The following is a 72,089-nucleotide window of genomic DNA, read 5'->3' on the forward strand; positions in this document are numbered from 1 at the left end:
TTAGCCTAGCGACATACGTTAAGCGGCGTCCATTTATCGACGACAATTGGGCAGTCGCTAGCTTGAAAAAAGTTTTTTATTTAAATTTCATATTGTGTGAAAAAATTAAATTTGTTTCTTAAATAAAAAAACTCATTTTTTTAGAAAAAAATTTAAAATATTTTTTAAAGGCCCACTAGATCAGCTAGTTTACTATCCTTAATTATCAAAATAGGATAGTTTTCAATTACCTCATTTTTACAGCGCATATTTTACTAGAAAATATCTGTCTTTTTCGAGCAAACCAAGCTATCCATCACTGGATTATTCACAAGGATCAGGTGGTTTAACGGTGGTATATTAAGCATTTCGTATAACTGAAACTTGTGGTGTTTTGAGAACAAATAATTAAGAAGCGTTGTAGTGAAAGCCTTCTACTTTTCGATTATTTTAATCCTTTACAGGTGTCCCCCGAGATACGACTGAATTTGGGACCGAAAAAATGTCCCAAAGCAAGGCGTAAGTCGAAAATGTCGAATGTCGAATATCTATGAACATAAAGTTTATAGCCGAAGTTGAAGAGTTACAATTTATGATATCGTGTACAGTGGAGCGCCGTTTATCCTGAGAAATGACAGTTAAATAAAAAGGTGACATTGCGTTCTGAGGAGGGTATTTGAAAAAGCGGTTATAAGAGCACATCGTCTTAACAAAAAACATTATAAGTCATGGCATATTTCAAATATTCTCAGTGGAAAAACATGAATTTAATAAAAACTGGGTTATTTTTATCAAAAAATAAGAAAATTTTCCAAAACCGAATGAGGAATTGATGATAAAATATATCATTTGACTCATTATTCGTGTTATTTGCTTATCCGGGCGATGTCAAGTCCCGAGAAGCCCGGATAAACGGCGCTCCACTGTATTTTATTTAAAATAATGTTCGATAATGTAATAATTATATTTTAAAAACCGTACACAATATAGATATTCAAGATCGGGTAGTTTTGGAATCGGGTTTGGAGTTTGGAAATGGGTGTATAACAGTTATCAGCCCAGATATTAAAAAAAAAATACAACAATTTCTTGTCAATGACAACTTTTAACTGTCAAAATCAAAATCGTCGTATTTGCGAATCGTCGTAATTCGAGGGGATCGTAACTCGGGGGACGCCTGTATATTAATCCTTTTATCTTAAATGTAATCCTTTCATCTTGGTTTTGATTTGTAGGGAGGTCATAAAGTATATTAATTCGTCTTGCAGAATGTGGGATTCAAATAATTTCAACTTGGCTACAAACGCTTTCAATGAATCACTCATTTTGGATATTGACTGATTTTTTACGGTGGTACCCAAGTGCCACAAATCCACTAAACGACCACTAAACGGCTTCTAAACGACTCAAGTTCTCTACCTAAACGGAATATAGAAAGACTTCGTTTAGCAGACGGCAAACGACTCATGCATTCTAAAAATAGCAAAAAAGCTGGTGGCGCTCTCTGTTGGTGGGATACCCCAACTAGTTGAGCTTCATCGCTTGGAGGAGAGCTTTCTCATTTCCTCTGTACTGTTGTATGGTTTCGCATTGAACTTATGCATCGCTAGAACTAGAACGGCGATACGATTGTTTAAATACTAAACTCCAATGGAAACCACCAGCACTGAAGCAAGTGAGATTTGAGAAATGGTCGTTGGTGTTGATACCCACGTATCTGACCACACGACCATTCATATAGATTTTTGCTCGGAAAGTTAGAAGGCTATATAGGTCATGATAAGATGAAACTTGTCGAAACACATTGCAAGAAAAGGATAGCAATATAATGATGAGTTGTAATACGCCATCTATTGATCAAACCAATGAAGCTGTGGAGCTTTCATTTTTTTCTATGGATATTCAATTTTCCAGTCGTTTAAGCTTAATCTGTGGCGCTTGGGTAGGATCTAGGTCGCAAAATTCTTTTTCACATAAATTATGTTCGCAAAATTCTTGGTCGCAAACTTCTTGTTTGCATAAATCTTGGTCGCAAAATTCTTGGTCGTATAAATCTTGGTCGCTAAATTCTTGGTCGCAAAATTGGGAATTGGACACCGTATTGCCCGATCGTTTAAACAATCGTATCACCTGTTCTAGTTGTAGCGATGCATAACTTCAATGTGAAACCATACAACAGTACACAGGGAAGGAGAAAGCTCTCAAAGCGAGGAAGCTCTACTGGTTGGGTATCAGACCAACAGATGGCGCCATCAGCCTTTTGCTATTTAATAGAATGCATGTGTTGTTCACCGTCTGCTAAAGAAAGTCTTTCTATATTCCGTTTAGGTTGAGTGCTTGAGTCGTTTAGTACCCGTGTAGTACTCGTTTAGTGGATTTGTGGCACTTGGGTACTCGGTATGAGGGATTCCAATGTATTTTTTTTAAACTAAAATGTGAAAATTCAGATGTTTAATAAGCTATACATCGCACTGTTATAACCCAAATAGCCAGCTCGTACTTTATAGCTGATTTAGGGCTGTTTAACGAAAAATCGTTCCGATGTCGTACTTTGTGGCTGATTAAGAGATAGACGGTACTTTGCGGAACTATGGAGCTTTTTAACAGGCACATGGTACTCTTTGGAACTTTGCGGCTGATTAGCACTATGCGTAGGGTTCATGATGGAACTTGAAGGCTTGTTAAGAAAGGGTACTGAACTTGGTGGAACTTTATACCCAAATAGCCAGCTCGTACTTTATAGCTGATTTAGGGCTGTTTAACGAAAAATCGTTCCAATGTCGTACTTTGTGGCTGATTAAGAGATAGACGGTACTTTGCGGAACTATGGAGCTTTTTAACAGGCACATGGTACTCTTTGGAACTTTGCGGCTGATTAGCACTATGCGTAGGGTTCATGATGGAACTTGAAGGCTTGTTAAGAAAGGGTACTGAACTTGGTGGAACTTTATAGCTTTTTAATGCATGACATCGGTACAAGGTGGGTCTTGTCAAAGTGTCAAAGACAGACGCCGCCAATCATCTCATTGCTGCTGTACAAGTTAGATTAGTTCTTTGAAGAAGGGATTTTGAAGGAAGTGATGTGATTGTACAGTAAATTGTGATACGTTTCGTGTAATTTATGAATATTAAGGGTTTAAAAATATACACATGTACACAAACAAAACAAATCCTGTTGTTTATTTAATCGATGACGCTTGCTTGAAAATAAAACACAAAGAAAAATAATCCCCAGCACCGTAGCTTAAGGAAGCTGCTTAGGCGCTATTTAGAAGGACCGCCTGGAACTTTGATGCTGTTTATCTACTGCAAAAGGCGAATTAGAGCAGCGATCTTTAGCGTGCCAAAATGAGCTGCTTAAGCAATTCTGGCTATTTGGGATAGCTTTTTAATGCATGACATCGGTTCAAGGTGGCTCTTGTCAAAGTGTCAAAGACGGACGCCGGCAATAATCTCATTGCTGCTGCACAAGTTAGATTCGTTAATTGAAGAATGAATATTGAGTGAAGTGATTATGATTGTACAGTAAATTGTGTAAAATTTTGTGTAATTCATCAATACAAAGGATTTAAAAATATACATATGTGTTTAAACGAAACAAATCTTGTTGTTTATTTCATCTATGACGCTTGCTTGAAAATAAAACACAAAGAAAAATAATCCCTGGCATCGTGGCATAAGGAAGCTGCTTAGGCGCTGTTTGAAAGACCCACATAGAACTTTGGTGCTGTTTATCTACTGCAAAAGGCGAATTAGAGCAGCGATCTTTAGCGTGCCAAAATTAGCTGCTTAAGCAATTCTGGCTATTTGGGAACTTCTCTCGGGGAGGTATAATTATATCTACTTAAATCTCGTGTCTGTGCTTCATCGGATGCGATTTTATCGGAAGGCTTGTAAAAATGTTTTATGGAATTTGATAGATAACGTTGGACGTGCGATTTCGTCGAACGACGGAATAAAAAAAAATGTTTTGTCGGACGGCGCATTCGATGCTATCTGTCAAACTAATTGGGTGATGTTTTGAAGGAACAACGTCAAACTATTTTTTCATAATCGTCAAACTATTAAAAACATCAAATAATCTTAATATGAATCGAAAAAGCGTTTGACAGCACGTGCGATAAAATCGCATGCGACGAAGCACAGACAGGGCCCTAAACTAGGGGCGAAAAATATACTTCACAAGCTGCTTAAATGCGAGGGCGCTGTGGCTATGAAGTTGTATGGAGTGCGAGGCCTCATGCGCGCTCGCAGACTACTCGAATTTGTTTTGCGGGTTCATGCGAGGTCGCTGGTGCTATGAAGTTGTGCTCGAAATTGTTTTGCGGGTTTTCATCCGCTGCCCACCAAGAAGCACACACACACACGCGCACTCGTGCAGTCCTTGGAGTTGGTTGTGCATTGACTGGTTGTGTGTGTGAGAGAGTGAACATTAATACCGTGGTGTGGCACCAGCACAGCCGCCGACTTTGACTGACACTGGTAAAAGCGTACGAGCCGTCAACCCGGATAGACCGCGGCTGTGTAAGCCTGCCTAAAGCTTTTCCCGGCACGCCCGACCATCCCATAACGTGGTGTGTTCGTGATCGGGGTCTGTCTGTAAGTGTGTGAATGTGAGTCTGTGTGCGTGTATGTGCATTTGTGTTTGGTGTGTTCGGTGTAAGTGTATTTTAGTTGGTAAAGAAAAAAAAAAAACAAGTGACAAACGGGCGATGAAATGAGAAATGAGAATGTATTTTAATGTTCAAACAACAGCCGTGTGAATGAACACCGCAATTGTCAGTTGTCGGGCAGGGTTCGTCTCTGCGTTGGCGATTGCGAAACAAGAGGCGAACGGAACAAAAAAAAAGCGGTTGAAAGCAGCTTCTTGAACCCCCCCCCCCTCCTCTCCCGTTCGTTCGTGCGGGTTGGAAACATAAAACAAACAACGTACACACACACCCACGTACGCACACCAGCTCATACGATTTATATTTATCTTTTCCGTTTAAGAATCACCGTCCACACACAAGGTCGGTGTGGCGCAAAGGGAACGACGTGTGCGTGCCTGTGTGTGTGTGTGTGTGTGTGCGTGCGATTGAAGAAATCATGAACGATCGGAGGTAAAAATTCTTCAGGGGATGAGCAAAAATTACTCATCACGAAACCTCTCGCGATCTCTCGTGCAGAAATTTAAATGGTCTGAGCGCGCATCGCAAAAGCAAAAAAAAGAGACACAACTTCCGGGAACTCTCAATGATCGTCGATCGCCCACCCCGTCTCCCATATAGCATGGGCAGATACATCTTCAATCAAACCTAATTTGAGAAACTGCTGGTTTTCTCATTTGAAGCTCGCTTACCACGGAACTAACGGATCATACAAAAACAAAAACAAAAAAACTGGCAAGAAACCGGAGTTTTGTCATTTCATTGCAGGTGCCCGGTTCAGCAATCTGTTAGAGAGAGAGAGAGAGGCATACGGGGATTTCCTTATATATCCACCCAAGCACACCGGGGATCCCCGTATATGGTGGCGCTGGCCCGGTTGGGTTGCGCGGTTTGCCCATTTTAGGGCCTTGAGAGTGGCACCTTAACAGGGTGGAAAAGGGCCGGCGACTATTCCTCTACGCCCAGCGCTTCCATAAAAAGACGCCACTTCGCGTGTGTGTGTGTGAGTGTTGAGTACATCAGCACATCCCCGAGGCACAGAATGGAGAGAACCTCTGCAAGAACGTGCCATTTGGAGCAACAACAAAAAAATGCATTTTGCAGAAAAAAAAGACCTTAAGGCACCTTTTAAGGGGGCGACAGTTTTAAGCTGAATGCAGAAACCAGCGCCAGCACTTTGCTGATAAGGCGGAAGCGATAAGCGATGTGCAAGTGCGCGAGATACGTTCGTTTACTTCTGTTGCGTTGAAACACCACCGGGCTGTATCGACAGTGTTCTTTCGACATGGCCTCCACACATCACGGGCTGGCCTACAATCGCTCCAAGGGCCAATTATGTGGCTCGAGTGCTAGAGAAAAAGTGTCAAAAAATGCTGATTTTCTATCATGATCCGTGTTGGACAACTCGATTTGTTTGATATAACTCTGGTTTGATATAACTAACTGAATGAAGGACATTTACATTACCGGACTCAAACGGAGACCGTTTTTTCTTGCCTTCCGCCCGATTAAAGCTGTGGAAAGCGTTTTACAGTGTTTCTGCTAATTGAATAATTTATATTTTGAATACAAATCCAAACTGTAATATTAGCATGTGACAGGGTACAGTGCTCGTTTAGCGGAACCGTACTGTCAAACTCTCTTTACAAAAAGCCGAACACACATAAAAGGGTGTGCGCCGATAATGCGGGTACCATTGAAATTAAATCCAATATTGCTTCTCGCTGCACCGCAAACCCGTCCAATTGTCGTTGTGGGCTAAAAACCATAAATAACCCCCGAGCGACTCGAAGACGCAACCGGGGCATCCGTGTAAGAAAGACACCAGGCAGTGACTCATCGCAATGCACTCAATTTGCACACGCTTACAACAAGTGAACAGTGAAAGATTTTCCCCGGTTTACCAGCTTCCTGCACAGCTACATTCCTAAGTTTTCTTCAGTTTTGCTTAATTTTAGCTGATTTTCGATTAAAACTAATTTACTGGATGCATTTCAGTAATGTAAATTTTACTGAAAATCAGAAAATACCAATGTAAAATTGGCCGTTTTACTGGCTATCAGTAAAACAAATGACTGAAAATGCAGCAATTCATTCGGTCAAATCGCCCCTGTCAATCAGAACATCAAACCAAAACAGCGCGATTTCCACTTGCTCGTGATGAACAAAAAAGATTGATTTGGTGTAGGCGCTTGCATGCACCGCGATAAAATGTCAGGTGAGATTTCGGCTTGCGGCATAATACAGTTTAGAACTGTATCAAACACTATGAAACATGAATGGACATAAGCTGAACGGACTGCCTTTCTGCGCATCAATATAAACCTTAGTTTGAATGAGTTTTCGTCCTTTTTTAATCGCCACTAATTACTGAACAAACACTAATATCCGAATGGCTTTACTGTGATTTCAGTAAACAAGTTTTCATGTTGGTCAGCATCCAAGTTTACTGAATGGTTCAGTAAATATGCTTTAACTGAAACGATTACTGAACTTTCAGCTGAAACTGCAGTAAAAAAAAAAAAACATTTGGTATGTGGTAAATGCCCCCCCCCCCCTGAAAAGAAGATCCAGTGGCACCATTTGGATTGCTTACCGCTGCGTTCTCGCTCACTCCTCCTGCTGCTCCCACAGCATCGGCTGGTCGGTCTCGTACTGGCTCGATACTATTTTCAGCACCTCCTTCTGCAGCTGGAAGATTTGTTTCAGTATGTCGTCCAGCGCGGCCACGGTGGTTACCTTGAAGGCCTGGTCGCGCAGCGCCCCGGTGCGGGCGGTAAAATTTTTGCCCAGCGTACCGGACTGCACCGCGCCAATCATGCAGCGCAGCCGCTGGATGTAGCACACCACCCGCAAGCGCTGTTTTGCTAATTCATCCTGTCCCAATGGTGACTCCATTTCTCCTGTTCTGTTAGCTAGAATGTTCGTGCGTGCGTAGCGGTGTATCGTAGGTTCTGCCTGCGATGCCTCGATGCTGCAAAATTCTGTGGGACAGTGGAACACAAAAAGAGCGGAACAGAAAAGGACGATGAGAATGGAAGCGCGAAAACCCAATTTGCATTTGAAAAACATGTGGCTGCGCGGAAAAGCATGTTCAGCAGACGGATTGCGATTTAAAAAGCCGATTGAAATCGAACATCTCGTCGATACGTCGGACGAGCCCCCCCCCTGAACTTCCGTTCGTCTCTCGATTAGTGATGTGGTCTCTGGAGCGCACCCAAGACTCTGATCCAACTCCGGTCAAATTGGGAACCACTAGTTCCACCCGGAGTCGGAGTCGTCCGTAGTTGTAGTTGTCCGGGTCGGAGTTGTTCGGAGCCGTCCGCAGTCGTCCGGAGTCGTCCGAAGTAATCTGGAGTCGACCGGGGTAATCTGGAATCGCCCGAAGTCCGACTCGTCTGGAGTTGACCGCAGTCGACAGACACCCACGGCTCCGATCCGACTCCGATTATTTGATGTCCGATTACGAATCCGGCAAAATGGGAACCACTAGTTCCGCCTGGAATCGGTGTCTTCCGGAGTCGTCTTCCGGAGTCTTCCGAGTCGAACTTGTTCGGAGTGGTCCGAAGTCGTCTGGAGTAATCTGGAGTCGTCCGGAGTAATTCAGAGTCATCCGGAGTAATCTGGAGTTGCCTGGAGTCCGACTCTTCTGGAGTTGGCCGGAGTCGACAAACACCCACGACTCCAATCCGACTCCGAATATTGTAAGTCCAATTACGATTCCAATTACGACAACCACTGGTTCCGCCTTGAGTCGGTATCTTCCCGAGTCGTAGTTGTCCGAGTAATCTGAAGTAGTCCGGAGTAATCTGGAGTCGCCCAGAGTCCGACTCGTCCAGAGTTGGCCGGAGTACAATAGTCGGAGTCGTCCGGAGTCGTAGTTGTCATAGTCGGAGTTGTTCGGAGTCATTCGGAGTTGTTTGGAGTCGTCTGGAGTAATCCGCAGTCGTCCGGAGTAATCTGGAGTCATCCGGAGTCGCCCGAAGACAGAGTCATCTAGAGTTGGACAGAGTCGACAGACACCAACGACTCCGATCTTACTCCGACTGTTGTTCGCCCGATTACGACTTCGGGTAACTCCGGACGACTGCGGACAACTTCAGACAACTCCGGACGACTCTGACTCCAGACGACTCCGAATGACTCCGACTTACTTCGGACGACTCCGGATTACTTTGAACGATTACGGACGACTCCAGACGATTCTTAACGACTCCGGATAATGCTGGGCGGTCCTACCTGTCATAGTCAGTTTCAGACATATCGGAAGTCGGATCGGAGTCGACTCCGGATTTTAGCTAACTTAACCCATCGTTACTATCGATCTTGGAAGTGCTTTGATGCGCATTCACTCACGGGCAGGCCTTCAGCCAGCTTCCCTTCGAGCAGCTTTTCTTATCAAGTACAGCTTTGCCGGCGGCGTGCGCTGCCTCTTCGATCGCTGCCGGTCGGTTTACACCAGGCCCCAGGGCGGTCCCGGGAAGAGCGGGAGAGAGAGAGAGAGAGAAAGAGAGGAACGAAAAGGGCGCATGGTGAAGGGTCACGGCGTGTTCGTCATGCTGGTAACTGCACACAAAGACTCTCAGCAGACGCATGCACTTCCAAATGTAAATCGTCCGGGTCCGGGGATGTACTGCTCCGTTTCACCTCGGTACCGTCGGGGTAGCCCTTTCCTTCTCGCACTCTCTCTCTCACACACACACACTCTCTCTTGCAGTCTGTCTGGTTCGGTTCCGCATTAAGGGAACCCGTCATGCCCGTCTGTTTTATGGCTACACATAAATTGTGGGTCATAAATCGGCTGCAGTCAAAATGTTCACCCATCAATGCCTGGTTCTCCTGCTGGTTGACCGCCGCTCTGGACGCTTTCCCGCACACGTGTGTGTGTGTGTATGCAATGGACAAGATTTTGCAAAACACGACACGACCGAGAGAGCAGATCCGTGCCGCAGAAGAATGGGTTTGCCGCACAACATGTGCGCGCGTTTGCGGAGATGATGAGTTTTCCAGTGTTTTGTTGGAGTGAGTCGGATAACAAAAAATAATAGTAATAAAACAGCACACCAAAAGAGAGACTGTGTGGACTGTCGAGTGTAGCGGGCAGCATCTGGCAGCAGCTGCAGTTTTGTGCTTTGCTGTTCCCATCACCGAGCAGCCTCGAAGAGGCAAAGCCATCGAGCGCATAAGCAAAGTACACAGGCCGGGCCCAAGTTCCCGGAGAAAGGGAAAAACCCCAAATAGCCACTATGGATGGTGGCTTTTGAGTGAAATAATTCGCCAAAATGGTTTTTGCACTCCGCACCCTGTCCACCGTACCTTTGCCGGGGCTCGGGCTTGGCGGAAAATGGGAAATTCCACCGAGAATCGAAACAGATGTTTTGGCTATCTATCTATCTGTGCGTCTCCAACATTCGATCGGTTTGGCGTAGGGGGGGATGGGATCGATTTTCCGCCCACCCGTTTCCTGTCCGGCCGTGTGCACAGCTTAGCGTCTCTCGCGAGCGTAGCCGAGTTCTCTCTCTCTCTCTCTCTTTTTCTCTCTCTCTCTCTCTCTCTCTCTTTCTCTCGATCGAACGATCGTTACCCACCCGGGTGGCGGACATTCAAATGAGTCCACGCACTCGAAAGGCTTTTGCGGCCGGGCGGCGGGTGTGCCGTAAACAAGAAAGGTAAAGTACACCAAAGCAGTAACGAGAGAGAGAGAGAGAGCGAGAGAGCGAGATAGTGAGCGAGGGAGATGGAAAACAACAAGTCAAACCGTGGGCCAATCTTCTGGGCCGAGGGTGGACTACCGTGGCATGGTATTGGTGGTATGGCCGGGACATCCGCGATGAAGCGGCTGCAGGCGTTGTGCATCATCCCACTCGAGCCAGAAGATATAAACATAGAGATACACAAACACACGCGCGCGGGGCCGTTAAGCAACCTACCCCAGCATATTATGCGGACGGTAACCCGATTTACTGCCTCGCTTTGCCTGTGTTTGTGTGTCGTCAAACGCGTCGGCGCCTGTGTCGGGGCCTGTGGCGCAGGCCAAACCAAAATCGAACTCGATCGCTTCATCTCGAGCCGCTACAGCCATTCGCCCAAGCTGCCAAGCCATCGCTGGCCCCACGCACGCCACACTGCTGGAATTTTATTGCACTCCAGAGCAAACCGTGTTACGGGAAGGGTAATCTCAGGGACAGGATGGTCATCTGCCGCGGTTCGTTTGGTAGGTTGGCGGCGCACAATTAGTTCGCCTTTACTGCGCTTAATATGCTAAAATTGCTAATAGTGTGACCTGTTGTTATTGCATCCTTCGACAGCAATTCCAGGCTTCGAAGGTAATTCCACCGCACGAAAGACCGATCGATTGCGGCTGGCTTTATGATTTTCACAGTTGGAGTACAAATAGCCAATGAAAAATTGCAATTATTGTTTTGCCGTTACGAATTTAATATTGAACGTTTTTTGCTGTCTTGGTTTACAGTTTCAAAGTAGGCAAAATGAAGACGCCTGGCGCCAACAGGTCAAAGTCTCTGGTGATAAACAGTTATTTGTTATTATTTTATGAAGTTATCTAGCAAGTTTTGCCTACATAACACGTTGCAAAACCATTCTTTGAATTAAAAGATTTGAACCTCATCAACAAAGCTTTGACAGACACCACTGATTGGAATATTAGAGCAGAATGAGATAAATAGAAAAATAAATAGCTACAGCGAAAATGTAATAATCGTCAAACCAGCTGCTTTAAACAATTCCTTAGTTGATAAATCGTGATACATAAAAAAACAACTTCATGCCCTACGGCAGTGGTCGGCAAAGTCGAGACAACCGCAACAACATTAAATCTGGCGAGAATCACACGGGAGATTTTGGGAGTTCTCATAATTTTGGTACTGGACTGTTTGCAGGCTATTCCGATAGCTGATGAAATAAGACAAATTCATCTTACGCCATTCCTGAACGATAGAAGCCTAATGGGCTGGAGCTGAATCCGTTTAAAAGCAAAAACTGTCTTTTCCAGAAAGCCATTAAAACGCAAGATCTTATTGGTTTTTTTGGTAATAAATTTCCCTTTTGCCGATATAGCTCCCCAAAGCTACTCAGGAGAAGCATTTTTATATCGTTCAACTGCTTGTATATGATGAAACCGTTAAATGCTAGTATGTATATTAAGGCATGCTCCTTGCATACAATCATTCTGCTTGTTCAAAGATGCCTCCAGAGAAATTAGTCTTACGTTCGATAAAAATATGTTATGATTAACGTCCGCTTTCAGAACCAACCGAGGGTCTTGGGGCACAGCTATAGTTGTTACGACAAGACGACGCTCAAGCTATATGAATCTTTGAGATTCATGAATCTTAACAAGCGAGATTCAGATTCATTTAATCATTTCTAAGATTCATTCAGATTCACGAATCTGAATTAGATTTACCCAACCCGACTAGATTCTAGCCCGAATAACAAACATATAGTCCTGCATGAGGGGCAAGCGATACTGTTCGACCATGATAAGCGATATAAGTGTGTCTTTCTAAACTTTGTTTTTTTTTATCAATCAAAAGAAGAAGAGACGCTGTACAAGAAGCAAACTCCACTTTAAAGATAAATCGCATAAACTGTAATAAAAAAAGGAAAGTTCGATTCCATTATGATTGCTAAGCAATAGAACAATGTTTTTTAATTATGCTTTTTTTTTTAAATTATACTAGCAATAAATTCTATTTAAAGCGTGCAGAAAAAATTGGGTAGAGCAGGGAGCGGGAGCCCTCGGCATCGCGATTGAATGAAAAATTCATCATCGGAATGAAAATGCACCTACGCACATGGCGTGCCCCGTGCATCAGTGTGTGCGTGCGTGCGTTCGTATGTGTCCAAGACCGAAATAAGGTTTAATAATAGATCGAGTCGGCAGCAATAGGACACAGTGTAGTGGGGCGAAGTTGCGAAACCGAAACGTAGAAGCAAAATCAAGCTAAAGCCCAGGTTACAGTTTAAGAGAACGTGGACGTGAAAAATTCAGCCGCTCTGTCGGCGATAAAATTAAAGCTCAAATCAAAACAAACAATGCTGGAATTAAAAAAAAAAATCTGTTAGGTCCATGCCGCCCATACCTACGTAGGACTGACTGCGGTAGTTGCGCCAAATAAGAGGAAGAGTAGAAAGTTATTTTCTTTTTTTTTTTTCGAAATTATCAAATAATAATGCGTGAAGCTTTCAATGGAAAGTGATTTAGAAGGCATCGTCAACAACCGCTGCTCTTGTTATATTAATTCCACGAACATAAATAAAGCATACTTGCACAAATATACGATAACGAGTAAACAAATACTTTCGATCATATTTGTGATTAACGGGGCTACCTGCGCAAGCGTACATTGATTGCACTGATATGCAATTCAAAGGATCACTTACACAACGGTAGTCCAGGCAGTATTGAAATACTGCTATTTTTTATATGATTACCCTACGGATCGAACATCAATGGCATACTGTTCAACTTATTCTAATGTTACTAAGTCACTTGTCTAATTAGCCAAAATCCATGACCACCTTAATGCCGAGCGTAGTACCAACAATGCTGATGTTATCGTTTCAATTCGTTTCCATTGAATTAATGTTTACATTATTCAATTTAACTAATACAAAATTATGCAATAAATAGTAGAAGAATAATTTATATTTATTATGTTACAATACATTATAATGAACAATATGTCAAATATTATTTCAAAATTTCATCGAAACAAGCACCCGTTGAACCATGTGGCTTTTACATTTTTCACGGTGAAATATTTTTTTCCGAAAAGACAGAACATTTGGAAAGTGAAACGATAAATTAAAAAAAAAAATGTTTTATAGTCTCAATAGTTGGGGAATTGAAATTTCTTTGTGTTGGTGTACGGTGTTGCTCAACTTCCGATTATTATTTTATAAAATATTGCAAAAAAAAACAAAATTTTACGTTACAGTTCACTCAAGGTCTAAAGCGACCTTAAGGAAGCAAAATAAAAACTCCGTAAAATTCGATCACCTCGCACACACAGACTCGTTGTAGAAGCTGTTGCGGCAATACAAATATGCACCCGGCCTACCCACTTTACTAGCGTAGCATAAATATTGTTGCACACACACACATACATATATTCGTGTTGGGTTTGAATTTAAGGGAAATCGCTCCATTTACTTGGTCTGTCATGATTGTCGTCGTGGGCGGAAGAAACGATTGCTTTACAGTTTTTTTTTAAATATAATTTGTTATTGTCACCATTTGCTGCTGGCTGAATGGCTATGCACGGTCTGGAAGTTTATTCAGGCATAACATAACATAACAGAAAGCCAAAGCAACTGCCAAACCGTCGTTTTCTGCGTCTTGAAGCGAACAAATTCTGCTGACAGCCAGAGTCGCCCTAAGTTAATGCGCGCCAGCGCTGCGCATACTTTAATTGGAACCTGATGCGTACGTTGTGCGCACAGGTTCGCTGGATTCAAAAAACCGCAGTGCAAGGCAAACAGCGCACTGATGGAGAGGAAGGTTTATTTTTTTGTGGTAGAGATGAAACCATAAAAAAAAATCAACCAGATCAGCCTACGGATCCTGCTTGAGCGGCTCTATACCACCACCACCATCTGCAGGAAGTAGTAGCGTCACACACCATATGGTGTCGTTCGCTGGTGAGCAAAGGCACACACTGGTCGACATTACCAGTTCCAGAGTGTGTTGCAGTGTGGTGTCGATCATACCTGCACTGGAGTAGCCAGACCATCGTAATTAAGTGAACTCAGTGCAGAAGTGCCACGGCAACTAGCCCCCGGAAAGGTATTACTACACGTGTGGAAGAAATACGCGAAGCATATGTTCGCTTTGGTGTGGTTTGTGCCCTTTCCAAATGGCCGAAAGATTTCGAGCAATACAACAACAAAAAGTGCGACTTTATCCTTAACCTAGATTGAAAGTCGACACGTACGCTTTGCTGCCTACAGCCACCGGGCCTCGGGACATGCATCATTACCGTTCCGTGCTTCTCAAGTGCATCCCGTTCAGCCGCCCGATTTCTTGCCATCGTGAACGCAAAGTGATATGCATCGAGAAGTGATAAAAAGATTCGCCCAAACACACGCCACACGTAGAAGCTACAGGTGACGTGACCGCAAGCGCGAATCCAGGGAAGACCTACTTTCCGATCTCGTATGTCTCAGCAAAAAACATCAAACTCCCCTCCATTTTTTTGTTGAGCTCCTTGAGGTTTTACGATCGTTGTTGCCGTTTGTTGTTGTTTTGGGGTTCGGTGTGCACCGCGCCGTAAGTGGGTGAAGGCGAGTACAGGGTTTGCTGCGATTTATTGGTTGGCTATTCCCATAATTGTTTGGGCTCGTTTCACGATTTTACTCATCGTAGCGGAATTTGGGACAAGCGTGTCATCTTAAGCATTTCATGTTATAATTCACTAAAATTTGTTTATCAAAAGCCGATTCAAATCTCGTAGACATTTTACATCTGCTTGCTCACTTCTAAATGAGTTTCAGTTGAAATAAGTGCAAGCAAAACTATTTTTGGTGCGTTTTGAAAGAGACGTTGTTTTTTGGGCTATGGTGCAAAACGGCCACCTGGATAAAATAAACGAACTTCTTCGATAATTGAATATTTTTACGCGTGTGAGACACTAGTGTATGTAATCCTACATAACATGAGTTACCAATGAATCCTTTTTGGGCAACAAACTGTACCGTAATATGTAAGTTACTGTAATACGCTTTTGCAATCTCTCAAAGGCGGACAAAGCGGAGGAAGTCGCGCACTTCAACTCTCAGGTGCAAACCGGATTTGGCAATCCAGACAACGGAAGTGGCATTGACTAATAACTGTCTCCCGCGCAGCAGCAGCAGCAGCAGCAACACCACCATCAAGACGGTGTGGCGAAAGTGACGGTGCCATCGCCTCACGCTCCCGGTGCGCGCTTACGTCATCGTTACGCGCGGAACCATGCCGGCCAATAGATATTCGTCATCGGCTATTTCGGCGAATGTGAATATGGTGGTAGAGGGCCTACACACACACACACACACACTGATTGCTGTGTGGTGGGTTTGTTTGCTACATGACGCACACCTCGCACTTGGCGCGCGTCTTGGGAGATAATACTGAGCGGCTGCAGATGGGGCAGCGTGAAGTGTGACAAATTCATTTGCAGGGCTTGATGCGAGAGGGTGGACAGATCTTGCAGACTGTGCGTGCTGATTCATCGAGCTCAATCGGTATCGCTGCAGGATTTTAAGAAACGATGTCCTCGGTAATGTCTGGCGAATATCTGGGAGAGACATCGCGCGACTGCATCCAAGAATTCGCTCTGGACATTGCAGCGACCGCTCTTTGACCTCATGTTGAAACACACTGTAGACCCAGCAGATTGGAATGGATCTTCTTGATGTGCAGGATGTTAAGTGTTCATAATATTGTTATTAATATTAATACTATGCTGCATGATTGATTAATTGTACCCTTTGGGCTAATGCTCCTCACAACGCCCTAGGCTCAGACATAATTAGTTCTACAAACATAGCATCCTACCCTTGCTCTCTCGATATCTCTTGATCTTATTCTGACCGCAACGGGGTGCCTTCTGCTGCTCTGCAGCTAATTAAAATGAAAGATAATGGAGGGGAGACGCCTGCATAGCGCTCTGTCGGCAGAGTGCCCAGGCTCTCAGCGGCTTCCATGCCGCGCGGGAATCAATTTCAAAATTGGATCCCCGCACTCAGTGACCCCGACGACACCGCAGGGCAGTTTTGGCAGGAGTCTGGGGGGAGGGTGCGGCAGGTGTGCCTGCGATTGGGAGTTGCGTGCCAGGGGCTTGGGGCGCCGATAAGAAAATCAAAAAGGTGTGGCAAGTGTTTTTTTTTTCATTTTTTGGACGCACCCAATGTTCGGACAGGTGATAAACGACCGGAGCTGAGTTGAGTTTTGATGCAGTTTGTGTTTGTAGGTTCGGGTTTTTGCTTTCAGCCTTTGTAGGGACTGCGGCAGTCCCTGTAGTTGTCTAAACTGTTATATACGTTATATACGGACCTGGTGATAGTGTAGTGTTATTTTCGTGCCTTTGTTTTAGTGTTAATCCTACTTTAAGAATCGTTGCAAGTGAATTCCACACGACCTCCTTCTTACCAGTGTTTGTTTCTTGTGTTTCATTTCCGGTTTCGGCTGCAGATCTGGGCATAAATTGATATGGCATAATACCAATAGCCAGTAGAGAGCCTCTCAACGACGACCTACCGATCTCATCTCAATCAATTCAACTCGTCGCCCAAAGTCAACTCGAACGGGAGCGCTGGTGAAAATCGAGTCAAAGCGCTGCTGCACAGCACAATCAAACGAACAATCAACCAAATCCGCGCAGTGGATATTCGAATCGGCCCACCAAGAGCCACAACCGAAAGATGCTACCGAGAGCCGGCCCGATGGCCGCAGGCGCCCTGCTCCTGCTGGTCGCGCTGGTCGCCGACACGACCCTCGGCCAGCTGTCCAACTATCAGCTCACGACCTGCCCGGGCAAGACGACGTGCAGCCAGTGCATCCAGACGACCAACTGCCGCTGGTGCACGATGCCCAACTTTACGCACCCGCGGTGCCACGGCCAGATTGAAAAGTACTGCCCGGAGGAGTACACCGTCGATCCGAGCAACACGTTCCAGCTGGTGCAGGGGCGCGAGCTGACGAAACCGTCGCGCCGCGTGCTGGAGGGCCAGAGCGAGCGGGAATCGTACTACTCGTCCAGCCACTACCAGTCCTCCTCCTCCTCGTCGTCCTCGTCCTCGTTCCAGCAGTCGTCGTACGAGTCGGAGTCGGCCGCCGGCAGCATCGTGCAGATATCGCCGCAGCGCGTCAGCCTCAAGCTACGGCTGAGTAAGTGCAATGGCGGCCGACGATGCCAACACACGGACATTACCGATTTGTTTCCGTTTTGCAGATGAAGCGTTCCGGTTCAACGTGAACTACGCGCAGGCCGAGGACTATCCGGTCGATCTCTACTACCTGATGGATCTGTCCAAATCGATGGAGGACGATAAGACGATCCTGTCCACGCTCGGGGCCGATCTCGCGTCCGAGATGCGCAAGATTACCAGCAACTTCAAGCTCGGCTTCGGCTCCTTCGTCGACAAGGTGCTGATGCCGTACGTCTCGACCGTGCCGAAGAAGTAAGTCGGATCCGTTCAATCTAACCATTTCCTTTCTGTTTGTGTGCGTGAGTGTGTGTGTGTGTGTTCGTGGAACAGTTTAGCGTTTTCAGCCAATTTGCCACGTTCGAATGGAGCGCGAGGAAGGCTCGCGGACAGTACAAAAAGAAGGTACATTGGTGGCATTTTTGTTTGTTTTTTGGTGGAAAATTTTATTCCCACCATTAATTGTCTGGACCGATGATGCGTGTGGTTTGGTGCGCCCGCCTCCACTTCCTTTAGTCAGCCGTAAAGCGAACCTTGCCCGGGAATGTAGTGGCCGCTGCTGTACCGATTCTTCAACAACGCCAAGAAGAAACACCAGATATACACCTTTATCTATCGCCCCCGGCCTGTGCCCGGGTACAACACACACAAAAAACTCATCATCATATCTTGCTCTCTTTTCCCTTCCATGCGTGCCTTTCTTCCGCCCTTATCGCCAACATACTTATATACACACTCAAAAAAAAAAAAAAACACAAAAACATGCGAATTTAGACTGGAACATCCGTGCGATGGATGCAATGCACCGTACGGCTACCTTCATCATATGTCGCTTAGCTCGGACTCCAACCTGTTCACCGTAAGTGACGACCACCAAGTCTCTTTCTCTCACTCTCTCTCTTCTCTCTGTCATTCTCCAATGCTGAGGGCATTAGTCGCCGCCAGCTGCTGCCGAAACTCTGTTTCGCTAGTTGCGGTACCTAGTCGTTGAATGTTGTCGGGGGGTTTATATGCTCACACGTTTACCTACTATCGATGTCTGTAGTTTCGAACCAGCACCTAAAACAATTTGGCTAGATTTTATTGTTGTTAATCGTATCGTAAATTAGTATGTTATATATACACACACACACACATACACACGCACATACACAAACACATCCACATCACACTGTGGGCTACGGTGGATGGACGCCACGCGTAGCCGAGTGTGATAGTTGTTGTGATGACGCCGCTTGTGATATTTATTGTTTTTTCAATTGCTCTCGCTAGAACTAAATAGAGTTTTGTTGTTGTTATTGTTGTTGTTGTTGTTGTTGTTGTATTGTTTCAAGACTGGAGCTGGATGATTTAAGTTCGTCCAGCCACATCGGAAGCCTCCGGCTTCATTAGATTTCAATTCTTTTAAATCAGTCGGTAAGGACCAAATGCCAAACGATAGGAAGAATCCATTCGTATAAAAAAATATTGAACATCTTTTAGTATGACATTACTAAAGTGCTGTCGAACTTTTCAAACTTTAATTAATGTAGCATTTATTGACGGACTAATCAATATGGTCGAAAACTCGAGGTTAAAAATTCCTATATGTATCACTAATGTGGCTTCTACATGACAATGCTCATCTCCATTTGAAAATTGAAACGAATATTAAAAAAAAACCGGTATGGTTTGCTGTTTTTACGACTCTAAACGATTACACTGTTGCTTCTTAAGGGTAAACTTAAGGGTGTTCTTAAGGGATTTTTAAGAAGCTTGTTTTTAATGGTATCAGTTATCAATTAGTCTGACATGGTATTGCTTGCTCGTAAAGCATTAGAATAGTTGCTGAATATACGTTTGTCTCGGTATTTTTTCAGCCGTAATTTTTCAGGCCTTTACCATCCCAAGATTAAATCCCCAATAATTTTTGCAGCATGGGAGGAGGTGGTAATCCAGCAGCGATATTGCTTAATTGTTTGGAGCTTTAAATCATTTTAAGCTGACGAATCTTTAATTAAATTTAAGGATTACAATTTAATGATAAAAATTTGAACCTTGTTTGGATGGAATAATAATTTAAAAAACCAATTATGTTTCCAAAATTATGTTGGGAAACAATTAATTAATTTATTCTTATTTTAACTCTACCTCAATAGTTTGTCGACCGCTGATTTAAATTATTCCGATGTAAAGCACCTAAAGCATTTGTCTGTTTGTGATTTGTAATTTCCATTTCCAATGTTAAACTATCGCTCTTACGCAGCAAAACGTGGCGAGTGCGCCTCATGACTCCACAATTTGGATTTTACTGTTTTTGATGAGTTCGTCAAAAAATCTCGCCCAGACCAGGTTCTCTCTAGAATCCAGGTCCCTCTTTCTATAAATATAATCTTGGAATGTGTTCTTTCCAAACAATCGATTTACAAAAACAAAAAAAAAAACGCGCTCTAATGCGTATCCATTTCACAGAGTGTCAACACACCATCGACAGGACAATTTCCTGTGCTCTGTTCCGCTTCCTTCCCCAGGCCCTGCAGCCGCTCTGCACGGGGCGACCCCCAAAACGGCTCGGAAATGGAGCTAGTTTCCGACACCGGGCAAGAAGTTTCATTCGGCTAATGGGTTTTGCGTGCTTGGTGGAGCCACCGAGCGAGCACAAACATAAGCATTTCCGCGACCGCCTTTTTCGCCGATTCATTTCGCCTTGGTGTGGCTCCAGCGGGGGAAGGGGGGTTGCAGAAGAACCGCGACAACGACCAGAGATGTTGTTTGTGGAATGCTAAATGTGCGCACGTGTGCGTGTGCAGATTCCGTCCGCACGGGTGGCTCAGGGCTCAGGACGCGTCGTCGTGCGTCTAGCCAAATGTTCCGTGCTGAGCAAATGTTTTGTGCCGCAAGCAAGAAATTGCATTCCCGTGCCGGGCACGGTCGAAGGTTACACATAGGGCTGTGGCATAAACTCGCTTCACAGCTGCGTTTGTTTACGTTGCTTGACTGCCGTTCTGCTTTTGCTTGGGCTGTGCCCAGGGACTGTTTGTCGCTGTTTGCCTACTTCCTGGCTTCATGCTGTGGTGTGTAGTGTGTGTGTTTGTGTGCGTGTGTGCGCGTGTAATCCGTTTTAACTGGTTAAATCAGTGTCAGAAGTGGCGGCCGGAGCCGGAGCCGGTAAGAAAGTGTAGGACTGGTGGTACCAGCCACTTCGCACACGATGATGTAGTGTTTGTTGATGGGCTATTTACGTGTTTGTTTAATAGGTATCTTAGCCATATTTGTAAATGTGTGTGTTGTGTGTATGTATATTTGTTTGTCTTTTTTTGGTATTTATTATGTGTGTTCCATCTAGTTTTAGTAGCTTAGTTGTAGTTTTTTTTAAATGTTTTGGCAGGCTTTACTACGTCCTATAGAGCGAAACAAAGCCGTAGGTTGTATGTGTAATTGTGTTTTATGTTTTTTTTCATCTTCTTTGTGTGTGTGTGTGTCTTGCTACATTTCGGTATTTACATTACATTTCACTCTATTCAGCATGCTTGGACCGCCTTGGTAGATGGTGGGTTGGCAAGTACTCATCGGGTTCGAGAACATTAAAGATAATGACAAACAAAAAAAGGAAACAGCTCCTAAAACAAAACCAATTGCGATCCAAGCGCCATTTCGATCTTAACCGATTCCCGATCGCTGTGCTAAAAAGATGTTAAAATAAGCTCAAACCAAAAAACTGAATGAATCCGGCCGAATCTCAGGAACGACAAATTGCGGCGGAAAATATCGGTTAACATCCGAAGCAATCGTGACGCTAACTAGACCTGGCACGCTCTATCATCGACCATACTTCGGGCTGCTCTCATCGGTGTTTTTGTTTTGTTGTGCAAATGCCACGAACTGCGTTTCGTAAACCCTCATCTAAGGTGTAAGGATATCGGGAAATATTTCGCGGGCAGTTTTACCACACTTCATTCACGTGGGTTCTAGATAGTGGAGAATGTGGTATTTTTAGCGCACTTCTACATCATACGCCATATCATTAGTACCATCACCATCATCACAGATCAGTCAGTTCAGCAGGCCCGAGCAGGATGAACGATCGTTTTGCAGGCGTAATGGCGCTGTGCCGCGTGGTGTAGGGGTCGCCGTAGCGCCAGTCTGCGTCGCCTCTCGCATCCAAAGCACAGGCTCACCGCACACCGCGCTGTTTTCTTCCTGGCCGCGTTCCGAGTCCTCCCCCTCCCACGGACGGTGTACTGTTTCACTGACGCTTGCTATCGTGACCTCCCCTACCTCCCTCTCTCGCACATTTCTCTTATCCGTGTTATCTTCTTTTCCTCTAGTTTGCGCGAGCCGTGCCCCGGTTGCGTGGCACCGTACGGCTACCATAACCTAATGCCGCTGAGCACGGATGCCAACCTGTTCTCCGTAAGTGTTGCTTCCAACGAAGCGTTGTTGTTGCTGTTGTTTGGGGTTTCTTTTTTTAATGTAATACCTCCTTAGCTACTGAACAGGGTGGCGCCAGAACCATTCCCAAACGCCGTCACCGTCTTTTTTTTAATAATCGATTTGCCTTTTTAATTAAACATAATTTACCTCGCTGAACGCAAATCATTCGCAAACAGTTCCTTCCCGCCCACCCCTCTTCCAGTCCCGGAAAGGGGCCCTGGAACGCTTTTCTCATCTGACTTTTCACACCCAACACGCAGACACACCAACACTTTCTCGTCACCCGGTTTTGTCTAATCCCGCGGCGGATCCATCCCCCCGTGGATCGCGTTGGCGGGCGTCGTGTGCGTGTGGTTTGCTGTTTTGCGTAGGGTGGTTCTAGCACTCAAGCATCCTCCTCCCTTCCCCGCCTCTTCCTTCCTCTCTATCACGGGTGTGCTGTTCTAGTTCTTAAAATGTTGCCACCCTTAAGCTCAACTTCCTTTTTCCGGTACGTCCGCCGGATTCCGGCACGACTTCCACCCGAGTTACAAAGAGACAAGTGGCAATGCTTCTTGAACTGTAGATTACTAAAAAAACGAAATTATGCTATAAATTATGGAGCTTATTCTATTCTTTTACTCGATTCGAGTCGAGAAAGTTGAAACCTGATTGCTCTTTGAAATGTGCTTGGCTTGGCGTTTTAGCAGTCTGGTAGAGAAAACCAATAACACGAAGCTGTTAAATTAACAATCCAGACCTTTTAAAATACGCTCACAAAATTTAAACAAGAAATTTCCTTACTTATAATCAAATGTTGAATTTTTATTGAATGTTGATCCATTAAATTTGTTTTCAATGGCGTTTAAATGATGAATTAATTATTAAAATCCTTAATGCTTACATAGCATCAATCTGAAATATTTAACGGCAAAACTGCCGTTTCATTTTGGATCCATTTTTCGATATCGAGGACGAAACCTGAAAGCCACTATTGGAAGCTATGCAGTTACAAAGTCAACCTGGACTTCTTAGCAATATTCAACTCAACGTTGAGCAATTATAGAATAAGCCTGTAACATTCATAACATAACATTCCTTTTAAAGCCATGAAGTAAAATTCCGCCAAAGTGCAAACTAGTGTTTTGTTGAGATTCATTCATATGAATCTTCAGCGATGAGTGATTCGAATCTTGAAGGATTCATGCATCTATATAAAAATCATGAATCTCCAAAGATTAATGAAAACATAAAGATTCATAAATCTCCAAGGATTCCTGAATCATTTGACAGATTTAGTAGAATTTACAAATCATTGAATTTACGCAATCTTATAGTACAGTGGTTAGCTCGCACGTCATGCCCGTCGAGGTTCTAATTCTCGCATTGGACTGTCTTCCCGTGGCAAAACAGACCGGTTCCGGTTGCGTGGTACCAAGAAGTATCGTTGCCTGTATATGATATATGAAACATTTGAGATTCACGAATCTTTCGTGATTCATGATTCTTTGGAGTTTCACTAGAATCTTTTCCAATCGAGATTCGGATTTATTGAATCTTTTCACAGGTTCATTCAGATCGATGAATCTGATTCAAATTTTCCCAACACTAGTTTAAACCGAGCCACTTAGGTCCTCACAAACAAGACATGTGTATGCGAGGAGATTGGTAACCAAAACAATTCTCCTATTCGCCTCCCCCGCATAAGAAGAGTAACTCCAGCTTGTTTTATTTTATTTTGAGAAGTATTCTACTAATGAAAACTCCAAAAAATGCTCCAAATCGCGCCTCCACATCCCACAGAAAACATATCAGAGATTACCATCCATCACCCCTCACACCCTCCCCAAAATTCTACACTTTGACTGTACTCCAATCCGCTCCCAGCCTTCTCCCGTTTGGTTGTTTGCTCCCGGTTTTGGGTGACGTTTTTGAACTTAGAATAGTACTGATTGTCCCAGGTTTTGGTTGCTCTGTGTGCGTTTGATAGTTTCGGTGCTGTATTCTGTTACTGTTACTTGTATTCCGTACCCGCGTCCCATCTCCCGGTTGGGTTTGATTTTGTGAGAAGAGCAGTCCTCCCTGTCCCTGAAACTCTACTTCGGCAGAACGGTGCAGAAACCTCAACACTCCAGGAATTGGTGGGTGCTAGTGGCGCATGCTTTCCTCAGCTGAAAACTGAACCTTTTTAGCGCTAGTAATAATGTAATATTGGTTGGTTTGGATGGGAAGTATCGGCAACGGAGCACCGCACAGTATGTTGCTGTGATATCACCACGATCCGCATCCGTAACAAGCACCGGTCACCAAGCATGTGGAGCTAATCTCCTAATCTCATCGGGCTGCGGGGAGCGGATCACCTTCAAGTGAGCAAGGCAATTGGCACCTCCTCCAAGCTAAAACGGCAAATGGATGAGCCAGAGAAAAGGAAAACCAGTGAAGTGAAACAATATCCACTTTTGGTCAACTGTTTATGTTACCCTATTGGAGCACAGGATGAACATGTTAACATTTACCGTATACTAGTCTGTTTCCCAGTTACGCGGATTCCCACATTCAACAGGTCTTGCAGCAGTTTTATTGCAGATTTTACACATAAATGATCATGAAAGCGATATTAATTGCTTTTTCATATTTATTTTTTTAAATCACTTGAAAAAAGGATTACGCAAAGAATTTAAAATTAAAGTAGAATCAATATTGGACCTACGCGGAGTTCCTACGCTTATATCTCCGGAACGCATTAACCACGCAACTCTGGAGCAGACTATATACGAAAAGGTTTCCCAAGGTTTTTTGGCATTATTGTGGCTTGTTTTATAAAATACTTAAAATAATATTCCATAGTTTTGTTTGACAACTTCCCAGGAATAGTTCCAACATGTTGTTTTTAAAATTTTAAATGTCAATTAAAAATGATACTCATATAATATTCCAGAAAAAAAATAGAAAAATCTACATCTGATTCTTGAAAAAAAAAAACCTTTAAAAGGAACATAACATCCTGGACGAAAAACCATGTCCATAAATCCTTGGGAATGTCCTGTGTGCTTTTGTGTCATGCTCGTGTTTTGATTGTTTTAAATGTTGTTTTGCTCCAATATGCATTGTCCTCGCATCAGTTTTGTCTATGTGTGTGTCTAGTGCCTGTCCGTGTGTCTTGCGAGTCCATGCTTGCCAGTTAGAATCATAAACTCTTGCACAGTAAATGCTTGATAATTAATTGTTGATGGATGCAAAATAGTTGTATAAAGTATCTAACACAAAGCACCCCTCACACTTTAACCTCTACTGGCTGCTTGTTGTAAATTGGCTAACAAATACTAGCACAACAAAAAAAAAACCATCACCAACACACCAACACTACCGTGACTACTGCCCCTAAAGTTCAGGATTAGTTTGCCTATTGTTTGTAAATAGTAGAGAATCCCTTTTGCTTGGAGTAACCCCGACAGAGAAGGCGGCAACAGACATTGGGTGGGGCCAGTCCCGTAACGGGGACTGCAAACTGCAACTGTTTGCCGCGTCCGGTGCGCTAACGTTTGGTCTTATCTTCGTCGTCACCAGCAAGAGGTGCAGCGCGCGAACGTGTCCGGCAATCTGGACGCGCCGGAGGGTGGCTTCGACGCGATCATGCAGGCGATCGTGTGCCGGGAGCAGATCGGCTGGCGGGAGAAGGCCCGCCGGCTGCTGCTGTTCTCGACCGACGCCGGCTTCCACTATGCCGGCGACGGCAAGCTCGGCGGCGTGATCACGCCGAACGATGGCGAGTGCCACCTGGACCATAACGGGCGGTACACGCACTCGACCACGCAGGACTACCCGAGCATTTCGCAGATCAACCTGAAGGTGAAGCAGAACGCGATCAACGTGATCTTTGCCGTGACGGCGGAGGAGCTGTCCGTGTACGAGCAGCTGTCCCGGCTGGTGGAGGGTTCGTCCGCCGCCAAGCTGTCGAACGATTCGTCCAACATTGTGTCGCTGGTGCGCGACCAGTACAACGTAAGTAGCAGCCGCGTGAGGGTGTGTTTGTGTGTGTGTGTGAGCAAATGAATTAAGTCACTTTTCCCCTTGTCTTGTTTGTAGAAAATTTCTTCCTCGGTCGAGATGAAGGACAACCGGACGGACAACGTGATCGACGTGAAGTACTACTCGCGCTGTCGCAACACGAACGGCGCCCTGCAGCAGACGAACCGGTGCGAGGGGCTGAAGGTGGGCGACGTGGTCACGTTCGAGGCGCACATTACGCTGCTCAAATGCCCGACCGATCCGCGCGACTGGCAGCAGGTGCTGCAGATCTACCCGGTCGGCATCAACGAGAGCCTGACGGTCGATATCGAGATGCTGTGCAGCTGCCCGTGCGAGCATCCGTCCGATCCGGAGTACCGCGAGCGGGCGGACGAGTGCAGCAACGCGGGCACGTACAAGTGCGGCATCTGCGAGTGCGACGGCACGTACCACGGCCAGCGGTGCGAGTGCTCCGCGATGGAGAGCCTGCTCGAGCCGGGCATGGTAGACGCGTGCCGGATGTCGAACGCGTCGGAGGAGTGCAGCGGGCGGGGCCAGTGCGTGTGCGGTGTGTGCGTGTGCGAGCGGCGCCCGAACCCGGACGAGCTGATCGACGGACGGTACTGCGAGTGCGACAACTTCTCGTGCGACCGGCCGGGCGGGCTGCTCTGCTCGGGCCCGGACCACGGCCGGTGCGTGTGCGGCCAGTGCGAGTGCCGGGAGGGGTGGACCGGGCCGGCCTGCGACTGTCGGGCGAGCAACGAGACGTGCATGCCGCCGGGCGGGGGCGAGCTCTGCTCCGGCCACGGGACGTGCGAGTGCGGCACCTGCCGGTGCACGGTGACGGAGGACGGCCGGTACACCGGGCGGTACTGCGAGAAGTGCCCGACCTGTGCCGGGCGGTGCAACGAGTTCAAGCACTGCGTGCAGTGCCAGCAGTACAAGACGGGACCGCTGGCGGAGGCGAACGAGTGCGCCACCAACTGCACGCTGTTCGTGCCGATACCGGTCGAGAAGGTGACGATCGACGAGGAGCGCAACGACAACAAGTGCACGTTCTTCGACGAGGACGACTGCCGGTTCGAGTTTTCCTACAACGACAGCGACCAGGACAAGGTGGTGGTGACCGCGCAGGAGAACCGCGAGTGCCCGCCGAAGGTGTTCATGCTCGGCATTGTGCTCGCCGTCATCGCGGTGGTCGTGCTGATCGGCATGGCGGTGCTGCTGCTGTGGAAGGTGCTCACGTCCATTCACGACCGGCGCGAGTTTGCGCGGTTCGAGAAGGAGCGCATGATGGCAAAGTGGGACACGGTATGAGTCTTTTTTGTTTGTTTATAGCTTAGCGAACGGTTTGAGTGGGCTTGCGTTGCAAATCAAGCAAAATCGTGGTTTTGTTTGGACATTCTTAAAACATCAACCAGTCTTTCATGCCATATTTTAGGCGTGTATAACTTAACGACCCTCTCTTTGGTCGAAAGAGACCAACATCTGATTAATTGAGTCGTTATACACGGGCAGTGCTGCAAAATGTCACTGTCAATGGCATACACAATTCTGACTGAAACAAAATCCATGCCAGCGTCACGTACTTAATTGTGATAATCAGAGGTTATGCTCAAAAAATGGTGTGATCAATACATTTTTGGTGACATTTTGGCAAGCATGTCGCGTTCGGCAAGCATTCGCATGTCGCGTTCGGCATAACACGGCGCACTTTCATTGAGTATCACCAATGAGCATCAAGCTACCACGGATATGTTTCCGGTGGTGATGCTCATGAAATTTTGCCGCACTGTACACAGGTAGTAACTTTTCGACACAGGTAGTAACTCCTGAGATATTACATACGATCTCATACAAATATAATACTAGATAATGCTAGAAAAAGCAATGAGTGTTGCTAAGGAAATGCATAGGAAAAAAGAAAGAGGTTTGAAAAGTGAGGAAACAATTGATCTCATTGGCTGTTTAAATTGGTGATTCAAACTCATAAAACGGAACCACTTGAACATGAGGTCGACATCTAAAGCCCAGAAAATACAATACAAAAAAAAAATACGAAGGTAAACTGATAAAGCCTTCCATTCGCTTGTACTTAAAGCACGAAAAATCCATTTGTTTTGAATCAAATTGATAACAGGGACAAAGTTGTTTTTGAGTTTCGTAAAATTAAAAGTAATATAACATTTTTTAAAATTAATATTTCGTTATAACTTTTTTATAATAATCGTTGTACAATAAGACAATAATCTATAGATTCTCGAAACGCATCGCGCAAGCTAGTTATTAAATTAAAAAAAAAACCTTCCATCACTCGTCAGGATTCGCCATGTACCGCCATCGATCAACTCACTCGTTTCGTTTCTTTCTATTTTTAGGGCGAAAATCCAATCTACAAGCAAGCGACAACGACGTTCAAAAATCCAACGTACGCCGGCAAGTGAGCGGTCCAAGGTTTGGCCAACTAAACACCACCACCAATCGTCATCCCACGATACCAATCGTTTCATCGGAATGTGCATCGGCTCCATCAAACCGTGCATCTCCTCGTTGCTCGTTTGCGGTAAACTGAAACTTCAGCTAGCGTCCTGTCGTCTAGAGCCATATTCGGACAGCACCGATACGAACAGCTTAACTATCGACCACTACTCGTTAGGTTTCGCCTAACTGTAATAGTACCCAATAGTAGCCAATTGCCAATGTGGTAGCCAATCGACAGCCAAACGAAACATGCCAGGGGAACAACATCGAATCGAAACAACTGAAAGCAATATTTTTCATACGAAGCAGCGATGGTTCGTTGGGTTTCGTGAAAAACAAACGATTTCAAGATTTATATAACAAACAAAATAGTAGAAGCAATATCATGTGGGTGTAACTGAGCATGCCTTCTGCAACACTCAATACTTGCATTGAAAAAAAACACACACAGACACAAGCAATCAGACATCTCTTTACCTAGGAGGAAACATTCGCTAGGCCTTTGGCTGCTGCCAAGGGAGAGTTGCAAAACAGAGTGTTCAACCACGTACGTTTATACGAACGGCAAAAAGAGAGAAGGAACAACAGATATTTGGAACAGATATTAGGCGAGAAAACAAATGTGTTTGAATTGAAGAAAACATCCCTTGTTAATCAACACTCAAACTAATGTAATTGAAAAATAGCACCAATTGCACATCTATTTTTCACTGCACCCTTCACCCAGAAAGACCAAAATTACAAGGCTTGTCAAATTAGAGTGCCATGGGCCTTGCCTTTCCACAGTTGAGTGGTGTGGTTCAACAACATTATTGACTGTATGTGTCTGTGCCAATGCTGATGATCAGTTGCCTTCCAACAAGTGCACTTAGCGTGGAGCCTGTGGTCAACAATCGAGTAAAAGACCCACAGCCACCGTTCTAGCAATCTTACTAACGTATAAGCCGATGAGCGCGGATCAGCTGGATTTTCGTACCGATTTTTCCAGCGTGTGCCACCACATGCCGTTGCTTATGATTCGAATCTGCCAAAATTGAATTGTTATACTAACATAGGCCAAACTGTAGGGGCGATTCCGGTTTTATTTTTATTTTTTGGCTAATGCCTCAAATCTGATTAATTGGCATTGTTTAAATGATTTTTTTAAGCAATACGGTAAAGCCGTCCCTACTGAATAAAAAAAAATGATTTTTTTAATTTATTTCCCATAAACTTTGCGCAGTTTGGTGCAGTTACAGTTGTATGCTCTGTGGGTTGGCGCGATGTATGCACAAACATTCAAAATTACTCATTGGCAATTGAAAATATTGATTTTTTTTTTATCTCAACCGACGGACAAAACGGATCCGGAAAATGCGGACATGTGTTCACTAATCGTACGCGGCAAAAACGAACAATCGGAGAAACATCGTACCAGCTGTGTGCATGCGTGTATAGCGGTTCGGACAGTGTTAATTCCACTAACGGTAAAGACTAATTCTGCCATCTAAACTGTTTGCCAAAAAAAAAAAAAAGTAAAGAAAAACAGCCAACAGGAAACAGGAAAGGAAAGAGCAAATAGATTAGAAAATAGTTGAAACGAGATTAAATCGCTAGTGAAGTACAGCGCAGCATACAAACAAAGCAGATTGAAACATGTGCGAGGTTCTAAAATACTACTGATCAATCAGAAGGAGAGCAAACAGGTGCGTGTGTGAGTGTGTGTTTGTATCGTATTTGAATGTTTCCCCAATGACGATGGGTGTTGTTCAGTGTTGCAAGAAACTTAACGATTGGAAAACATAATGATCCAGCAGGATCATCGGGCAATGGGCTGCATATGTTGTGCGAGTGACAAAACCATTAGTGCCTTTTTTTAAGTCTAACCTCGTTATGCTTGATTATTGTAAATAATTTATTATCGGTGTGTTTTAAAAAGTTTTACTTAAGTTTTTTTTGATATACTGCGTAAACAAAACCAACCGTGGCTTGTACTATTAACGTCTTTTAGCTAATACTAGATCAGAAGCAGTCTTTACATAACATAACAAAGTATTAGAATAAACAATTATAGTGACCCGTGAATGGTTGTTTTCTGCCTTTTCTTACTGCAGCGTATCTAGTGAAAATCGATCACGCAAACGGATATGAACAATTGTAAGAATATCTTTGCGTAAACATTTTGTATAAATAATTTGGGACACAGACAAGTGCGACTATACTCTAATAATAGTTGGCTTGAAGAAACAAAAAGCTGTAATGAAATTGTAGCAGTTTCAATCGCTCTAGATTTCTATAAACTGCCTGTCAATGTGAAAAATGTAACCGGTGAGTCGATGCAAGTTACGTCAGGAAGATTGAACATCGTTTCAACATTGATTCTACAAGTTTTTAGAATATCATCAACAACAAACGAAGTTTTGGAAAGGTAGCATCAACATTATGCCTAAACTTGTCAAATGTTTGGAGGGTCGGAGAACGCAGAATAGTATTCTGCACAACTCATAGATTCACTGTTTTTATCTATCTCTTACGGATTTTCCGCCAATCGCGAAAAACGACTGTCCGTATCGCTGTGGTAGGCGCTTTAGAAAGAGAGGGTATCGCAAGAAGCGATATTGCGCTTGCACTTTGTTGGTAATCCTTAACTGATGAATCTTGGGAATCAGTTTTAATACTAGGACTTACCAATTTTTAATCCTGCTTGGATGATATATTTACAGATAAACTCCTATATTACCAATCACATTGCACATTGATTGATATCATTAACCAAGGATCTTGTTTCTGAAATTCTATAATGTTGTATTGAAAAAGGGGTGTTCTCGTAACTTGGGAGGTTCTCGAAGGGCCGCGGGCCGTAGTTTGAACATCCGTTCACTAGGTGGTTGCAAAATCCTCTTCTCTTTTTCTTCTTCTTCTTCTTATTTTTTATTCTATTTCTATGTGAGAAAGGATGAATAATGTTATGTTTTATCATACTTTCTCTGTATGAAGCTTCCATATTAACTATCCATAGTAGTTTACTTTTGATTCGTCCAACAGTGAGACGCCGTTTATCCGGCTGTCCGTTCATCCGTGCTGTTGAGAACTGACAGTTCAATACAAAGATGACATTGTGTGCTGAGAAGGATATTTAAAACCCCGTTGTCAGAGCACATTTTCCGACAAGAAACGTTAAAATTCATGGCAAATTTCCAATATTCTCATTGAAAAAATATTGAAGTTAATAAAAACTGACTCGATTTTACCAACACGTATACAAATATAAATTTAAAAAAAACTTCAATAATTTATGATAAAATATATACTTTGACCCATTATCCGTGTTATTCGAGTATTTGAGCGAGGTCGATTCCCTCAAAACAACGTGTGTACGAGGCACCCTATGGGAAAAAATTGCACACAAAACTGCATGCAATTTTGCCAACATGAAATATTTCAGATTTTCGAAGTGCCGTGAAGCGTTCAGCCACAATTCGATGACAGGTCCGTACAAAACCAATCATTTATACGGACGTCACAAGAGGCGTAAACTCAAAAAGTTTACGCTTGATTTGTATGGGAGAGCGTAAACTTCCTGTCAAAAGATTATAGGGTTGTATGGCTGAAATTCAGTTTATGCCAAAGTTTACGCTTCGTGTGACGTCCGTATTACACGGCAAATATTTTAACGTCATGTGTGGGCGCGTAAAAATTTGGCATTTCATCGAATGTCATCGCACCACACAGTATGACAGTTGGATACATACATTTAGGCGTGCAATGATTCTGCCATGTTGATTTTGGATATTTTTTCACTCTTCACGGCGTTAAATTGTCATTATGTAGTATGTCTGGTTGCACGGTGACATCTAATTCTGTTATATTGTATTGGGCAGTTTTACGATTCTGTCCAGCTTTTTTACAAGGAGTTCGATATCAAAAGAGCCATATTCTACAAAAATGTTCGCGGAGTTTCACATGAAGCCCTAAACTGTTAAACCAAGAGAAAAAGTGTGTGATAGTTCAATGAAATATATGAACTGTTAGGCTGGAAATAGACGATCCGAGATCGTCGCGGTACCGCGAAAATTGCGTATGACTTGAGCTGTCAATTCTGTTATAAAATCTGACAGATAGGCGAGATAATCGCGGTTCGTGTATGGAACCAACTGAGGTCTGGTGACGATTGAATGTGCCAAGAAGATATATTTTTTTATCAATTTGCGAATCAACATGGTTGTTTAACAAATCGAACATGTCAAATCCCATATATTTTTCATGTTCGATGTCGTGTTCGATTGCTGCTAGAGCGCTGCCTTAGATTATTTTAACCTAAACAATATGTAAACAAACGCCGATTCAACACAGGCTCAATCGTTTTAGCTCATGGATTATTGATTTTTTTCGGCTGAAGCAAGAAATGTTACAAACTTTTTGATTCGATATTTTAAAATTTATTAAAAGTACTATAATGCATTTCAATCAGAAAAAGGAGATAAAACGATCTTCAAATGATAGTTTTACATGGTATGTTTTTGAGCTATGCCCATTTTGGCTATGCCCCACGTGAAATATAAACATTTACGGGCGGTCCCCGAGATACACGGTTAATGGGGATCACAAAAGGGCGCAAAATGCCGCGTATCTCGAGTTTCCGCATCGGTCGAATCTTGTGATTTTTCCAAAATATCACTAATTTTCGTATAATTTTGCAAGTAGGGGGTGGTTTTAGACTTCTTCTTCTTTTGGCAATAAAAACCGCTGCCCGTCAAGGCCTGCCTGTACCCACTAGTGAAGTGAGCTGGCTTTCAGGGACTTTTTGTTACCGTAGCAGGATAGTAACTCCTACGTCTATTCGGGGCTTGAACCCATGACGGGCATGTTGTTAAGTCGTTCGAGTTTACGACTGTACCATCAGACCGGCCCTGGGTTTTAGACACATTATTGTTTATCTGATATGATTCTGACTGAATAAAACAGTTTCAAACCTTTTGAAATAGTTTTATTGAACATTCTATTCACAGGGAACTTATTTGGCATTTGACAATTGAAGTGTCAAATCAGAACAATTTGCTCCAAGAAATGTCAACTTTAGAAAACCGCGTATCTTCGAATCCACGTATGCGAGGTACTGTGTATCTCGGGGACTACCTGTATATCGGGGAATATCTTTATTGTTTATTCAAGCAATTTTATCCTATAGCTTAAAACTAGCAATAAATAGCACCGAACCGAAAGAACTGACCTAAGAATCACATACGATAGCGCGCAGTATAGTAAGCTTTGTTAAAAATAAGTCGCGTGATGTATGTCAATGTGATGTATGGGCAACCTAAGGTCCCTTGAAGATAGAAGTGGACCTTGAGGACCTGCAAAATTGTTGCAAAATTCCTCTTTTTGTCTGGATGGTGTTTAGTGCTAGTTTCTAGTGCTGGATCCTGGTCCATTTCATAACAAAAAATTGAGCGATTTTTAAACTCACTTGCCTGCATCGTTTATGAATTTGGCTGAAGATATTTCTGTCATGTTAGCTAAATTAGCTACATATTTGAAAGAATTAGTTTAATTTTTGAAAATAAAATAGTCCACTCATCTTTAACAGTCGGATTAGCAGAAAATGTATTACGTATATTTAGTCCAAAAAAGATAATCTACGTCAAACGGATGATGATCGGTGATGCCATGTATTCGAACCATAATTTGTCGGACGCATGTAAAATCGCATGCGATTTTATCGGACGGCCTGTCAACATTTTATACGGGATTTAACAGACAACGTCGGACATGGGCTTTTTATCGAAACATCATCGAATGTCATCAAAATTGGCTTCACGCTTCACGGCGCGACACCATTTGGCGGAATGTCTGGTTGCACGGTCACACCAACTCATTCTCACTTTTTTTGTTTTATTCAAAATGGTGGTTGACACTGTTCAAACTCACTCCAACTCTCTCTCACTTTTTAATCTCACGAAGGTATGTCGGTCACATGAACCGAGCTGTCCGATATGCTTTCGCACTCTGTCGCATTGCACTTGCGCTACTGTCGAAACGAGACGCAATGTCCAATGTGTTTTTTTTTTCAAATACACAGCCGGTTTCAAATACACTTTCAAATGAAAAATGTAGTTGTTGATTGCTGTTTAAAAAGTTTTAAGATATATTTTAATTAATTTTTTTTTTCAATTTAATCAATTAAACCTTGCGAGTAAATTCGGTGCAATGACTGAGGCATGTTTAGATAATCGAATGAAACGAAGCTCCTCCCTCCTGTATGAGTTCGGGCCAAGCTGTGAACAATTACGGTTGTTGTCGTGCCGAACTGGAATAATTGCAGTAAACTTGCTACACTATCATTTACATTGCTTCGCTTCATCACTGTTCGTTGCAAACTTTACTTCTCACATTTCCAATCCACAGCGCACAAACCGTAATTGAAACGATCCATTTTGTAACAACCGTCAACACACACACACCCATACGCGCCCTAGCTTCGCCCTGATACGCATGACATCACGCTCTTCGCTAGATGGGAGGGTCTGGCGGTAGTGCGCAGAAGTGTTTCGGAAATAGCCGAACAAAATAAGCAAAACAAAAAAAAAAAAAAACATGCCCACAAACGTACGCCATGATGTCATAGAGATTCTATCGCCAAGTGGAGCGGAAGGGAATAAGAGCTCACACATCCGTTTTTCTAGGACAGAAGCGAATTAAAACAAAAAAAATATAATGCAATCGAGGTAACCGGCGGACGATCGAGAAGCTAATAACAACAACAATGCGCAGCACAAACTGTACGAATGTTTCAAGTGACACCCGTTGTCGATTCGGCTTCAGGTCTATACCCCAAGCCTCCATACAAAAGCGTACAGCGAGTAACGACCGAAAGTCATAAAACTTTACACCCCGTCACTAAAGGCAGTGCATATCGCAGCTGCGGGCAGTGTGGGGGAGTTTTATCGCTAAGCGGACAAGGTGACCGCGGGGTGCCCTGTAGTCGAGAAATGTCGAGCACAGATTTCCTTACGACACTTGCAAGGGGCTTCAAGGCACTCGACACCCCACATTCCATCACTGCATTGAGCTGATGGATCCGGAAGAAATCAACCGGATCAACATACCCTTCGTGGATTCGAAAACCCCGAATGGACCGTGCCTCCATACGTAGGACTGGCTCTCCTGCTAAATATGGTAAGCAAAAAGTCACTGTAAGCCGAGCCCACTAGTGCTACAGGCAGGTCTTTGACCGACAACGATTGGTTGGGGGAAAGTAGCCAAAGAAATACGCTATTACTATAGACGCGTTACCTGTCCGAAAAAAAAAACAATAATGCCGGCACGAATTCCAGGTGAGAAACAATCAATCCCGTAGCGAGCGTTCCGGTTGGAGGAGCGTTCGAGGTAAGTTAGGTATCGCCCGTGTTTAGGTGGGCATACGATAGGCTTCACTGCGATCGAACCGTGCGTATTCATTGGCTGCGTACAGCCTCGAATCTCGAACCTAGCTGATTGCCGGCATTGTCTGTTAAATTAGTAACAATTTCAGAGTCCATTTTTTTCTTCGCTTTTCTGTCCATGTAAGTTCGGCTACGCCAGACATTTAAACTGGCGGCCCACGGGCCGCGTCAATTTTGAGAATTGCTTAAGGCACTGCAAACCAAAAAATATTTTAATACTATTTGTCGAAGTGTATTAAATTTTCCAGAAAACAATAATAATTGTGTTGCTATATTTTTCGAAACTAACATTGAGGTACCCATAACATCTAACTATCTTATGCTACACGTACGTACAGAGCAACCGAGACCCTTAAGAAACATTAAATCGAATACAAACTAAGTCGTATTATGTTTCGATTTAACTCTAAAATTTTGCATAATTTTGTGCAGACTCTATTACATATTCTATATGGAAAAATATATTTGCGTCAACTACATAGAAACGAAATAGGAATGAAAATAACTAGATACACTCAATTGGAAACTTCGCAACAACTAGTGCTGGATTGTCGGAATCGCTTCCACGGCTCAAAACCATTTCCGATCTTAGCTACTCCGACTTCGAATCCAGCGAAATCAAACCAACAGTTCCGTTCGGTGCCGTCCGAAGCCTATAGAGCCGTTTAGAGCCATTCGGAACCGTTGGAGTCATCGGTTGTCCCACCGATTTTGACAATCTCCATGCCCCCGACTGCCGAGTAAAGGATTCATTCGGGTCCGAATTTTTTCTGACCTTAGAATTTTACATCATTGATGTTCGACTGGAACCACTTCTGTTTTTTGTCATAATAATGCCACCATAAATGTTAATAAAAGCGATTGAAGCCAGGTTGGAATTATTTGTACCCCATATGCTGCAAGACGAATTAATGTACTCTGCAACCTCCCCAAAAATCAAAACCAAAATTATATGATTACGCTTAAGCCTAAAGGATTAGCGAAAAATAATGCTTAAACACGTGTTATTACAATTTTTCTCTTGATCTGTCAAATTGCAAGCAAATATTTTTGTTATTCATCCAGCGATGGATAGCTCGGATTACTTGAAAAAGATTCACTACAGGCTGCTAGACTTCCCCTACTTCAGTGAAAAAGTGTGTTTGACAGATATTTTCTAGCAGAACTGCAGCAGAACGCGAGTAATGAAAAATGTCCTATTTTAATAATAACATTGAATGTACATTAAACATTTTTTCTCATATAAAAGAGAGCACATATAAAAATAACATCGCGAATTTGTACATAACAAACGATTCCAGATAAGAAGCGAGGAGAACAAAAAGACACTTTGTTTAACAATAAAAATCTAAAAAAGTATTTTACATAAATATTGGGGACTATTTTCCATTCTCAACTTTGCGACCCTGAAATGCGAATCACTGAAAACTTTGCGAATCACTGAAATTTTGTACTTGTGGCCCTCTGATGAAATGAGTTTGACACGGCTGGTACACACCAACTTACGCCAACGCCTACAGATGGACGAATTCCTGGAGCGTTTGTAACATGACATGTCGTCCAATGTGTGCACGTTTTCTCTCGCGAGGTTGACACCAGGAAATTATTCCGTGGAAAAGAGCAAATTTTTCGTGGGCACAAATCCCAGCGTCGCCAAGTGTGTGAAAAAAACAAACAGGTAAAAAAAACACACACGCGCTCGCGCGCTTACAACACCGGCAAGGCAGTGTGCAAGGACATATGCGACAAATGATGCAAAACGGAGTACAAAAACACTGAGACCGCGTCTCACACGGTCGAGTCAGTTATTGAGTTAGAGGCGAAAAAAAACCACGAGGTCCAAAAACTTCCACAATTTGAAAATTAATAACAACTTATTAACTAATTATTAACCAGCTTTAAACAAGGCTTACCTAGACGAGTGGGAACACGATGTAAGTTGTTCTGGAAGTATAAAAAAAGAAAAGGTGGTGGGGAGGAGAGGGGGGACATCAGTAAAAACGCAATAAAAAAAACTCCAGAACACAACGCGCATACGGTTGAGGAATCTTGTTTTGCACCACACTACATTTTGACCTTCCCCGCTCTGGAATTTGGCAAGAATTTCTTCGCCACATGCAACGCCACACACGTCTCTCTCTCACACGCACACACACACACATGCATAAATACACGCTAGAGGAGCATAGAACAGATTCACAAGGATCAAAAAAACATCTTGCTTTCCTCGTTGAATCGCCGAAGTCGAAGCGGGTGGAGTGAGAAAGCATGCAAGATTGTGTTGGCTGCAAATCGTCACCAACACTATCGCCGCACTATCATTGCGCTGCGCAGTGATTTTAGGCAATCGGTGCCAAAACTACACTTCACACTGCTCCTGCTGGCGTTTGCCGGGTTTTGTGGGTGAGCCTGCTGCCACATTTGATATGACTCATCCGCAATCATGCGTATCGAAAGCGTCAGCGCAGTTGCAGCATCATGCCGCCGCCGTAGGACATTGAGTCACGTTGGACCGCAAATCCGGGCGTTACCCTGTATCCTCCTCCTTTACCTTAAACTAAAGCTCCTAAGCAGTTGTGTTTTACGGACACCGGGTGGGCACCAGAAAGAGCCTTTACATCAGCCCCGTGCCGAGATTTTTTTTTCCAAATTTCACACACGTACAATGAAACATACACACACACTACGATTACACGCTTCCCACTTGACTTCACCAAATCCAGATCGTTCGCGCTCCGCTCGATAACTGCAACGGTACCGCGGCTTTGCTGCACAGAGTCAAGTGTGAGTGACGGCGAGTGACTCCCCACCGCTAAACGCGTGCGCTTATGACGGCTCCAAAATGAGCTGCCGTCCGGGAGCAGAAACGAGATGGAAAGCATACGGTGATATGGTGTGGTACCGCTTTTGCATCCACCGCAAGTCCGCTCACGCACACACTCGCGCATGTGCTTGCGTGTGGTTGTGTGCGAGAGATTGGGAGAGAGTAAGAGCGATTCGAGCCGCTTCGGAGAACAAAACTCCACAGAAACTTCCCAGCCGTGCAGCCACTCGGGTGCGTTTGAGATGCTGTGCAAAAATCAGTTGAAAAAATATTTTCCAACCGCTAAGTGTTCCAGTTTTCTGTGTGCTGTGCTGTACATCAAGAAATAGTGAAAAAAGCATTTCGTTCCATTCGCTGTATTCTGACCAAGTGGTTGTGACAAAGTTGTGGTAAGATCTGTAAGCTTACGGCTTTATTTTTCACGCGGAATCGTCATCAAATATAACATTAAAAAAGGTGTGGTTGATTAGTGAAAAAAAGTGGCTTACGGTTAAAACTTATAAGTGCCGATTATGTGACTCAACTGCTTGAGAAGAAGTATCAAAAATGCTCATTTTCTGTTATGTTCCGTGTTAGAGAACTCGATTTGTCTCTGGTTTGATATATCGAACTTAACTAAGGTCATTTGCATTACTTGACTCAAACAGAGACAGTTTTTTGTCCAGCAGCTTTCCGTTAGGTTAAAGTGTCGATTATCTGATTCAAACGGAAAAGTATCAAACAAAACCGCGCTACACGAACTGAAACGAAATCGGTATTATACAAGCTTGTTAGAGACTTCTTTCGTTGACTCGAGACATTACTACCAAATTGATCTGAAATGAATTTGTTTGTCAAAACAAACTGCAACGCGTAACGCAGGTAGTATCGTACTAATTAATAATTATTTCTACATGTGGCATATTATTGTTCTTTAAATGTGTTTGGCAATGTCATGCAAAGTAGCGCTTGTGTTATGATTCTCTAATTTCTGTGTATTTTGTTATTCCCATCCTTTTTCCAATGAATAATTACAAAAAATCTCTTTTGAATGTAATTACATGCAATTCGTGTGGTTTAAATATATGTATTTAGTAGTTAAACCGTAAAACAAAACGAGTCGTGGTGATCATTTTCAGCAAAGTGCAGTGTTAACAGTAAACTTAAAGGTGTAAGTCTTCCAGTGAACGAACAAGTTTTTAGAGATTAAAATTCTGATCCTGAATATTTGTGTTTTAGAATATTTTCATACAATCTGTTACGAATTGTGCGGTAAATGTAATAATTAAATAAACATACTTTGGTTTTGAACATACACAAATTGTGAAAATATCTATTATATTTTAAAAAAATATATTTTTGCAAAAGAGGCAAATCAAAGGCAATTTGTGTGCTTTTTAGTGAAGGTTAAATTCTCTTTAAAAATTATGTTCTCCAAAGTAAGTGAAATTAAACACATTTTTAAAACCAAAGTTTCATGTTAGCTTCAGAGGAACCGTTTATTTTAGTAGCTGTTTCGAGTGATATTTTGCGTTTGTGAGGCAATTAATGCTTTATTGCTCGATAAATATTGCTATGTTTCTGATGTGAAACTAAGCGATGGGAGTAGTGACTGCCTATTTTTGCTAGAATGTGATACAGTGCCTACCACAACTATATGGACAGTCGTTTTTCGCGATTTGCGGACAATCCACAAGAGATAGATAAAAACAGTGAATGTATGAGTTGTGCAGAATACTATTTCACATCTTCGTATATTTTTTTCAATTTATTTTAACACGTTTTTACACGACTTATGACGAAAAAACAAATTTATGGTCGTACCATAACTATAAAAACACTTCGAAAAACCGGTTTTATGTGCTAGCTAACGCATTTAAAAATCGTTCAAAAATAACATATACATAAATAAATAACATATTCTACAAAAGTTTTAAAGTAATACATTTTTGAACGATTTTTAAAAAGTGTTTTTATAACTTTTTTAAGGTTTTATAAGTTTTATAAGAGTAATTATTAAAATATGTTTTTTTATATACAAAAAAAATTCACAAAAAAATGTTTTTCGCCTGTAATGATTGTTTTGAAAATGCAAACCATTATGTAAAAAGTTTTTCAAAAACCATTTTGAAATTACCATGAGAACCTTATCAATTTTGTGAACAACTGTTCAAAACTAATCCGATCCAACAAAAGCGACACAAAAAGCTCAACAACGATTTTTTAGCAGAATCTAAATATTTGGTGTTGTTACATACATAGTTAAGGAATTTAATACTAGTCTGATATTTTTTTCCTCCCACCACCCACTTCACCATCGATGTTCTCTTAGACCGCTATAAGTTGTGTAAAAATGTGTTAAAAATTTGAAAAAATATACGAAGATGTGAAATAGTATTCTGCACAACTCATACATTCACTGTTCCTTTATCTATTTCTTATGGATTTTCCGCAAATCGCGAAAACGACTTTCCATATAGTTGTGGTAAGCGCTGTAGTATCATAGTGAGCTATTTTAGCGGAGAATGGACATTTTTAACTGTCGCTAAAATTAAGCATGCGTTCAGAATAAGAGCTCATCGTTCCGTAATATTATTTTCATTTGGGATTAATAAGCTCTAGCGAAAATGCTATTGTTACACAACACGCATGAAAGCCTCGGTAGATAAACCAAAAACTCTAGGTGAAATTCAAAAACCTGGCATCTTTACGCGAAAAAGATTTCGTATCGTTTAGCCGCGTTTCGGGTACCACCGTGCACACAAAGCCGCTGCCATTTGAAGCAATCGAAAAATTGTTTTGGATAATTTTCCAAATTTTGACGAGAAATTTAAACCAAAGCCCGCCTTAAGGAAGGATGGGCTAAACACATGCGGAAATGCGAATTGGCTGCGGAATTCCTTGTCGACCAAACGAGCACATCAAACGGTAAAGCAAAACTATCGATCTTATTTTTCAAGCAACTGGCCCGCAATAAAGGAAACATTTTGCAACACGTACAACAATATTTTCGAACTGTTGCGACATAGTTCTTGCCGCACGCATACGCTTGTTATCTTACACGTAGATTTCCAGAACATTTTTTTGCATACAACATGTTGCTCGTCAACATACGCGCCCTGCTTAGCCGTCTTATTTGGTTTTGTTAATTTCGGTTTGTCTATGAATCTCATCGAAATATCGTGGAATATTGTTATTTTTAGGTTATTGTTTAATGGTGATGTTAAGCTAATGAAGAGGATACTATTAAAAAGCAGTCAACTATGCTTCATTAGGTTAAATATCTTGACACGGAATTATAGTCCATACTTTACATGCACAATACAAGAAATCGTCGAAAGCTTTTTGTGCCACGAGTATAGGCAACCCCGAAACCGTTTGCAAGAAAACTCCCTTTTTTGGGTTAAAATACTTCCATAAAATAATGGAACGCTTTCGAAACTATCCATGTATTTGGATTTCATTTTGTTGGTTGATTACATCCACCATTACCACTCTGACTCACAACATCGTTGCTCTAGCATGAACAAAAGACAGATCATTATCAATCTTCTTTTCTTGCTTCGCACAAACCCCATTTCGATAGTGGCATGTTGGAATCCGGTTTCGCTGCACACGATGCCCAACCCTTTTCGTTTTATTCCTGCCATTCTTGTTCGTCTTATATTCTCCATTCTCGCGTTGTTCGTAGAAGGGCGAACGCACAAAAACAAAAACAACAACATAAAACAGACAAGACGCTAAACTAGCAAACGCGTCCCAACACGGTCAACACACCGCGGTCGGGCTGTCATTTGATCATGTTTTTGCCTTCGCTGAAGCTCTAGGAGGAAGTTGTTTCTATAGGTCACATCGTTTGCCAGTGGGCATTTCTTTCGCTTATTCTCTCTTCTTTTTGCTCAACTCAGATTCTGGTGACGTGAAAAAAACGACGCTTCATGGTTTGGGAGGGTTGTGGTTAAAACAGTGGTTGTGATGTCAGTTTGGTGATTAGATCAGTTTGATGGGGATTTTTGTCGCTTTCGATTTAATATCTTTAATATTTAATCATTTAATATCTTAAGCCCTCCTATATATACATGATAGATGAATAAATTACGCATTCATTATTATTTTTTGCTGTCATTATCATAAAAACATAAACTTTTGACTTTATTTTTGATGTTTATTTATGCGAGATACGTTGATTAGCACTATGTCACAAATTTAAACTTTTTTTTATAGATACCTTGAGCGTATTAGTGTGCTGACTATTACCCGATAAGCCAAATACACTCGGGCTTCGTGGAGCGCAACTCCGGAGTATCTTCTAGAGCGCCCTTGCCCCTTCCTTGCTGTCGTTACCCATAACTGTTAGCTGGAGAGTACGTTAGAGTTTTGGTATCGCATTTTTCGGCGAAAGAGAGTTAATGGATTTTCTTCAATTTATCTTACAGCATTTTTATATCGGTATCGTATGACAAACTAGTGTCAAAGTGTTTCCTGCACCCCTTACCGTGGAGATGTGCGTCAGTGAAGTGCGACGAGAAGGTTAGAGCGGGAAGATTATGGTATGTTAAATTGAGGTCATTTATATAATTATATATATATATATATATATATATATATATATATATATATATATATATATATATATATATATATATACATATACTTACCGCTTTAACAGCTTTCTCCCTCAGTACCGCAAGCCGAAGTGAAAAGTAAAGCAACAATAGTACTCTCGTCTACTGTTATACTCTAACGTAACCATGTTTGCAGGTATTTGAGGCTCTGTCTACTTTGCTTGACATTTACTAATGTTTTGCTACTATTTTAGGGACGCCGCCTACGAGATCTATGACTTCGAGTCTATATGAATTTGCTGATTCGCTGATATTCGCAGACGAGATCTATGACGTCTAGTCTGTATCAACCATTTATTGCAGATCGTAATCACGCAAATTGTCGACGATGCTGGTGAGGCAGGTAGGTGGTTTGTGCAATTCAAATATTATACCTTTCCACATTGGCTGCACGTAGCATTATGCAGTGATAGCATTGGCAACGTTCATTTAGAACGTTAATGTTTTTTTGCCTGTTTGCAGATGAAGTCCAGCATTCTACAACAATAACAAAAAGTTTGCAACTTAATTATTGTAAGTCTTTGACAGTGGCAAAGACCAGTCCCCAGAGACAAAGACCCCTGGCAAAGACCAACTCGGAGGGGTTAGTAGATTTAGCAATGCAGCTTTGCTAAAAAAGCGTGCAATATTGATGATCCTGATACTGATCCTATCGCGTCAAAAACGCGAAAAACAAACAATAGAAAAATAGCAAAAGGAACAGAAAGGAAAAACGACCAATAGTTGCATTGTTCGATAGCAATTTGATGTAAAGTAGATGGACAAGAAGAACTACATAGTCAAATCACGCCAACAATAGGCTTAGTGCACACCATAAAGTAAATATCTGTTATAGAAGTAAGATTCGGTACTACAGCGTAGGCTGTTCAACCAATTCCGAGCATGTTTACAATATTTTTATTCTTATACCAATTCGCACAGTATGCGGCTTGTTCTGAGATATGCATGTTTTGCAGGGAGGGGCTGAGGACTTTAAAAATGCTGTTCTGTTAGGTACCTTGTTAGCACACATGCTTTCAATGATAGATACTTTCACTCCAGTACCGAGTGTATTATTCCGTTTTAATATGCGCTAGAAGTACAAACAAACCCTTCTTTTAGCGACATGTGTGAAATATTTTCTTCTATTTTACTGCTGATGCTGTTTTTGCGGCGCTCTTTTCGGCATATCCCGTTACATAATGTTAAGCACAGTCCAGTAGACCGGAGACCTTTGCCTTCTTTAGTGGACTCACTCACATCATAGACTCACTAGGTCGTACTAGAATAGTCATGGGGCATGTTTTATTTAGACCGCCTTTCAAATTTCCCAGTACGTCTACTTGTTTCAATAACGAGAAACGCGTCAACGGACACTAAAGAGTCTCTTGGACGTTTTAATAAGGGTTGTTGGAAGGTGTCTGGAGTGTGTGGAAGGTCACTGGTATAAATCACATGTTCCAGTGTGGAGTTTGTCTCATCTTTCTGATATTTGAGTATTGCATCGCTTAGTTTTGTAAATTGTTCGAATAGAGGGCTATGAAATGAGTGAAAATGAGCGTCGCGGCGAACCGTCCCTGGAACGACCGAGTTCGCTGGTTCGACTGATTATCTCAGATTTTCTGCGTCTGGTCGTTTGCCTTTTGCAATGTTTATTATTGATTTATGCAATGATATGGTGGAGCCTAGTATTATGAGTCTTTTAATTGAAATGATCAGAAACGTTTTTTTCTATCATTTGCAATTTCATCTGTATTCTATATGTTGTTAAATGTTTGTATTAGGCAGAGTAATGTTGAAATACTGTTTCATAATTTAAAGGTCATCAGCCGTTAGCGGAGGCTAGTGGCCCTTTTTTTAGAGCGCTGCGTAATGCTTGGAAGCGACTCGTCTTCCATTCGGCCCGTGCGTCCTCCCTGCATTAACATAAGGCTTCCATTATAAGAAAATCAGTCCTCCCTGCATTAACCTGTTTCGAGTGATATTTTGCGTTTGTGAGGCAATTAATGCTTTATTGCTCGATAAATATTGCTATGTTTCTGATGTGAAACTAAGCGACGGGAGTAGTGACTGCCTATTTTTGCTAGAATGTGATACAGTGCCTACCACAACTATATGGACAGTCGTTTTTCGCGATTTGCGGACAATCCACAAGAGATAGATAAAAACAGTGAATGTATGAGTTGCGAAGAATACTATTTCACATCTTCAAATATATATTTTTTAAATTTTTTAACACGTTTTTATACGACATATGATGAAAAACCAAATTTATGGTCGTACCATAACTATAAAAACACTTCGAAAAACCGGTTTTATGTGCTAGCTAACGCATTTAAAAATCGTTCAAAAATATAAATAACATATTCTACAAAAGTTTTAAAGTAATACATTTTTGAACGATTTTTAAAAAGTGTTTTTATAACTTTTTTAAGGTTTTATAAGTTTTATAAGAGTAATTATTAAAATATGTTTTTTTATATACAAAAAAAATTCACAAAAAAATGTTTTTCGCCTGTAATGATTGTTTTGAAAATGCAAACCATTATGTAAAAAGTTTTTGAAAAACCATTTTGAAATTACCATGAGAACCTTATCAATTTTGTGAACAACTGTTCAAAACTAATCCGATCCAACAAAAGCGACACAAAAAGCTCAACAACGATTTTTTAGCAGAATCTAAATATTTGGTGTTGTTACATACATAGTTAAGGAATGTAATACTAGTCTGATATTTTTTTCCTCCCACCACCCACTTCACCATCGATGTTCTCTTAGACCGCTATAAGTTGTGTAAAAATGTGTTAAAAATTTGAAAAAATATACGAAGATGTGAAATAGTATTCTGCACAACTCATACATTCACTGTTCCTTTATCTATTTCTTATGGATTTTCCGCAAATCGCGAAAACGACTTTCCATATAGTTGTGGTAAGCGCTGTAGTATCATAGTGAGCTATTTTAGCGGAGAATGGACATTTTTAACTGTCGCTAAAATTAAGCATGCGTTCAGAATAAGAGCTCATCGTTCCGTAATATTATTTTCATTTGGGATTAATAAGCTCTAGCGAAAATGCTATTGTTACACAACACGCATGAAAGCCTCGGTAGATAAACCAAAAACTCTAGGTGAAATTCAAAAACCTGGCATCTTTACGCGAAAAAGATTTCGTATCGTTTAGCCGCGTTTCGGGTACCACCGTGCACACAAAGCCGCTGCCATTTGAAGCAATCGAAAAATTGTTTTGGATAATTTTCCAAATTTTGACGAGAAATTTAAACCAAAGCCCGCCTTAAGGAAGGATGGGCTAAACACATGCGGAAATGCGAATTGGCTGCGGAATTCCTTGTCGACCAAACGAGCACATCAAACGGTAAAGCAAAACTATCGATCTTATTTTTCAAGCAACTGGCCCGCAATAAAGGAAACATTTTGCAACACGTACAACAATATTTTCGAACTGTTGCGACATAGTTCTTGCCGCACGCATACGCTTGTTATCTTACACGTAGATTTCCAGAACATTTTTTTGCATACAACATGTTGCTCGTCAACATACGCGCCCTGCTTAGCCGTCTTATTTGGTTTTGTTAATTTCGGTTTGTCTATGAATCTCATCGAAATATCGTGGAATATTGTTATTTTTAGGTTATTGTTTAATGGTGATGTTAAGCTAATGAAGAGGATACTATTAAAAAGCAGTCAACTATGCTTCATTAGGTTAAATATCTTGACACGGAATTATAGTCCATACTTTACATGCACAATACAAGAAATCGTCGAAAGCTTTTTGTGCCACGAGTATAGGCAACCCCGAAACCGTTTGCAAGAAAACTCCCTTTTTTGGGTTAAAATACTTCCATAAAATAATGGAACGCTTTCGAAACTATCCATGTATTTGGATTTCATTTTGTTGGTTGATTACATCCACCATTACCACTCTGACTCACAACATCGTTGCTCTAGCATGAACAAAAGACAGATCATTATCAATCTTCATTTCTTGCTTCGCACAAACCCCATTTCGATAGTGGCATGTTGGAATCCGGTTTCGCTGCACACGATGCCCAACCCTTTTCGTTTTATTCCTGCCATTCTTGTTCGTCTTATATTCTCCATTCTCGCGTTGTTCGTAGAAGGGCGAACGCACAAAAACAAAAACAACAACATAAAACAGACAAGACGCTAAACTAGCAAACGCGTCCCAACACGGTCAACACACCGCGGTCGGGCTGTCATTTGATCATGTTTTTGCCTTCGCTGAAGCTCTAGGAGGAAGTTGTTTCTATAGGTCACATCGTTTGCCAGTGGGCATTTCTTTCGCTTATTCTCTCTTCTTTTTGCTCAACTCAGATTCTGGTGACGTGAAAAAGACGACGCTTCATGGTTTGGGAGGGTTGTGGTTAAAACAGTGGTTGTGATGTCAGTTTGGTGATTGGATCAGTTTGATGGGGATTTTTGTCGCTTTCGATTTAATATCTTTAATATTTAATCATTTAATATCTTAAGCCCTCCTATATATACATGATAGATGAATAAATTACGCATTCATTATTATTTTTTGCTGTCATTATCATAAAAACATAACTTTTGACTTTATTTTTGATGTTTATTTATGCGAGATACGTTGATTAGCACTATGTCACAAATTTAAACTTTTTTTTTATAGATACCTTGAGCGTATTAGTGTGCTGACTATTACCCGATAAGCCAAATACACTCGGGCTTCGTGGAGCGCAACTCCGGAGTATCTTCTAGAGCGCCCTTGCCCCTTCCTTGCTGTCGTTACCCATAACTGTTAGCTGGAGAGTACGTTAGAGTTTTGGTATCGCATTTTTCGGCGAAAGTGAGTTAATGGATTTTCTTCAATTTATCTTACAGCATTTTTATATCGGTATCGTATGACAAACTAGTGTCAAAGTGTTTCCTGCACCCCTTACCGTGGAGATGTGCGCCAGTGAAGTGCGACGAGAAGGTTAGAGCGGGGGAAGATTATGGTATGTTACATTGAGGTCATATATATAATTATATATATATATATATATATATATATATATATATATATATATATATATATATATATATATATATATATATATATATATACTTACCGCTTTAACAGCTTTCTCCCTCAGTACCGCAAGCCGAAGTGAAAAGTAAAGCAACAATAGTACTCTCGTCTACTGTTATACTCTAACGTAACCATGTTTGCAGGTATTTGAGGCTCTGTCTACTTTGCTTGACATTTACTAATGTTTTGCTACTATTTTAGGGACGCCGCCTACGAGATCTATGACTTCGAGTCTATATGAATTTGCTGATTCGCTGATATTCGCAGACGAGATCTATGACGTCTAGTCTGTATCAACCATTTATTGCAGATCGTAATCACGCAAATTGTCGACGATGCTGGTGAGGCAGGTAGGTGGTTTGTGCAATTCAAATATTATACCTTTCCACATTGGCTGCACGTAGCATTATGCAGTGATAGCATTGGCAACGTTCATTTAGAACGTTAATGTTTTTTTGCCTGTTTGCAGATGAAGTCCAGCATTCTACAACAATAACAAAAAGTTTGCAACTTAATTATTGTAAGTCTTTGACAGTGGCAAAGACCAGTCCCCAGAGACAAAGACCCCTGGCAAAGACCAACTCGGAGGGGTTAGTAGATTTAGCAATGCAGCTTTGCTAAAAAAGCGTGCAATATTGATGATCCTGATACTGATCCTATCGCGTCAAAAACGCGAAAAACAAACAATAGAAAAATAGCAAAAGGAACAGAAAGGAAAAACGACCAATAGTTGCATTGTTCGATAGCAATTTGATGTAAAGTAGATGGACAAGAAGAACTACATAGTCAAATCACGCCAACAATAGGCTTAGTGCACACCATAAAGTAAATATCTGTTATAGAAGTAAGATTCGGTACTACAGCGTAGGCTGTTCAACCAATTCCGAGCATGTTTACAATATTTTTATTCTTATACCAATTCGCACACTATGCGGCTTGTTCTGAGATATGCATGTTTTGCAGGGAGGGGCTGAGGACTTTAAAAATGCTGTTCTGTTAGGTACCTTGTTAGCACACATGCTTTCAATGATAGATACTTTCACTCCAGTACCGAGTGTATTATTCCGTTTTAATATGCGCTAGAAGTACAAACAAACCCTTCTTTTAGCGACATGTGTGAAATATTTTCTTCTATTTTACTGCTGATGCTGTTTTTGCGGCGCTCTTTTCGGCATATCCCGTTACATAATGTTAAGCACAGTCCAGTAGACCGGAGACCTTTGCCTTCTTTAGTGGACTCACTCACATCATAGACTCACTAGGTCGTACTAGAATAGTCATGGGGCATGTTTTATTTAGACCGCCTTTCAAATTTCACAGTACGTCTACTTGTTTCAATAACGAGAAACGCGTCAACGGACACTAAAGAGTCTCTTGGACGTTTTAATAAGGGTTGTTGGAAGGTGTTGTACGGTTTCCAAAAGTCGTGTTTATCATTTTAATTAAGAATGGCAACTCGTTCATGCATTTACTGTTAGAATGTGTGTCTGGGAGAAATATCAACCACTCATAATAAGTTTTCCCAAGTTTTGTATCTATATTGGCTAACCTAGCCGTGTTCGCTCGATTGCACATTTCCTGTTCAGGTGCTTTCCTGGGAACATAGGAAATGTATCAAGTGAAACTATGTTATTAAGCTTTAGATAATCTGGTCGAAGTCTTTATTTAGTTTGAATATTATTATTCTTTTGAACTAGCAAAAAGTATTGCATGGTGAAATCGTATTGTATATGACTATTGTTCGGATTTGTCCTTCATGCCACGCCATAGCTCGTCTTCTTTCTTAGCGATCTCTGTCACTGGTATAAATCACATGTTCCAGTGTGGAGTTTGTCTCATCTTTCTGATATTTGAGTATTGCATCGCTTAGTTTTGTAAATTGTTCGAATAGAGGGCTATGAAATGAGTGAAAATGAGCGTCGCGGCGAACCGTCCCTGGAACGACCGAGTTCGCTGGTTCGACTGATTATCTCAGATTTTCTGCGTCTGGTCGTTTGCCTTTTGCAATGTTTATTATTGATTTATGCAATGATATGGTGGAGCCTAGTATTATGAGTCTTTTAATTGAAATGATCAGAAACGTTTTTTTCTATCATTTGCAATTTCATCTGTATTCTATATGTTGTTAAATGTTTGTATTAGGCAGAGTAATGTTGAAATACTTTTTCATAATTTAAAGGTCATCAGCCGTTAGCGGAGGCTAGTGGCCCTTTTTTTAGAGCGCTGCGTAATGCTTGGAAGCGACTCGTCTTCCATTCGGCCCGTGCGTCCTCCCTGCATTAACATAAGGCTTCCATTATAAGAAAATCAGTCCTCCCTGCATTAACCTGTTTCGAGTGATATTTTGCGTTTGTGAGGCAATTAATGCTTTATTGCTCGATAAATATTGCTATGTTTCTGATGTGAAACTAAGCGATGGGAGTAGTGACTGTCAATTTTTGCTAGAATGTGATACAGTGCCTACCACAACTATATGGACAGTCGTTTTTCGCGATTTGCGGACAATCCACAAGAGATAGATAAAAACAGTGAATGTATGAGTTGCGAAGAATACTATTTCACATCTTCAAATATATATTTTTTAAATTTTTTAACACGTTTTTATACGACATATGATGAAAAACCAAATTTATGGTCGTACCATAACTATAAAAATTCTTCGAAAAACCGGTTTTATGTGCTAGCTAACGCATTTAAAAATCGTTCAAAAATATAAATAACATATTCTACAAAAGTTTTAAAGTAATACATTTTTGAATGATTTTTAAAAAGTGTTTTTATAACTTTTTTAAGGTTTTATAAGTTTTATAAGAGTAATTATCAAAATATGTTTTTTATATACAAAAAAAATTCACAAAAAAATGTTTTTCGCCTGTAATGATTGTTTTGAAAATGCAAACCATTATGTAAAAAGTTTTTCAAAAACCATTTTGAAATTACCATGAGAACCTTATCAATTTTGTGAACAACTGTTCAAAACTAATCCGATCCAACAAAAGCGACACAAAAAGCTCAACAACGATTTTTTAGCAGAATCTAAATATTTGGTGTTGTTACATACATAGTTAAGGAATGTAATACTAGTCTGATATTTTTTTCCTCCCACCACCCACTTCACCATCGATGTTCTCTTAGACCGCTATAAGTTGTGTAAAAATGTGTTAAAAATTTGAAAAAATATACGAAGATGTGAAATAGTATTCTGCACAACTCATACATTCACTGTTCCTTTATCTATTTCTTATGGATTTTCCGCAAATCGCGAAAACGACTTTCCATATAGTTGTGGTAAGCGCTGTAGTATCATAGTGAGCTATTTTAGCGGAGAATGGACATTTTTAACTGTCGCTAAAATTAAGCATGCGTTCAGAATAAGAGCTCATCGTTCCGTAATATTATTTTCATTTGGGATTAATAAGCTCTAGCGAAAATGCTATTGTTACACAACACGCATGAAAGCCTCGGTAGATAAACCAAAAACTCTAGGTGAAATTCAAAAACCTGGCATCTTTACGCGAAAAAGATTTCGTATCGTTTAGCCGCGTTTCGGGTACCACCGTGCACACAATGCCGCTGCCATTTGAAGCAATCGAAATTTGTTTTGGATAATTTTCCAAATTTTGACGAGAAATTTAAACCAAAGCCCGCCTTAAGGAAGGATGGGCTAAACACATGCGGAAATGCGAATTGGCTGCGGAATTCCTTGTCGACCAAACGAGCACATCAAACGGTAAAGCAAAACTATCGATCTTATTTTTCAAGCAACTGGCCCGCAATAAAGGAAACATTTTGCAACACGTACAACAATATTTTCGAACTGTTGCGACATAGTTCTTGCCGCACGCATACGCTTGTTATCTTACACGTAGATTTCCAGAACATTTTTTTGCATACAACATGTTGCTCGTCAACATACGCGCCCTGCTTAGCCGTCTTATTTGGTTTTGTTAATTTCGGTTTGTCTATGAATCTCATCGAAATATCGTGGAATATTGTTATTTTTAGGTTATTGTTTAATGGTGATGTTAAGCTAATGAAGAGGATACTATTAAAAAGCAGTCAACTATGCTTCATTAGGTTAAATATCTTGACACGGAATTATAGTCCATACTTTACATGCACAATACAAGAAATCGTCGAAAGCTTTTTGTGCCACGAGTATAGGCAACCCCGAAACCGTTTGCAAGAAAACTCCCTTTTTTGGGTTAAAATACTTCCATAAAATAATGGAACGCTTTCGAAACTATCCATGTATTTGGATTTCATTTTGTTGGTTGATTACATCCACCATTACCACTCTGACTCACAACATCGTTGCTCTAGCATGAACAAAAGACAGATCATTATCAATCTTCTTTTCTTGCTTCGCACAAACCCCATTTCGATAGTGGCATGTTGGAATCCGGTTTCGCTGCACACGATGCCCAACCCTTTTCGTTTTATTCCTGCCATTCTTGTTCGTCTTATATTCTCCATTCTCGCGTTGTTCGTAGAAGGGCGAACGCACAAAAACAAAAACAACAACATAAAACAGACAAGACGCTAAACTAGCAAACGCGTCCCAACACGGTCAACACACCGCGGTCGGGCTGTCATTTGATCATGTTTTTGCCTTCGCTGAAGCTCTAGGAGGAAGTTGTTTCTATAGGTCACATCGTTTGCCAGTGGGCATTTCTTTCGCTTATTCTCTCTTCTTTTTGCTCAACTCAGATTCTGGTGACGTGAAAAAAACGACGCTTCATGGTTTGGGAGGGTTGTGGTTAAAACAGTGGTTGTGATGTCAGTTTGGTGATTAGATCAGTTTGATGGGGATTTTTGTCGCTTTCGATTTAATATCTTTAATATTTAATCATTTAATATCTTAAGCCCTCCTATATATACATGATAGATGAATAAATTACGCATTCATTATTATTTTTTGCTGTCATTATCATAAAAACATAAACTTTTGACTTTATTTTTGATGTTTATTTATGCGAGATACGTTGATTAGCACTATGTCACAAATTTAAACTTTTTTTTATAGATACCTTGAGCGTATTAGTGTGCTGACTATTACCCGATAAGCAAATACACTCGGGCTTCGTGGAGCGCAACTCCGGAGTATCTTCTAGAGCGCCCTTGCCCCTTCCTTGCTGTCGTTACCCATAACTGTTAGCTGGAGAGTACGTTAGAGTTTTGGTATCGCATTTTTCGGCGAAAGTGAGTTAATGGATTTTCTTCAATTTATCTTACAGCATTTTTATATAGGTATCGTATGACAAACTAGTGTCAAAGTGTTTCCTGCACCCCTTACCGTGGAGATGTGCGCCAGTGAAGTGCGACGAGAAGGTTAGAGCGGGGGAAGATTATGGTATGTTAAATTGAGGTCATATATATAATTATATATATATATATATATATATATATATATATATATATATATATATATATATATATATATATATATATATATATAAATATATAATATATATATATATATATATATATATATATATATATATATATATATATATATATATATATATATATATATATATATACTTACCGCTTTAACAGCTTTCTCCCTCAGTACCGCAAGCCGAAGTGAAAAGTAAAGCAACAATAGTACTCTCGTCTACTGTTATACTCTAACGTAACCATGTTTGCAGGTATTTGAGGCTCTGTCTACTTTGCTTGACATTTACTAATGTTTTGCTACTATTTTAGGGACGCCGCCTACGAGATCTATGACTTCGAGTCTATATGAATTTGCTGATTCGCTGATATTCGCAGACGAGATCTATGACGTCTAGTCTGTATCAACCATTTATTGCAGATCGTAATCACGCAAATTGTCGACGATGCTGGTGAGGCAGGTAGGTGGTTTGTGCAATTCAAATATTATACCTTTCCACATTGGCTGCACGTAGCATTATGCAGTGATAGCATTGGCAACGTTCATTTAGAACGTTAATGTTTTTTTGCCTGTTTGCAGATGAAGTCCAGCATTCTACAACAATAACAAAAAGTTTGCAACTTAATTATTGTAAGTCTTTGACAGTGGCAAAGACCAGTCCCCAGAGACAAAGACCCCTGGCAAAGACCAACTCGGAGGGGTTAGTAGATTTAGCAATGCAGCTTTGCTAAAAAAGCGTGCAATATTGATGATCCTGATACTGATCCTATCGCGTCAAAAACGCGAAAAACAAACAATAGAAAAATAGCAAAAGGAACAGAAAGGAAAAACGACCAATAGTTGCATTGTTCGATAGCAATTTGATGTAAAGTAGATGGACAAGAAGAACTACATAGTCAAATCACGCCAACAATAGGCTTAGTGCACACCATAAAGTAAATATCTGTTATAGAAGTAAGATTCGGTACTACAGCGTAGGCTGTTCAACCAATTCCGAGCATGTTTACAATATTTTTATTCTTATACCAATTCGCACAGTATGCGGCTTGTTCTGAGATATGCATGTTTTGCAGGGAGGGGCTGAGGACTTTAAAAATGCTGTTCTGTTAGGTACCTTGTTAGCACACATGCTTTCAATGATAGATACTTTCACTCCAGTACCGAGTGTATTATTCCGTTTTAATATGCGCTAGAAGTACAAACAAACCCTTCTTTTAGCGACATGTGTGAAATATTTTCTTCTATTTTACTGCTGATGCTGTTTTTGCGGCGCTCTTTTCGGCATATCCCGTTACATAATGTTAAGCACAGTCCAGTAGACCGGAGACCTTTGCCTTCTTTAGTGGACTCACTCACATCATAGACTCACTAGGTCGTACTAGAATAGTCATGGGGCATGTTTTATTTAGACCGCCTTTCAAATTTCACAGTACGTCTACTTGTTTCAATAACGAGAAACGCGTCAACGGACACTAAAGAGTCTCTTGGACGTTTTAATAAGGGTTGTTGGAAGGTGTTGTACGGTTTCCAAAAGTCGTGTTTATCATTTTAATTAAGAATGGCAACTCGTTCATGCATTTACTGTTAGAATGTGTGTCTGAGACAAATATCAACCACTCATAATAAGTTTTCCCAAGTTTTGTATCTATATTGGCTAACCTAGCCGTGTTTGTTCTATTGCATATTTCCTGTTCAGGTGCTTTCCTGGGAACATAGGAAATGTATCAAGTGAAACTATGTTATTAAGCTTTAGATAATCTGGTCGAAGTCTTTATTTAGTTTGAATATTATTATTCTTTTGAATTAGCAAAAAGTATTGCATGGCGAAATCGAATTGTATATGACTATTGTTCGGATTTGTCCTTCATGCCACGCCATAGCTCGTCTTCTTTCTTAGCGATCTCTGTCACTGGTATAAATCACTTGTTCCAGTGTAGAGTTTGTCTCATCTTCCTGATATTTGAGTATTGCATCGCTAAGTTTTGTACACGCACTAGCAGTTGCTCCAGTTCTTCGATGGTGATGCACCACCAACGATGCATTTAGTATTGCAACTCTGCAAGTGTCAAGAATGTGGAATATTTTCTCTTTTGTGAGTTAGAAGATATTTTCGGAAGTTTTTGCTTCAATATTTTACTGCAAACCAAACACTTTCTGCTGATGGTTTTGCCATTGTGATTGCAGCTTTTTTGAGAATGGTGATGTACATCTTTTGATTGCTCATCTTCAACGACTCGTGAGCCGGGATGCTTGCACACGTTACATACCATCACGTATAGAGCCTTAAAATATGAACAGTTTTATGATACAACCACTTACATTTTTGTCCGTTGTGCGGTTTTCCGCGTTGGCTTTTCCGATACTTTTGTTTGATTTGCACAGGCAAGTGTCTAATGCCATTTTGGTGCATTACTTTTGTGTGTGTGAGTGTGGATGTTGATTTCACTAACTGATATATTGATTTATATCGTAGTTGATCGTGTTGATGATTATAATTTTCCTTTACTGCTTTTCCATTTGTTCATCCGCAGAACTAGAATAATGTTAACACTTTCTCAATGAACACCCACTTTTAATGAAGAAACTTCAAACACAATTATCGTCTCTTCGAAGGCCTTAAGGTTGATGTTTGTCGATGGCTTTGATATGTTTGTGGTGTTTTATTGCTTCGACTTTCGTCTATTTTAGTGCCGATACTGTTTGTGCGGTGTTATTTTCGGCGTATACCTCTCTATGTATGAGGAATAGTAGTCTCACCACAGTCTGGCAACTCGTTCATGCAGTCACTGTTAGAGTGTGTGTCTGGGAGAAATATCTACCACTCAATGCTCTGATAATACCTTTTCCCAAGTATTGTATCCATATTGGCTAACCTAGCCGTGTTCGCTCGATTGCACATTTCCTGCATAGGTGCTTTCCTGGATGTGTAACATAGGAAATGTATCAAGTGAAACTATGTTATTAAGCTTTAGATAATCTGGCCGAAGTCTTCATTTAGTTTGAATATTATTATTCTTTTGAATTAGCAAAAAGTATTGCATGGCGAAATCGAATTGTATATGACTATTGTTCGGATTTGTCCTTCATGCCACGCCATAGCTCGTCTCCCTTTTACGTCATTTCTTTCGCTAGTATAAATCACTTGTGGAGTTTGTCTCATCTTCCTGATATTTGAGTATTGCATCGCTTAATTTTGTAAATGTACCTTTTTAAGGATAATGTTTATGCCATTCTTGTTTGACTTGCTTATTAATGTTTCAATACCGACTTTTGTTGTAATACAAATGGCTGTATTCATTGGATTTTTGTTTCGTTAGGTATTATATAGTTATATTATATAATAACACGCAAGTGTGAAGAATGTTGAATATTTTCCCATTTGTGAGTTAGAAGATGTTTCGGGAAGCTTTTGCTTTTGATGTTTCCGACCAACGATGCATTTAGTAACGAGCCTCTGAAGTGTCAAGAATGTTGTAAATTTGTCCTTTCGTGAGTTAGAAGATGTTTTCGGAAGCATTTGCTTCAACGTTTTACTGCAAACCACACACTTTCTGCTGATGGTTTCGCCATTGTGATTGCAGCTTTTTTGAGAATGGTGATGTACCCTCACCACATACAAACTCTCCCTTATCGTTAGTTTATGGTTCATTTTTCTTGTCATTGCTGCTGACGGCATGCATGCGTTCTGCTCCTTGTTGTTAGTAGCAGTCTGAAAGCATTTTGAACGCCTGAACCAATCCTTTTCTACTTGTTTATTCAATTTCATATACACGTCTTGTTGTATAGTTTGTAGTTTGCTTTTTATCATATCTAGGATGTTTTCTGTCAATTCTTCATGAGTGATGAGCTCTCTATTGCATTATGTTTATTACATGTTCATAAACAGTGTGTTGTTATTATTAAGGTTAGATACCAGAAGCCATTTTGTCAATGGTTACTCTTAAGGATGGGAACCGAAAAGGTCAGTTGGATAGTTGATGGTGTGTATTATCGTGGAGCGTTGTATAGCTTTCCATAAATCGCGAACACACATCTCTTCGCATGTGCAGTCCGAAGTAGCGTTAGCTATTGTAGCTATTGCAAAACGGCGCAGTGCGTATTTCCTATCTTCACGATGGTTGGATGCCAGGCCTTAAGGTTGATGTTTGTCGATGGGTTTGATATGTTACATCAAACATCGTGCATGGGGCATGTTTTATTTGGACCGCCTTTAATATGTTACAGTAGGTCAACTTGTTTCAATAATGAGAAACGCGTCCACGCAAACTTAAGAGTCTCTTGGACGTTTTAATAAGGGTTGGAAGGTGTTACGGTTTCCAAAAGTCGTGTTTATCATTTTAATTAAGAATTATCAATACCATGTTCTACCATAAACCCTCTCTATGTATGAGGAATAGTAGTCTCACCACAGTCTGGCAACTCGTTCATGCAGACACTGTTAGAATGTGTGTCTGGGAGAAATATCAACCACACAATGCTCTGATAATAAGTTTTCCCAAATATTGTATCCATATTGGCTAACCTAGCCGTGTTCGTTCGATTGCACATTTCCTGCACAGGTGCTTTCCTGGATGTGTAATATAGGAAATGTATCAAGTGAAACTATGTTATTAAGCTTTAGATAATCTGGCCGAAGTCTTCATTTAGTTTGAATATTATTATTCTTTTGAATTAGCAAAAAGTATTGCATGGCGAAATCGAATTGTATATGACTATTGTTCGGATTTGTCCTTCATGCCACGCCATAGCTCGTCTCCCTTTTTCGTCATTTCTTTCGCTAGTATAAATCACTTGTGGAGTTTGTCTCATCTTCCTGATATTTGAGTATTGCATCGCTTAATTTTGTAAATGTACCTTTTTAAGGATAATGTTTATGCCATTCTTGTTTGACTTGCTTATTAATGTTTCAATACCGACTTTTGTTGTAATACAAATGGCTGTATTCATTGGATTTTTGTTTCGTTAGGTATTATATAGTTATATTATATAATAACACGCAAGTGTGAAGAATGTTGAATATTTTCCCATTTGTGAGTTAGAAGATGTGTCGGGAAGCTTTTGCTTTTGATGTTTCCGACCAACGATGCATTTAGTAATGAGCCTCTGAAGTGTCAAGAATGTTGTAAATTTGTCCTTTCGTGAGTTAGAAGATGTTTTCGGAAGCATTTGCTTCAACGTTTTACTGCAAACCACACACTTTCTGCTGATGGTTTCGCCATTGTGATTGCAGCTTTTTTGAGAATGGTGATGTACGCTCACCACATACAAACTCTCCCTTATCATTAGTTTATGGTTCATTTTTCTTGTCATTGCTGCTGACGGCATGCATGCGTTCTGCTCCTTGTTGTTAGTAGCAGTCTGAAAGCATTTTGAACGCCTGAACCAATCCTTTTCTACTTGTTTATTCAATTTCTCATATACGTCTTGTTGTATAGTTTGTAGTTTGCTTTTTATCATATCTAGGATGTTTTCTGTCAATTCTTCATGAGTGATGAGCTCTCTATTGCATTATGTTTATTACATGTTCATAAACAGTGTGTTGTTATTATAAAGGTTAGATACCAGAAGCCATTTTGTCAATGGTTACTCTTAAGGATGGGAACCGAAAAGGTCAGTTGGATAGTTGATGGTGTGTATTATCGTGGAGCGTTGTATAGCTTTCCATAAATCGCGAACACACATCTCTTCGCATGTGCAGTCCGAAGTAGCGTTAGCTATTGTAGCTATTGCAAAACGGCGCAGTGCGTATTTCCTATCTTCACGATGGTTGGATGCCAGGCCTTAAGGTTGATGTTTGTCGATGGGTTTGATATGTTACATCAAACATCGTGCATGGGGCATGTTTTATTTAGACCGCCTTTAATATGTTACAGTAGGTCAACTTGTTTCAATAATGAGAAACGCGTCAACGCAAACTTAAGAGTCTCTTGGACGTTTTAATAAGGGTTGGAAGGTGTTACGGTTTCCAAAAGTCGTGTTTATCATTTTAATTAAGAATTATCAATACCATGTTCTACCATAAACCCTCTCTATGTATGAGGAATAGTAGTCTCACCAAAGTCTGACAACTCGTTCATGCAGTCATTATTAGAATGTGTGTCTGGAACAAATAGGGTAAATGTACCTATAGTGGTGGTAGTACCAATAGTGGTGGTATTGCACTAAAATGCGGTTGATACGGCAAATTAATAGTAATTAAGTTATTAACGTTAGTGTGAAATGTTCTTGAGTTTTTTACAAAGAGTTTAAAAGTTAAATGGGGCCATTCCGTTACTTAGTGACCGAAAAGTCTATTATTTTGGGAAATGAATCAAAATTTTTCCAAAATCCTTAGGATTTCATAACGAAACTCATTTTTCTGTTAACGTTCTAAATGACCATATAATCACGCAATTACTAATTTTTCAACATAAGTGTTATGACATGTTATTGTTTTACTAAAATTATTTGCTTTTTGACCATATTTATGCATTTTTTAGAGTTTTTTACCATAGTGCTATTATAGGTACACAAAACAGGCATGTTCCTATAGTGGTTATAGTTATAAAATCAATAAAAACAGATCGTTTTAGATTGTTTCGAGGATATTTTAGACATGTCATACTGTTTTCACTAAAATAAGCAATAGAAATGAGTTTTATGTTGGTAATTTACCAAAAACAGGCCAAAATTTGCTTATATGGCTGAATGAAAAATTGACTTCAAATCAAGCACACTCTCTCCCTTTTTCGTCATTTCTTTCGCTAGTATAAATCACTTGTGGAGTTTGTCTCATCTTCCTGATATTTGATTATTGCATCGCTTAGTTTTGTAAATTGTTCAAATAGAGGGCTATGAAATGAGGAACGACCTGGAACGACCGAGTTCGCTGGTTCGACTGATTATCTCAGATTTTCAGCGTCTGGTCGTTTGCGTTTTGCAATGTTTATTATTGATTTATGCAATGATATGGTGGGGCCTATTATTATGAGACTTTTAATTGAAATGATCAGAAAAGTTTTTTTTCTATCATTTGCAATTTCATATGTATTCTATATGTTGTTAAATGTTTGTATTAGGCAGAGTAATGTTGAAATACTGTTTCATAATTTAAACGGTCATCTGCCGTTAGCGGATCTTTTAGGCTAGTGGCCCTTTTTTAGGGCGCTGCGTAATGCTTGGAAGCGACTCGTCTTCCATTCGGCCCGTGCGTCCTCCCTGCATTAACATAAGGCTTCCATTATAAGAAAATCAGTCCTCCCTGCATTAACCAGTATATAAAAGGCAACAACACAAGCCTACTTAGGTCGCCCAAAAAAAGCAAAACAAAATTAAAAAAAAAAAAAACACGCAAAATACCACTGTCAAAATGTAAATATTGTTCGCTGCTTGATAGGGCAAGAATCACAGTAATACCATTAAGTATGATTTGCTAGGCTATTTGAATACAATACACCATATGATTAGGATCTCAAGGTATGAAGCTAAAAAATTTGGTGCAAAATCATAAACACAAACCGATAGCTGCACCCTCATATCCTGCAAAGACAACTGCAACTGCTGGAGATAGTCAAAAGGCATTTAACCGACAACTGGACAACTATACGATATACGCAGGCAGTAAGGAATAATATATTATGATCAAACTCAACTTGGGCTTATGTCGTTCCTCTTATCGTTTTTTTATTCTTTTGCAGGAAATGGAAGGAGTGGTCGCAAATCGATGGCTGAGATGGTGAGCCACATAGCAACGCGAATAGTAAACGAGCAATGTTCTGTTTTTTATTTGATAGATAAGTTAGTAAATTTGATTAGGATGTGGGTGTAGAGGTATTAGTTTTTATGAAACAGGTCATTCTATATTCAACGTATTGCATTTCACATCAATTAAGAATAAGTTAATACGATATATATCCATTATTGAATTTATTATATTCAAATTCAAACTTAATTTAGCCCTTTTAGCTAGTAATAAAATTGTGTTATTCAACGAAACTAAACATTTAAAGTTTTTTATACTGAACATGTAAATGCTATTTAATTACAATAAAATGTAATTAATATTAAAAAAAGCAAATGTGAAAAAGATCATGACACACATAAGTGTAATATGATGCAAATGGTAGGAGTTAATAATCATGTGGTAGAATAGAGTGAATAGAGTAGCCGGTCTCGTAGTACAGTCGTCAACTCGTACGACTTAACAATATGCCTGTCATGGGTTCAATCCCCAAATGGACCGTGCCGCCATACGTAGGACTGGCTATCCTGCTATGGGGGGAAATCATTTAGTCACTGAAAGCCAAGGCCACAAGTGGTACAGGCTGGCCTTGACCGACAACGGTTGTTGAGCCAAAGAAGAAGAAGAATAGCGTGAGAGGAACAATCGCTCACTCCTTCAGCTGATGATGACAGTTTTGAAGTTAATTGGCGGCTACGTGTGTTCGTTTCGATTACTTGTTTTGTTGTTGTGCTTTCTTCTGTAGATCTACGTCTTTTCAATTTTCCTCTTCATTTTCGGAAAGTAGATATGGTTTGGTGTATTGTAAGGTAGGCTTTAACATGGACAAGATATGGTTTACTATAACTTTTTTGTATAAAACTCCTGAACAAATGAATAAAACCAGTATAATTAAACATTATTAAGACCATCATCATGTTACTATTTCCACCAGAAGGTGACCCTAACAAAATAACGAAGAAAAAATCAACATATTAATGAATAATCAGGAAGATGTTTGAATGAATGACGTTTCTAATAATGGTGATGCTGGAAAGGCGCTGGACCTCGCTGGAAACCGAAAAACATACAGTAAAGTGGCCATACCATCGGCGCTGAAGGGAACTAACGACGGCGTGAACGAAACATCGGACATAATATTGATCATGGTGTAGCCGTGTTTGTGAAAATATAAGTGAAGCAGTGAAGAGAGGAACTATATGCGATAAATAAGTTAAAAATTAGCATGTAACAGTAATAATGCGGATGAAATATTGGAGGCTATAAAAAGTGTTTATTTAAGGAATCCATGGAAACATTAGTCCATCGATTGAAACTCAAAAATAAAAAAAAGTCTAAATTTTTTTAACACAATTTTCGAAACTAAAAATAACATGCAAAAAGACATATGAGTCGTTTAACGGTAAATCGCAATGAAAATTGGAAAAATATCGTAATATCTTTATGGACAGAGCCACATGAAAAAACGGGTCAGTTCGCTAACAGAGCTTTCAGTACCTAGGGAACGATGGTGTTTGTAATGAAAATTAAGCGTATTTTAGGTGTTTCAGAACTGATTACACCATAAACGTGTGAGTTTACAAATTGTATATGATATTTGATAAGTGGGTCTTTTCTATTTGGCGTAACGTCCTACGCGAACATGCCAAAAATTAAAACAAAGCTTAAATGTGTCGATACCTGTGCGTCAGATATATTCAGTAAAAAGTTGTGAAATTGCCTCATATCATAAAACAACAAATCTTTAACTGCCCATGAATAGTGCATGTAGTGCATGAAGATGTTCCTATTCCGTTTAATGAAATACGAAGGCGATAATTTTCTTACACCTCAAATAAATACAAAGTAAAAAATATAATATAGATTATAACTTTTAGTTTTTGAACATAGACCCACAACATTATTTTATAAATATTTCAATTAGAAGCAAAATTTTATGAAAAAAAATAATACAATATTGTAAAAACGCATTATTTTTCCTTCAAAAAAATTATAAATGAAGATTCCATGTTTATGTTAGAAAAAAACTTGTACATGATTGTTTTGTGCAAGCTCAATAGTTTATAGGAGAAGCTGCTAAGCTGAATCACATACACAAATAATAAAAAAGTATTATAACAGTACAAAACACATCTTTGCTCTGAACCTCAAGTCAGGATTTTTATTTTAGATCAGGCCATCTCTGGTAGGATCTTCACAGTATACATTCTAATACCTCGATGATATTTATTGTTAAATTATATCTGTATTATTGTATTATAGCCAGGATACTCTAATAACCATTATACGTAACCTAATATACGTACATTTAATTTGATTTTGTGTTTTCAAAGTGTAAATTTTGAACAATTGAATAAGGAATGTACAGAGCCCATAGTTTACACATATATTACTCATAAGACATATAATAGATATCATATACGGTTTGATTTACGGTTACGAAACACGATATTAGAACGAGATTACTCAAAGTACTCAACGACGAATACTAAGTTAAGATATCCTTAAAAATACGGATAAGGTACGATGAGGTCCTTCGCTTTTTCTAATAGTTATCATAGTTTTATAAAACACTTAAAACAGGCCTAACTTTACGAAAATGTTACAGAAAGATGCGCCTTTTAAAATGAGCGAAACATTACAAAAGGCTTTGGAAAACTAGGAAATGAATTGAACCTCACGTCGAACAAATTTCGGTATAAATTAAGGATTTCATAATCATAACCGAAGCTTCGAAACAAGCCTGAGGCGCAGTTCCAGCAAAAGTAACTAATGGCTATAAATGCAAGTAAGGCATACACAAAAGAAGAGATCTAATCCATCAACAATATAGGAGGAACTTATAGAATACTATAAAAACATGAAGAATTTAATTTGAGAAATTAATTACATAAATGGTAACATGAACGTATTATCAGACAAGGTGTCATGAATAAAACAAATCTAGGAATCTTGAACTCAAAAAAATAGCAAATCTACATACCCCACAACTGCCTCTGTTAACGATTAAAATGTCGGATAACAATTAAAAAAAATTTCGTTGTTGTCATCGTTTGAAATATTTCACAAGATTTGTTAACCTCTATGGGAGATACAATCACATTAAATGATAGAAAAAAATAAATTCAACAATGAGCCTCGCAAAAAACACACATTACATGAAATCAAGAGAGAATTAATAGAACGAAAATTAAATGGAATACAACTATAAAAATAGAAAAACGAAGCAATCCAAAGTAATGTCACGATACGCTTGCACTGAAGAAATAACGTATCTTAAAAGATTGGGTGTGAATCACTAGAGAATACAGCCATAATAATATTAGCAAAACTGGAATGCATACAAGCCCACAAGCTATCATAATAATGTACCATGATTCCCCAACATATAGAAATAAAGAGAAGACGCATTTAAACTAATTGTGACATCAATTTCGCGCTATGACGAATGCAATTATTATATTGAACAATGAATTTATATTTATTTTATGAATATATTACGATATCTGAATTATATAGAATGATATTTTACCACTTAGACGAGTTTAGTGAATCGCGTATACCTCAAACAACTATTTGTTATACAAGATTTCCATGGTTTTCTGGTTGTTACTCGTAATTTGTTGGGTTCATGCTATAATTTATCCAACGTGGCACTCATATACTTTAATACAATGGCACTATATACTATATGTGCGTTGTCATTGCCTGAATTACGAAATATGCATACTGTCACAATACTATGTAGCTTAAAACATGAGCCGATAAATGGCCAAACATTATTACAAGACTATTTAATGAAATGTATTATTTTATGCAGATCACCTTAATGCATATAATCAGATAAGGGTACAGAGTAGCGTTCATGAAAAGAAGAAAATCATAATTCCATGCAATTATATTTGCGTATATTTTATTTATTGAAGATGATTGCGTGGCACGCGCAGAGGTCTTTGCAATATTAAAAATAAAATAAAACTTAAGATAACCTTACTTGCTATATATTTGAATACAGACATGAACATTTAAACGTGGTAACGGTAATATTGAAGACAAAAAAGCAGTAGAACTTATTGAAAGCTTTACACATTGAAATAATTGGATCATGAGCTCCTCTATAAGTACGAGTCCGGTCTATTTTGATCAGAAAATTTGAAATGTTGCTACGCTTTGGATGATTTGGATGATTGTCGACATCAGCATACCGAACCTAAGGTATAAATATAAGCCAATTGAAATAATACTGAGAGTCACGTTATAGCATTTGAATTGTATTAGGAAAGTAAACCCAATTTCCAACGTAGACAACTTAATGGTCGCGTGCTACTCATTGTACTGTACAAACCGCAATTACTAGTGAAAAAAAAAATGCATGGACAATATTAGCAAAAGATGTACAAGTCATATAAAAAGAGGTGAAGAGCTTAAAAATAGATAACATACATAAGCAGGATTCAACGTTCAGAACACATTGTACAAAATTGTCCAACGTAGCAATATGTGATACTCATAGGAAATTGCGAGCACATGTATCGTATCTTGCAAAGTAACAATTTGCATATTCAACAGGGGATATGATAGGATTAAGCAGATGCAAGGTAAGCTGTAACGTGAGGTTCTCTGAAAAATCCATTCTTAGTTTATAAGCTTAAGTTCAAATTGATCTGATCTGGATCATTACGATATGGAATAAAACACACAAGCAAAACAATCATTGTGTTGTATGCATTTTACTCTATGCATCACAATTATTCAAGCCCAAAATGGACCGTGCCCCCATACATAGGACTGTCTATCCAGCTATAGCAATCAATAAGTCAAGCCCACTAGTTGTAAAGGCAAGCCCTGAATGACAACGGTTGATGTGCCAAAGAAGAATATCACAATTATTCACGTGTCATGTGCTAGGAAAAGCGTTGATGATAGTTCGTGTCCTATTCTAGGAATCTATATATTTGTTCATATTAGTTTCATTTGAAATTACCATAGGCTGCTGATATCCACATAATTATAGTAGTACAGTAGGTGATCGCTAACTGGATGTGTTTTGACTGGAGTGTTTTTTAACCGGACGTTCGCTAACTGGAGTGATTCTCAGTTAAAGAACACTTAAACGTCAAAACATGGAACATCCGGAAACTCACGAAGAAACATTTGTCGCAAATGTGCATTTTTCACACAAATTTAGGATCTTTTGCCATAATTTCATTAGGATACTCATGGTTTTGTTTACGCTGCCATGGATCATATGATAACACAATTATTATTTTTTTGACATGATTTTTATGAAATATTATTGATTTATTGCTTGCCCTTAATTGTCCTTTTACCATATTTTCGCGTTTCTGAGTGTTTTACCATAGTTCCATTATAAGTAAATACATAGTGGTTCTAAAGTGGTTCTAGTCACAAAATCAGTAAAATAGGCAAATCTATATTTTTCAAGGATATTTTCGACGGATTGTATTGTTTTCACTAAAATATGCAACAGAAATGAGCTTCCTGTAAGTAATTTCAAGTAAGTAAGTAATACCGAGTAAAGGCCAAAGCTCGCATATCTAGATGAGTGAAATCGAGCCGTTTCCGGTGCGGGTTGACTAAAGTTGTTAAACAGTACTTTACCCATTTTTTCGTCAATCAAACTAGTACATTTTTTTAGAACAAGCTGCGGAAGAATTCAATATAATGGAAGTAATCCACGCTATTCGTATAAAAACAGCTTTTAAACTAAGTAAAAATATAAATTATCATATTCATACTTAAAATCCACTTATCATATTCATACTTAAAATCCACTAAAACACATCTTTAACAATATTAATTGCATCATTATTGCTACATTTACCTTACTGTAAAACATATAGCGTTGTGATAATATCAGCAATATGGTCAGATCGTTCATTGTAAAGAAATGTTTTTATAATTCATGCTAGTGTAGTATTTACTGTCGTTTATGCTCCAGTGAACCAGAAAATACCAAAACTTGGCTCATCGAATGCTTGAATTCCGTTTCAAATGAAGCAGACATCAGCAGAAATTTAAATGACAGGCAGGCTTTAACCTTATCGTTCTTTTGACATGTTCAACTTTAAAGAAAGCTTATCTTCACCAGAAAAAAGAAAGCAATGTTATTTAAAAGAAACTTGCTGTGAAACAGGGTGTTTTTTCTTATCCCTGAAATTGATTCAAATTGAGTTGATTGAGAAGGAATTGAGCGAACAAAGTGTTGATTTTTTAAAAATAGGTGGAAGCAAAACTAATGCATTAGCATTATTTTGTATTTAAAGATAACCCACTTACTGCGATAAAAAATAAGTCATACACCCCGGCACGAAAGTCGTGAGCCTCGTGAGTATCGTTTTTCTACTTCAATGCGAGAAATCTGATCTTTTGGAGAAAGACGATGGATGCAAAGCATCTCTTTCTCTTTCGCTCTCTTTCTATCTCTGTTTGTCATGCTTTCCGTTTAAGACTGGGCTATGGAGTTGAACAACCTAGAATAATAATGCTTCCATTGTCTGCCCAATCCTGGTATACATCGTAGCAGCTGCGACGATGATGTCTTCTGGCGTGTATCGTTAGTAGGCTTTGGAAGGCGTTCGCATACGAGCATTAGTCAGCATCGAGTTTTATGTGTCTGCATGCGTAAGTGCACCGTTTCTCTGGTCGAGCCGACGAGTCGCTTCGAGCAGTTGCTTCGGCGAGGGCTTTGCCTTGAACAGTTCTCTCGTGTCATTTGTAAAGAGCAGACGTATTTACGCGAGAAAACAAACCAAAACAATTTAAAGACAACTGTTACGAAAAGAACTTAGGCGAGCCCTGCAACTATCTACCAAACCGGGCGAAATGTGCAGCGAGAGTAGAAATGATCGGGCGAACCCGATCGTGGCCGGAACGCGATGAACACCCACACGTGTGTGTGGGTGAGTGCTCGAGAGGCCGAAAGGGAAGAGGTTCGGGTTCGGGACATGCCATGGCATTCGGCAAGTGTGCGAGCAGGGAACGAGTTGGCAGAGAGCGATAGGCGAACCTTTTTTGTAGTTCTTATCTTTTATCCTTTTTTCTTACTTGGTTGACTGAATAGATTTGCTTACGTACTTGAACTTCAACATTAGTTAATCTTTGGGTGAAAATAAAGACATTGTGAAAGCTAAAACTCACAAACGCCTACTACGCGCCTCCTTGTGCTTACACTCTTTCGCCTACAAAAAAGGGTTCTTCAGTGCGTTAAGTGTAATAGTGAAGAACAATGGGACCGAAGAAAGCACGTGGTTGCAAGGCTTGCGGTAATCAGGTCGACGACACTTTGTACGTGCAGTGCGATGAATGTGATGCGTGGTGGCATTTCTCGTGTGCCGGTATAACGGCATCCGTAGAAGCCGTGGAGAAATGTGCGTGGTTGTGCGAGGAGTGTGCCAGGAAGACGCTGAGAGAGCAATCATCGCCACGCGAGGGCAATAAGGAGCCCAAGGAAGGAACCTCGAAACACGTGGATGGGGATCTCGTTCGTAACCTCAGTTTGGAAGCAGCGACGGATGGCGGGGCGCGCCCGGTTACAAACCCACAGAGGCGGCCGCTTTTATCGCTCGATGAGGCCAACGACGAGATAGCGCCAGGAACATCGACCCACGTGGCAGGGGGACCCGTACATAACCTCAACCAGGATGCTGCGACGGAAGGCGGGGTGCGCCCGGTCATGACACCAAAGAGGCGGCCGCTTTCATCGCTCGATGAGGCCGACAGAGGTAAAACGTCTGTCTCATCGAACCTCGTGCACAGAGGATCGTGTCCTAACCTCAACCTGGATGCGGCAAGTGATGACGTGGCACGTCAACTCGCCGTGCTGAAGCGGCGACAGGAGGTGGAGAAACGGCGCATGGAGCTTGAACTGCAGCTGAAGTTCGTGCAGGAGGAAGAGGCACTTCTCGGGTTTGGGGAAAATAAGTCTTTTTCAATTTCACCACAACTTAACTCTTTTCAGACTGAAAAGAGACCAGCGAAACGCAGCGAAGAAGAAGAAGAGGAACCAGACCTAACTCCACGACAAGAGGCTGCGCGGCACATGGTTTCTAAAGAGCTCCCAGTTTTCTCCGGTGATCCCGCTGAGTGGCCGATTTTTATATCGCACTACGAGTATACTACCAGGCGATGTGGATACTCGAATTGGGAGAATATGCTGCGCCTGCAAAAGTGCCTGAAAGGACCTGCCCTCGAAGCTGTTCGGAGTCGATTGGTGTTACCGGACGTAGTTCCGCAGGTTATCGAGAAGCTACGTTCCAAATATGGGCGGCCGGTGCACTTAATTAAAACATTAATCGAGAAGGTGCGGAAGATTCCGGCGCCCCAAACTGACAAGCTGGACAGTTTAGTCGAGTATGGGGAAGCAGTGCAGTGTATGGTGGACCATATGGTTGCGGCTGGTGAACGTGCGCATATCACCAACCCGCTCTTGCTGCAAGAGGTGGTCGGCAAGTTACCAACGGATCAACAGTTGCGTTGGTCGCATCACATCCGCGGAATGACATCGGTGGATCTGTCCACATTCAGCGACTACATGGAGGATTTGGCCGAAGACGCTGCGAGGCTGACGACGATTGACTCTCCTTCAGTGCGCGGGACCAGCAAGGGAAGGCCTACGAAGGGCTACGTCCACGCACACGTGGATCCAGATGGAGCGATAACGTCCAGTGCGGCTGAAAGGCGGTGTATATCCTGTAACGTCGCGGGGCATGTATTGTCGACATGCACTAATTTTCGAGGACTGCCGGTAAAGGATCGATGGAGGCGAGCACGTGAGCTATCGGTGTGCTTTAGCTGCCTGGAGAAGCACAATTGGCGATCGTGCAAAAATCGCTCTCGTTGTGGAATCAACGATTGTGCATTCCGACATCACGCGCTTCTACACGACCCGGATGCATCAATAGAGTCGCCTTCTACTGCAGACCGAGAACGGCGGCACTTCCCGAGAACCAGTGGAAGTCAGACGCACGAGGTAATAAATAATTATCATCAGTCGAATCCGATGTCGGCGCTTTTTAGAATCGTTCCAGTAACAGCGTATGGACCCGGAGTGATGATAAAAACCTTCGCGTTCCTGGACGAAGGTTCGTCAATGACGCTGATGGACGAAGACCTGGCAAAGCAGTTAGGGGTGAAGGGAGATAGACGACCTCTATGTATCAAGTGGACAGGTGATACGACTAGGGTCGAGCCGGCATCGATGATGATCGATTTACAGATCGGACCTGTGACGTCGACAAAAAGGTTCACCCTGAAAGCTGTGCGGACTGTCACCAGTCTTAGCCTCCCACAGCAAACTTTCACGATGGATGACGAGAGATGGAACCATCTTAAGCAGCTGCCATTACCGGAGTACCGTGATGCTCGGCCACAGTTGTTGATCGGGCTGGACAACCTTCGATTGGCGGTGCCGCTGAAGACGCGTGAAGGCCTTGCAGGGGAACCGATTGCCGTAAAGACTCGGCTTGGATGGTGCGTGTATGGAAAGACTGCTGGAAGCCAAATTGAAAGGGTGCTACATATGTGCGAGTGTGGAGCATCGGACGAAAACTCCACCATCCAGGGGGCCTTACGCAAGTTTTATGAGTTGGAGCAACTCGGGACTGTCTCTAGTGACGTGCCTGATCCAGATGAACGAAGGGCACTGACGATCCTGGAAACAACGACGGTGCGGATTGGTAATCGGTTTGAAAGCGGTCTGTTGTGGAAGACAGACAACGTGGAGCTTCCTTCGAGCTTGGGTATGGCGCGTCGCAGGCTAGAATGCCTGGAAAGAAGGATGGAACGTGACCCTAAGCTGAAAACCGTGGTGCACCATCACATAGCCGATATGATGGAAAAGGGTTACATCCACAAGGCGACGTCTGCTGAGCTTGCAGAGTGTAATTCGAAGCGAATTTGGTACCTGCCGTTGGGAGTGGTTACCAATCCGAAGAAGCCAGGGAAGGTACGCATCATCTGGGACGCCGCTGCTAAGGTACAAGGTACGTCCCTAAATGACATGTTGCTGAAGGGGCCGGACGAGTTAATTTCTTTGCCAGGGGTGCTGTTCCGGTTTCGAATGTACGGGATAGCGGTGTGCGCTGATGTCAAGGAAATGTTCCTGCAAATACGCATGCGCGACGAAGACAAGCATGCGCAGCGGTTCCTGTGGCGGGAAGATCCTGCTGACGATATCGCAACGTATTTCGTGGACGTCGTTACCTTTGGGTCAGCCTGCTCCCCAGCGACCGCACAATACGTGAAAAACCGGAACGCCAGGGAACATGCCGAAAAATACCCTCGTGCCGTACGTGGCATCTTGACCAGCACGTATGTCGACGACTATTTGGATAGTTTCGGAACACTCGAAGAAGCCAGTCGAGTATCCAGAGAAGTCAGGGGAATCTTCTCGAACGGCGGGTTCGTACTCCGGAACTGGGTTTCCAACAATCCGGTTGTTTTGGAACGGCTGGGCGGCGAAAGCTCCAGTCCCGGTATGAAGAGTTTGACCTCTACGGCGGATGATGGAGAACGGGTGCTCGGATTGCGATGGAACCCGAGCTCGGACCAATTGTCCTTTTACACGCAGGCGTGTGTGGGAATGGCGGAGATATTTGAGACGGAGTGTAC

At 41.1% G+C, this 72,089-nt stretch overlaps 1 protein-coding gene and 3 long non-coding RNA genes across 14 annotated transcripts; all 4 read left to right on the forward strand.

Annotated features, from left to right (window-relative positions):
- Nucleotides 1-4,305: 4,305 nt before the first annotated feature.
- LOC1272405 (integrin beta-PS) lies at nucleotides 4,306-30,503 on the forward strand. 9 transcript variants are annotated; one of them, XM_061659022.1, is made up of 8 exons: nucleotides 4,344-4,638; nucleotides 4,972-5,081; nucleotides 16,825-17,520; nucleotides 17,585-17,813; nucleotides 21,866-21,950; nucleotides 25,518-25,952; nucleotides 26,037-27,269; nucleotides 28,337-30,503. In XM_061659022.1, exons 3-8 carry the CDS (start codon nucleotides 17,055-17,057, stop codon nucleotides 28,400-28,402), a joined length of 2,514 nt encoding a protein of 837 aa, XP_061515006.1. In that variant the 5' UTR covers nucleotides 4,344-4,638; nucleotides 4,972-5,081; nucleotides 16,825-17,054; the 3' UTR covers nucleotides 28,403-30,503. The 9 variants fall into 9 exon arrangements, with proteins under 9 accessions (XP_061515060.1, XP_061515046.1, XP_061515006.1 ...); XM_061659076.1 differs by lacking the exons at nucleotides 4,972-5,081; nucleotides 21,866-21,950 and adding an exon at nucleotides 18,333-18,417 and having other exon boundaries at nucleotides 4,306-4,638; XM_061659062.1 differs by lacking the exon at nucleotides 4,972-5,081 and having other exon boundaries at nucleotides 4,306-4,638.
- An 8,397-nt stretch (nucleotides 30,504-38,900) lies between these two features.
- Nucleotides 38,901-43,198, forward strand: LOC133394403 (uncharacterized). The gene is made up of 3 exons (XR_009766697.1): nucleotides 38,901-39,073; nucleotides 42,888-43,027; nucleotides 43,100-43,198. It is a non-coding gene; the product is annotated as an uncharacterized LOC133394403 (long non-coding RNA).
- Nucleotides 43,199-43,337: 139 nt separating this feature from the next.
- LOC133392675 (uncharacterized) lies at nucleotides 43,338-53,472 on the forward strand. Of its 3 annotated transcripts, none has more exons than XR_009765743.1 (5): nucleotides 43,338-43,631; nucleotides 47,938-48,077; nucleotides 48,150-48,265; nucleotides 48,391-48,689; nucleotides 53,366-53,472. It is a non-coding gene; the product is annotated as an uncharacterized LOC133392675 (long non-coding RNA). The 3 variants fall into 3 exon arrangements; XR_009765742.1 differs by lacking the exon at nucleotides 53,366-53,472 and adding an exon at nucleotides 48,809-49,221; XR_009765744.1 differs by lacking the exon at nucleotides 53,366-53,472 and adding an exon at nucleotides 48,809-49,221 and having other exon boundaries at nucleotides 48,404-48,689.
- A 123-nt stretch (nucleotides 53,473-53,595) lies between these two features.
- Nucleotides 53,596-56,553, forward strand: LOC133392689 (uncharacterized). Its single transcript, XR_009765760.1, has 3 exons — nucleotides 53,596-53,692; nucleotides 53,899-54,197; nucleotides 54,317-56,553. It is a non-coding gene; the product is annotated as an uncharacterized LOC133392689 (long non-coding RNA).
- The last annotated feature ends 15,536 nt before the right edge of the window (nucleotides 56,554-72,089 follow it).

This window comes from Anopheles gambiae, chromosome X (genome assembly GCF_943734735.2).
Source record: "Anopheles gambiae chromosome X, idAnoGambNW_F1_1, whole genome shotgun sequence".
Taxonomy (NCBI): Eukaryota; Metazoa; Arthropoda; class Insecta; order Diptera; family Culicidae; genus Anopheles; species Anopheles gambiae.

Bases quoted from the DNA above. Each gene is read 5' to 3' on its own strand.
- LOC1272405 (XM_061659076.1), top strand. From the start codon at position 17,055: ATGCTACCGAGAGCCGGCCCGATGGCCGCAGGCGCCCTGCTCCTGCTG. The intron at 17,814-18,332 runs GTAAGTCGGATC...ATGCGAATTTAG, and splicing joins GTCTCGACCGTGCCGAAGAA to ACTGGAACATCCGTGCGATG. The intron at 18,418-25,517 runs GTAAGTGACGAC...CGTCGTCACCAG, and splicing joins CGGACTCCAACCTGTTCACC to CAAGAGGTGCAGCGCGCGAA.